Source organism: Stenella coeruleoalba (assembly GCF_951394435.1).
Source record: "Stenella coeruleoalba genome assembly, chromosome: 11".
Classification (NCBI taxonomy): domain Eukaryota; kingdom Metazoa; phylum Chordata; class Mammalia; order Artiodactyla; family Delphinidae; genus Stenella; species Stenella coeruleoalba.
In genome coordinates, this window is record NC_137157.1 from 60,854,594 (window position 1) to 60,915,541 (window position 60,948).

Sequence of the window (60,948 nt, forward strand, 5' to 3'; positions counted from 1 at the left end):
AAGAGGTAAAAAGACATTTGACTCTGTCTCTAGGTCACTGCCTCATTTTGCTCTGTTTCCTTGTCTGTTAAATCAGAGGGTTGGGCTGAGTGAATGGCCAGGTTCCCTTCCAACTTTCAAGGTGGGTCTTCTTGCAGGATGAGTTGGGGGCGGTGGCCCCCTGGATGAAGTGGCACTTGAGCTAGCCTTGACAAATGCTGTTCTCAATGCATAGAGATGAAGAATATGGGAATCCTAGGCGTCAGAAACAGTGAAGGCAAAAGTAGAGGGGCAGGAACAGAAAGGACATTTTGGGAAGGAGATGAGTGCCCCCGTGTGAACGCAGAATAAGGATGGAAGAGCAAAGAGGGTAAGTACCAGAGTTTTAGGGGTGGAAGCGTTCTTAGAGTTTATCCAGAGGGCTACTAGATGAGGAAACCGAGGCTTAGAGAGGTTAACTAACTTGCTCAAGGTCACACAACTAGCAGGTGGGAAAATCAGATCCAAGTGACTCGATATACATAAGGATATACATAATTAACACATGCATGTCCAAACTCACATATTTATGTAATTATCCCGCTTAGCTACTTATTTCCACATGTTTGAGTGTAGGATAATCATTGATGAAAACAAACCTAAATTCTTTCACTCTGTATAAAGATGCTTGGGTCCAGGATTCTCAAAAAGGCATCTTCAGAAAAGGGCATGGAAAATGGGGAGAATACTATAAAATGCCTAAGCAAAAACAGTGAAAACATCTGATAAAATAATTAGCTTATATTAGCCTCTGAGAGACGGCCCAGGCATTTGGACACCCCAGCTTTGCATCTGGAGACCCCAGCAGCTTCCCTCTGTGTCCCAATCCTTAGCCCAGGGACCTTGAAGGATCAAGCTGAATACAGTCAGCAACATCTGCCATCTGGAGATCTCTTGAGAGCCCCAGGCACCCCCCAGGCACCCCCAGGCACCCCCCAGGCACCCCCCAGGCACCCCCAGGCACCCCCCCAGGCACCCCCCAGGCACCCCCAGGCACCCAGGTAACCCCCATCCCCTCCACACACTGAGTCAAAGACTTGATTTCCAAAATGTCTCCAGCATGGTGGCCCAGGACCTGGCAGAGATGGTCTCAACCCTACTGAGATGTCCAGGCTTTGGGTCCCCAACAGGCTGGCCGGCCAGCCTCAAATGGAGTATTCTTGGACTGCTCAAAGTTCCAGGTCAGAATTGTGGCAGCAGAGAGCACTCCCGGCTCCTGACTGCAGCCTGCCCCTTTCCCTTCCTAGGCCTGGCTCTGTCCTCACTGCAAGGACCCCATGTAAACCCCAGCCTACATCTCCAAACTCCAGATACAACCCACAAGCAGCCTGGAGGAGTGCCCACCAGCAAGGCAGTCTGTGCACTGAGGAAGGCCCTGGGAGGAGGCCTGCACAGGCCTGGATGTGGGCTGGGGGTATGGGACAGGGAATTCTGAGGTCTTAGTTGCTTAAGCTGGTCTAGAAGGGGAGCGTGGCTTCAGATGAACTTGTCCCTGTGGCCCTGCACACTCCTTGCTTTGTGGGGAGAGGGTCACTGGGAGGGGCCACAGCAGGGCCCGCTAAAGTGGGGTCCAGGGCAGGAGCCCTTTGTGCCCAAGTATAAGGTGCTCCTGGACGTAGGACTTACATTTGGGACACTGACTGGAGCAGAACTAAGCACCAAGGTCAAGCTCTGGGTGTCGAAGGCCAAGAGGATGAAGTAGGGGTGGTGCTGAGCCCATCAAGGAGATGAGAAATAAGTACAGAGAGAACATCAGAAGGTAAGAATAATGATAATAGCTATTGTCTCTTGAGGGTTTCCCGTGTGCCAGATGATGAGCTAGGTTCTTTAAGGATATTTCCTTATTCAATCCTCATCAGCAACTCCATTAGCATCCCTATTTTATATAAATAAAGAAACTTAGGGCTGGAGAGACTATGAATTGTGGTTAGAAGGGTCACCAGCCAGAAGTGGCCCCTGCACTCTCTCCTACCCTGATGGGGTACAGTGTGCTGGAGAGGGGTGACAGGAAATTCACTGTCCTCATCTTGTGTCTGCTCCAGGGCCTGGCTCCATCTCCAGGACGGAGTGTTGGGAGAGGTGTTCCAGAGCAGTAGGGGACTCTGTGTGGGACCAATGATATGGGTCTGGGAGGGTAAAGGGTAAGGCTGCAGCAAACACTGTGGACTGGGCGGGACCGCCAGACATGGTCAAGTCCATGCAAGGCTCCTAATGCCCACGTGATGAGGCCACACTTAGGGGGTGGCCAGTGTGGTCATGGTCGTGAACCTAGTGCCCTGGGGAGGTGGCAGATGCCTCGAGGTGAGCAGCTTTTAAGGAATTTCTCCCTGAGGCCAGAGGGAGTGCTTCTCAGCATCTCTCTACCTGTCTCAGGTGGGGATGGACTCAGGAGCCTCCGCCACCTCCCTCTTCCCTGAAACACACCTGGGCCAAACTGCCCACAGCTCCGGTTGTTTTGACTGCCTGGTCGGAATCTGCTGCTTGCTACACTCACCCTCTTGCCCTCTAATTTGCCTTTCTAAGTGCTCATTTGTGGTTTCCAGACACTCAGTGGTATCATTACAGAAATGGACTCTCTACCTCCCTGACTCTGGGTCAGGTGTACCTGTTGGCCCAGGTTCACAGCTGGATGTTCTGAGAATATAAAGCAGCCCAGGTTATCGCCCCGGCCCCCATCTCTCCTAAGTGCCCCCGAGGGGGCTCCTTGCTTGGCGAGAGTTGAGGCCCAGGAGCAGAGAGCAAGACCTGGCTATATGGCTGGAGAATGGACAAAGGTAGCCAGGAAACGGAGGGGCGGGTCTATTTCTGTTCCAAAGAAGAGACGGTTAGCAGCTAGCACTGCTGGCATACAAAATCATTTCTGGCCGTTTTGTAGTTCTGGCCTTATTTTGATGTGTATTAGAAGAGATGTCACTCAGTAGTTAACAAAGTTGCCTTATAAAATAAATATATTAGGCAATCCAGTTTAAAGAAAAAATATTAAAGAACATAACAGTATAACCAGTATAACCAGTTTGGAAACGTGGGCAAAATCCTGACGGCGGCACTTGAATGACTATAGTTTGGGAAACACTTAAGGAGTAGTATCCATATTAGAGAGGAGCAGACAGGCACAGGCTGGAGAGGCCAGAAATCCCAGCCCGGGGCTGGGTTGGCTAAGGGGGCTGTAGCCAGATCCTGAGGCGGTAAGAAGAGCAGGGTCAGGCAGGCTGCCGCAGTGTAGACAGCTTGGGAGATAACCGGATTATTCTCCCTGGGAGTCAGTGTCCTCCAAGTCAGAGAAAGAGGGTGACTGCGAAATGTCCCCCAATACAAAAAAATTTCACCAAAGGGAAAGAGGAATTGATCTCTTGCGTAGTTCATAGTGCAGAACAGGATGCTGGAAGGAGGCTGATCTCAGCTCACAGTGAGGAAGAACTCTCTTCTAATGAGACAGGTCTGAAATGGGCTGGTGGATCGGCGGAGAAGACAGCCCCCTCACCGACCTCCAGTGCAGCTGGGAAAGGGCGCCCTCTCTGGTCCCTCCCGGCAAGTTCAGTGTGACCCTCCAACGAGGGAAGGCGGGAGGGACATAACTAAGGTTCTCAGAGGCAGGCTGAGGACAGGGTGGGCCGGTGGCTCCTTGGCCACGTTCCCTGGTGCCTGAGGGGAGATGTTTGATAGGCCAGATAAAGGCCAGTTCTGATTGCTGGGAGCAGATGAAGGAGAACAGGGAGAGGGACACTCTGAAACCTGATAGAATGGGCTCCCTCCCTCAGCCCTCAGGAGATTTTTGGATGCAGACCCTGCATCAGACACATCAGGATTCCTGTCCATGGAAAACAACCACAGCCAGGATCTGAGAGCGTCCGCTTGAAGAATGTGGCCAACATGCCACCCAGCCTGAGGCCCAGCTGGAATTGGGTACCTGAGCAAGGCAGATAACTGATGGTGCTGGAGGCCTTTGAAGGTGCCGGCCCAGCTGACTCAGCAGATGGGGCCCAATTTGGTACCATGGACCCAACGTTTGGGTGTTGGGATATACATGCTGCATCACTTTCTTCAGGGAGCAAACCCAAGACAACACCTACTTTCCTCCTTCCACTGCCATTGGGGCTGCCCCCAGCCATGGAGGAGCCGTAGCCCAGCTGCTCAGCTATCTGCAGGGACATGGTGGGGGACACAGGCCGCGGGTATCCTCACGAGGGTGTAGGTCAAGGGGAGGGCACAATTCCCGAGTAGCCAGAGCTACTTTAGCTTGTGTTCCCAGCTGAGGTCGTTATGAGATAGACCTATCGGGCACACCCTGGTTCTCCTCCAGGACTAGACCTCTGTCCTAATTCTATCACAAAGGTGCTCTCTGTCCTTGCCAACCAGGAGGGCTGTGACGCTTTGGGCAGATGGGCAGAGTCCATGCCATTTGAAGAAATCCCTCTGGGGACTGTCTGGGGAAAGGGTGGGGCTAGTGTCCACAGCCTCCCACTCAAGGAGCTGGAACACTGGGAAATGTCGGCGTCTGTCCATCAGGCCAACGTCCTCAGGAAGACGGTGATCATGGTGTCACCTTCTAGGGCAGACACATTTTTTTACCAGCTGGCAGAGACTCTTTCCCTACGAACTGCCGTCTTCCCTTTCTTGGCCTCACCAGCATGAAGATCAGGAGCTGGTAGGTGATGGGGGGAGAACCCAAGGTGGACAAAGGCAGCAACGGGCAAAGTTAACTGGCCAGGAAGGGAGCCACTGAGCTGCTGAGAGACCAATCCTCTTAAAAAGACAGGACAGACCCTGGCAAGGTGGGGTGATCTTCACCAAGCAGCCTGTGCTCACTCCAAGAGGCCAGGTCCCAGGGTGGCTCACTCTCATCAAATAGGAAGTAAAGACTGGGCCTGTTCCAGCCCGAGTTCTCCCTGCCCTCGGCCAGCGGGTGAGCTCCTGTGCCAGTCAGTCCGCACCGGGCACTGGCCCTGCTGAGTCCTGGGCAAGGGGATGTGGACAGGTTGGAAGGAAGGTCAGTACTGAGGAAGGTGGGCTTAGGGACCCAATCCATACTGAACTCCAAGCTGAGAGCAGTGGATGAAATGCATACAGATCCTGGGGCAGAAAAACAAACATCCAAGCAGAGGACTCCCAGCAGATGGTGAGTGTAGCCTATTCGCTGTTGTCCCATAGACCTAGTCCAGCTCCCGGTGGTACAAGTTGTGGGATGGATGAGTAAATGAGGTGACAGGTGAGCCTGGGCAGTGGGCAGATTTTGGAGGGGAGCTGTGAGGAACAGAATTCAGGGAGAAGGAGGGGCAGGCAGGGCTGGGTGGAGAAGGCAAGGAAGACATCTTGAAGTGGGCGGAGGGTAACCTGCATGTGGAGGATGCAGGGTGGATTTCCTTGGTCAAAGTGGAATCTGGATAGCATGGTGTATTTATTTTCTGTTGCTACTGTAACAAATTACCAAAACCACAAATTTATTATCTCATAGTTCTAGAGATCAGAGTCTGAAATGAGTGTCGCTGGGCTAAAATCAGGGTGCCGGCGGGGCTACATGTCTTCTGGAGGTTCTAGAGGAGAATCTGTTTGCTTGCCTTTTCCACCTTCCAGAGGCCACCCACATTCCTTGGTTCACAGCCCCTCTCCTCCCTTCTTCAGAGTTGGCAATGGTAGTCAAGTTCTCACTTGACATCACTCTGACCTCCTCCCCCTCCTGTCTCCTTCCCCCACATTTAAGGGCCTTTGGGCTTACATTGGACCCACCTAGATAATCTAGGATAGTGTCCCAAATTTTTAGGTCAGCTGACTAACAGCCTTAATTCCTTCTGCACCTTAATTTCCCTTTTCCATGTAAAATACCATACTCACAGGTTCTGGGGATTAGGGCGTGGACATCTTTGGGTGCCATGGTTCTGCCTACCATAGATGGTAGGAGGGATGGTGAGTAGGGGGACCCAGAGGAATGTGGAGGTGAGTTTAAGGCCAGTAAGAAGCTATTTTATGTTCTTGAGAAAAAGAGGACCGCGTTTCTCAGAGAGACTGGGGCTAACCTACATTCACGGGGTTATCATGAGATCATTTTCCAGTCTCAGAACAATGGAGCCACGTTCTGTCTGAGGGCTTGCAGACCATAACGTGTTACTGTTCTCTGCTGAGGACAGTGTGCCAACCTGCAGGGGGCCTTGGCTGGCGCCAGAGTGAGGGGGCCCAGCCCTCGGGGATGCCCAGGTCAGCTGGAGGTTGTCCAAGAGGCTGGATAGGTCATGACATTCTGGCTGTGAGACATGGAGAGCTGCTGAGTGTCTCTCCAGCTCTGAATGGTGAGACTGCCCCTTCCTGGGAGGCCTGGAGGGTGAGGAGACCAATGGGTGGGACAAGTCATTCGGGTAAACTCTGGAACCGGTTGGGACTCCTGGGATGCTGAGGAGGGAAGCGGGGCATGTGGGGGCAGGGGGAGGGTCAACGTGAAAGGAGCTTTTGTTCACTCCTTGGCTCATACACTGCCTGGGAAGTGATGGATCAGTGGAGAACACTCAGGCCTGTAGATCCAGACAGTTGGGAAGTTCCATCTTGCTGGGGCATTGTGGTGTTGATGGCTCTAATGGGGTCTCCAGAATTTTCTTACGGGTCGGGCTTAGAGTTTAGGAGCTGTGATCGAGTTAGAGAGAGGCAATTGTATGGCAACCTTGGTCTCAGAGCTAGTTTGCCCGGGAGCACACTGTTTTCATTTAGGTGGTATGTTTTTTTAAAGAGGCTTTGGTGTATGGGCTGCTGATGGAGATCAGGAGTGTTCTGGGCTCCTCAAGGTCCCCTGGACACCACCACTCGTGTGCTGGTTAAGAACACGGGCTCTAGGACCAGCCAGACCTGGGCTCAACTCTCAGGTGTGACACTTATTAGCTGTGTGACCTTAGATAAGACACATTTCCTTTCTGAGGTTCAGAAAATGGGGATAATGATGCTTGATGGCCTATCGGTAACATGAGTAGCAAATACGACAATGTATGTTAAGTCTTAGCTCAATGTCAGGCACAGAGCAGGCCTCCAATGGTCATTCATTTCAAAGAGAGGCTAGAAGAAATCAGGCCTAGTGTCACCCAAAGAAATAAGGCCACCTGTCTGAATGAAATGGGGTTCATTTCTTTTCTGAGTGGGGCAGCCTCACGCAAGGAGTTGGTGTAATACCTGTGAGGCCACTGGCTAGCTCGGCCCATCCCAAAGGATTGCAAATGGCAAATGAACATCAGGCTGGGCCACCCCATTTCATCCTTTCCTGTTCATGGCCTCTGTTCATTCAGAGCAAAGTTCTGTGGGGCCCGGTCTGGGAGTCTTGGCCACAGGGACCTTGGAGGATGGGAGAGACAAGACATAGAAGAAAAACTGAAGGTTGAACTAAGGCACCAGTCCACACATGAGGTTGTTAGACATGTCTGGACCTTTGGAAGAGACTACCCCAAAGGCACCTGAACCTTTGCTTTGTGTCTGGTGCTAGGGGAGTGGGCAGAGGAGCAGCAGTAGGCCAAGCTTCACTCCCAGGAACATTGTATAGAGTGACCCCAATTCACTGGAACCTTGCCCCAGGGTCCCAGCTGCTTCACCACAGGTTCCGACAGTTCAGAGAGGGGAAGGGTCTCCCCAGGGATCCTTTCCCCTATCTCCACTCAAGGCTAGAGCTTCTTCTCCCTAAGGGTTGCTGGAAGACGCCGAGAACACTGACTGCCGGGTGGCATCTTAGGCTCTCTGTGTTTGCTGCCCTCACAGGTTGGCTGGAGACCAGAGCTGCAGCTAAAGGCCTCCTCTTCAGGGTCAAGTCAGGGTCACGGGCCAACAACTTGAGTATCCACAATGGTGAAGACAAGCGCTCTTGGAGCCACACTTACCCGGATTCCTATCTAGGCTCTGTCACTGGCCATCTACTTAACCTCTCTGAGCCTCAGTTTTCTCATCTGTAAAATAGGGATAATGAATAATAGGCCCATCTCCTGGGCTTGTAAGGATTAAATGAATTGATACATCCAGAGCCATGCCTGGCACACAGTCAGTGCTCTATAAGTGTGGCTGTTGTTATTGCCTTTTATCATGCCACAGAACACATCCTGGGCACTGACCCAACCCATACATTGAGCTGTTTGGGGATCATGGAAAGTTCAGAGTTTCAGAGAGGTACCCCCATCTAGCAATCGTCAGACATGTCTCTCCCATTTGGAAGAGACTGTCTGAGAAAACATCTGGGTCTTTGCTTCATGTCTGTGGGACGTCAGGACAGAGAGAGAGGTAGAGAAACACAGAGACAGAGAGACAGAGACGGAGCCAGCACTCAGCTGGCTGCTCCTCTTAGCAGGAAAGCAGGGGAGCAGGTAGGCCCTGGGGTGTGGGTATGGATGGATCCCTCTGGCTGGGGAGCTGAACAGCCATGGGAACCCAAGGATGGGTGAGTGGAATGGGGACCCCTTGGAACTGTTTCAGAGGATACGATTTGACTAGAGCCAGCAGAGAGCACTGCGGGGCTCTGAACCCTGGCAAACAGAGTGAGGTGTGAATTCTCACTCAGTGGGAGTAGGAGGTAGGGAGAGGAGCAGGGCAGAAAGTGGTTTCCATCAACAACTCCTCTTCCCATCTTTGGTCAGCGTCACAGCCTCCGGAACCTAGCCCTGGGGAAGGGCCCTGGTGCTGACTTTGGCTGAGGCTGGTCTCGCCCTGAGTCTGGTCTTGCCCAGGAAAGACAGCGTCAGAAGCTGTCAGGGCTCTGGATGGAGGTGAGGTGGGAAGCAGTAAATTTGCATCACCCATAAGTGGCCTCATACACACAAGGCTCCTTCCACACTGGCCTGGGGAAGTGGTTCTCTGAAGGGGGCCGAGACACGCATCCTCGAGTGAGACACGTGTGGGCTCTTGCTAGGGTGCAGGCGAGGCAGCGCAGGGCAATGGCAGTGCGTGGGACGGGCCCTGGCTTTGTCCTGGCTCTGACAGCAGCTTGCTGGGGGATTTGGGGTTAGGTCTTCCCTCTCTGAACTCAGCTTCCTCCTCTGGGAATGGGTTCCTGGTGGACACCTGGGCATGGATGGGCAGGGGGAGAGTGAAGGTAGGAATCAGAGTCAGAAGATTCACATAAGCAAGTATGGCCAAGGCTTGCCTGGAATGGCTTGTGGGAGCTGAGTTTTCCTGAAACCAAGTCAGGCAGGATTCCCTAAGCCCGCCTTGGCATGACCACCCCCTGTCACCAGGAGAGTGGTGTGGGTAAATCATCCTGCTCCTGGCAGGACCCAGGCCTGTCCTCAGACCCTGCATCTCCCCCCGGGCCTGTCATGTTCATGGCTGTACCCCGACTGTGGCCCAGTGCGTGGCACCCCACAACTGCTCAAAACACACGTGCTGGAAGAAGAAGTGACCAGATGATTGGTACACGTGTTCCCGTGCTCTTTCTTTTCTCAGGTGCCTTTGATGCTGTGTCTCTCTTGGAAAAACTAACCTGGTTCCATGAGCCCTGGACAGTGCTTTGTGGTCCCCAGGGGATGAGGGATGAGGCCAGCGGTCTGTGTACCTGGGGGATGTGCAGGAGCTGAGAGCACGTGCAGAGGGTGCAGCTAGGCTGGGAAGGCGACCATTTGCTTCTGGGACTGTCCAAACTCCAGGTGTGTTTCAGAAACCAGCCCTGGGAGGGATAACATCTCCAGCCTCTGCACTGTCGTCTCTTTCTTTTCTTCCCTATCGTATCATCATTGTCTACACTGAATCATGTCCCAGTGATTGGACCTCACCACCGGGGAGATGGAAACAAGCCTCGGTCCCCGCACCTTGCCCTACCTCCTCAGGATGAAGAAGTGGTACAGCAGACACATACTCCAGGAGGGCAGCTCCCGTCTCTACCTTCATCTCCTCATCCCTGGATGAGAAGTCACTAGTATGCTGGGGGTAGAGAAAGTACAGGAAGGAAAGAAAAAAAAAAAAAAACATGGGGGAGGTTAGGGATGTAAAAAAGTTTCCCGGCATGCCTCTGACCCTATAAGGATAGAAGCCTGGTATAAATGAATCATGTCCCTGCCTCTTCATTGTAGAGAAAGTCTGCGAATTCCTGGAGTACCAGCCATGCCCACATCCACGTGTAAGGAAAAAAGAAAAGGCCAAGAAAATGGTAAAAGCCCTTCTTTGCAATTTTAGATTCACAGATGTGGAGTTTGTAGGACAGGGCCTGGTATATGGTAAGTCCTATATGAGTGTTTATTAAAAGAAAAATAAAACCACCCTCCATGAGAAAGCAAAGCACAGAGGTTTTTGCTGTATGTCCCTTTTTTTAGTCCCTCTGACTAATTAAAGTGTTTGTTGATATCCAGTCCACAGTTTCAATCAACTGAGGGAGACTTTCAAAGACTTTGCTATGCCTTTGGCAAAATACCCTTCCGCTGAGGAAAGAACATTCCCCAGACTTGCAGGGACCTGTTGGAGGGAGGCTGAGAGCTCTGCTCTGTGGTTCTCGCACCACCAGTGCCAATCTCCAGCTCAGTCTGAGGGGTGGGGGCCAAGGCTGCTCCCCACAGCCCCCTACATGTTGGCCTCACCCTTCCAGTCAACCCCAGCCACCTTGAAATTACCATTCCAGCCCCCACGGCCTCCTCCAATGAGCCCAGACCCCTTTCCTGCTGCGTCTCCCAGCCCCAGTGGGGGAAGCTGTGTTGAAAGCTGGGCTTTGTGTCTGGGATCCCAGTAATTCAAGGGCTAGATTAGGACCAAGACATGGCCTGGGGTGGGGGGTGGGCACGGGCTTTTGTACCTCTGCTGGGACCCACGATTTGTGTGAAGCCCTTGCACAAGAGAAGTCAACTCCAAAGGCCCCCTTGTCACCATGACCCAGATAATGGCAGCAGGGGACCCCTCCAAAGCCAAGACATAGTGGTTCCTTTACTTGTGGACATGTGCGTTTCTACCCAGGTCTCTTCTCAGATGTGAGAGTCCTAGAGAGGCAGGTGGTACTTGCATCGACAAGGCAGCCTCTGCCAGATGTGGCTACATGAAGGAAGAGTGGTGGATCCTGCTCTCCCATCCGCAAAGGGGCCCGACTCCTCTCTGCTCCTGCAGTTCTGAGAATCCAGCATCTGAGATCAAAGCTGGGACACAGAGTTCCCTCTGGCTTTGGGTGGAGGTAGGAGAATTCTTCCCTCAGTTCCTCCCTGAGGCTAGGGCTTTGTGAGGAGCTGCGAGGGCTGGCTCTGGGCTCCGTCCGCCATTCTGCTGGATCTGGCTCCGTAGCTAGCCATCATCCAGTGAATAGGTGACTCATGCCCCAACTATTGCTCCCCACTGTCTGTGCTGAACAAGCATGGGGTAGAAGGTCTGCAAAGACAGGGACAGTGCAGCTTTCTTTCTCTCCTGGAGGGGGACGTGGCTGCTGGGGCTGAGGGCTGGGGGAGAGGAATGAAGGGAAGTCCAAGGGATGAAGAGTCATGAACCCTGTCCTCAGAGGGTGCCCAGGCTAAAGGGGACAAGAGATCTGCTCTCTGGACGGGAAGCCAGGGACAGCAGCAGGTGGACAGGACCCTGGGACTTGGCATGGGGCTGGGGAGGGCCTCCCACAAAGACCTAGGGAAGCGAGATGACCTTATTCTGTCAGTTCAAGTCGAAACTGTTTGCTGAGCGCCATCAGTGTGTGCGGCTGGGCTGAGGGTGCGGCAAGGCGAGCCAGGTGTACTCCCTAACCTGGGGGAGTCTACTGTCTGGGGAAACCTAGAGGGCATGTGCCAAACCATCTCCCGTTAAATATGTCCATTCCATCGTCTTCTATGAAAGGCACACATATAGCGCTGGGGGATCCGTGGAGGGAGCTCTAGGCTGGGATCACAGGATTTGCCTAATCCTTGTCCCACGGTCACCTGGACCAATCCTACTCCCTGCCTGGTCTGTGAGGTGCGTCCCTGTGGACAAATGCTGCCCGTGTTCTACGTTCGCACACCTTATGAGGGAGGACAAGGCAGTTGCCCCTGTCCCCCTCTGACACGAAGACCAGCAGGGACAGCTGCTGCAGCTCCTTCAGTCCTGCACTTGCCTCTTGCTGATGAGGAAAATGATGCCTGGAGAAGCTAATTAACGTGTCCTGCCAAGCCTTGGTAACTCTCTCTGTGAGAATGCCTGGCAGAAAAGCTCGGCAAGCTCTGTGTAATCTCTCTCTTCCCGCCACGGTGAAATTCCAGGCTGGGGTGGGACTCTCCCACACTGTAGTGGTGCTGGGGCCTGGTTCCCCAGGGGAGCATCGCCACTATTTGTAGCCATCCGGGTCTGGCATTGTGGGAGGGGCTGCCCTGCCTGTTTGGGGGAGAGTTCCCACAGAGAGAGATGCTTTTCCCCGAGTGAGGAATCCAAATACTCCCAGCCACAGTGACTTGTCCCCGGCATCTGAATCTGAGCTTGGCACACTCCAGCCACTCTCAGGCTGGCCAGAACGCATTCCTGTTCCACCGAGTCCTGCTCCTTCCTGAGAGGAGGAGGAATGGGGAGAAGCAAATGTTCTGGTGTCTTAGGAGGGTGGGGCTTCCCAAGGGCAGTGGAGACTAGACCCAGGATGTGTGTGTGTTGGTGTGGGTGGGCAGCGGGGGGACATACCCTGACAGTGACCTTCCATTGGAGAAAGAGGACTCGTGCTAGGAGTCCCCAGATCTGTTCTGTCAGGGGCTGAGAGTCTACCCATATGTCTCAGGGCCCCCAAGACACTCACGTCTGTTCTCTGAGAGGCAAGAAAGTGTTAAATTGACAAGCTCAGTAAAATGCATCTTTGAGTATCTCAGGAATCCTTCAGGGAGGGAGGCAACCAAACCTCACTGCCCAAGACCTGTAAGGCCAGCTCTGGCCATTGACCTGTCTGCCTGGATTTGCTCGTCCACTGCTTTCTCACCACAGCCTCTGATGAGCAATCACCTCTCGGCTGGTCTCCAGCGGCTCCGAGTCATTTTTCCACAGCCAGGGCTGCCTTGTGGCAAGCTGCAGGCCCCGACTAGGGATTCCTAAGCCACGGCTGGGTCCTCACTCCTTTACCCTTGAGGACGTACCTTCTTAGCCTCAAGGTTTCCTCACTCCTTTACCCTTGAGGACGTACCTCCTTAGCCTCAAGCTTTCAAACCCACCCTCACCCTACCCCTTCCTCCAGCCCCAGCCCTGGGGTGCCCCCCGGCCCTGCCCACAGCTCTTAATGGCCGAGGCACTGCCTGAGAGTCCTGCTTCTGTTCTGGGGATGAAGAGATGTGAGCCCGCTCAGGTCTGCAGCCAAAAAGACGGGGTGTGATCTAAGACAGACACTTATAAAACCCAACCAGACCACTTGTCCTCCGTCTGGTACCATATAGCCCATCCGGACAAGCTTTGAAGAGGGGTCTTCCTGGGAGGTGGGACATGGGGGCTTTCTAAGACAACTTTAGCAGATTGTTAGGCCAGCTCTCTGGTCGCCCAAACCTGCCCCTTCTAGTCTCTCTGGCAGGACGATCCATAGATTTAGAATTCCTTTTCCATTCTCCAGGCCCTGAAGGAGGGTTCGGGCTGAAGCTCAAGAAAGCCCAGCAATTCCCGTTGCTTGGAACAGGGTGGTTCACTGGTTTAACAGACCAGCCAACTCTCAACATGTTCCTAATGAGAATAGAAGCTCCTGTAGGTATGTGTTTGTGGTGGCCTTCAGCCTGTATCAACAGATACGATGACTCATTTCTTCCCTAGTGGAATCACTGAGGGCTTGCCGGGACACACCTGGGGTTCTGGGGAGCCGGCAGAGGAACTCCCCATGAAGAGAGACGTGACTGCCAGGCAGAGTCTCAGGACTTCGCAAGGAGGGCTATTGATTGCATGGGACACCTGGGTTTACTTAAACCCACAGGGTCCTGGCCAGGCCAAAGAGCAAGGGAAAAGTTCAATGCCACAGAAAAGGCTGAATTAGGAGGCGTTGTGGAGGGATGGGTCTGCCCGTGCAGAGAACAAAGTGGGACAGACCTGGGGCTGGGGGTCTCCCACATACTCTGTTTCTGGAGCTTGGGGCTTGGGGAGTCTTTCTGGCCCGAACCTTGCAGGAGAGTCTGCCCAGTGGGCTCTGGGATAACTGCCTCCTCAAGGAAAGGAAATTTTGCAGTAGAGGACCGGAGTCAATTTTCCCCTCTGGCACAGAGCTGAGATATCAGGCCACACTTGGCTTTCCAAGGGCTGAAATCCCTGAAACAACCTCTCATTAGGGCAGTAAGCAAAGCAGACCACTGCCAGTGGGGGACTCGCTCTGCCCCCCTAGCCTCCTGTTCACGGACAGTGTACACCATGCTGGGATGCTTGACATCCCTGGTCCTGGAAGGATCCTTCAGGACATTGGCCAAATGCCCCGTTGCTTCTTTGGGCTACTCACAGCCCTGGGCTCCCACAGTGAAGAGAGGTTTGCTGCCAAGACATCTGGGCTGCAAGGCAAGTTTATCCCTACCTGAGCAGAGCCTGCCAGGAAGAAAGTGTTTGCACCCCACACCGCTGTGCAGGTGTGCCGGTGAGCTCACAGCTGCCCTTCAGGCATGCCCAGCCCACTTAATCATTCACAGCTCAACAACTCTCTCGCCCAGCCCAGGTCTAGAGGATAAAAGGGTGGCTTGCCGCTCCTGGCTAACAGAGCCACCTTCTGCGTGCTCTCCTGCTCTGTTCTTTCTCTGCAGCACCTCCAGACCGCTAGTGCCCACTACTCTTGCTCCACTAGGAACAAGCCATCATGTCTCGCCAGTCGAGTGTGTCCTTCCGGAGCGGGGGCAACCGTAGCTTCAGCACCGCCTCTGCCATCACCCCGTCTGTCTCCCGCACCAGTTTCACCTCCGTGTCCCGGTCCGGGGGTGGGGGTGGAGGTGGCGGCTTTGGCAGGGTCAGCCTTGGGGGTGCTTACGGCACGGGCGGCTATGGCAGCCGGAGCCTCTACAACCTGGGGGGCTCCAAGAGGATCTCCATCAGCAGTAGCGGCGGTGGCTTCAGGAACCGAGGTTGTGCCACCGGTGCCGGAGGCGGCTATGGCTTTGGAGGTGGAGCTGGGGGTGGATTTGGTTTTGGCGGTGGAGCTGGTGGTGGCTTTGGGCTCAGTGGTGGAGCTGGCTTTGGTGGGGGATATGGGGGCTCTGGCTTCTCCGTCTGCCCCCCTGGAGGCATCCAAGAGGTCACCATCAACCAGAGTCTCCTGACTCCCCTCAACCTGCAAATCGACCCCAACATCCAGCGGGTCAGGACCGAGGAGCGGGAGCAGATCAAGACCCTCAACAACAGGTTCGCCTCCTTCATCGACAAGGTGAGCCATGATTTTTTGTGAAAAACCGCTATGAGTGTGGAATAAGTGCCAAAGAAAGTGGAAAGAGGGGCAATTTCCTGACTTTGTGCAAATATCTTCACAGTTTGCAGTTATGTTTTTCTCTTTGTTTCTGTGTCCTGGATTTGTGGCCTGCTTTCTTAATTAGACTGGCAGCTTGGAAGAGAAGGTCTTAATTCTTCCCCTTCAGAGATAAACACACAAGGGATCCTTGCTTACTGTTGGGCAGAGATATAGTCTGTGCTCCAGGTAACAGGGCTGATTGCACAGAAAGGTGGATGAATTCATTGGGCAGCAGCCCGAGTGCTTCTGCAGTCACCCCTACACCAGGCCACTCTCTGCCCAGCCGTGCCCAGTGCTATCTGTGCCCTGGAGAAGTGTCCTGTCTCCCCTAGAAGAGTGAGTTTAGATGCTTCACTCTGGACCTGCCCTCTGGGGCCCAGGTACAAGCACTGCCCATCATGGGAAGGTTTAGGGGGACAGAATGAGATGGGAGGAAAACTGGGAAATTGATCACTGAAACATGAAATCCAAGTTTGTCCATCTTCGAACTCCGTCCCCTCCAGGTGCGGTTCCTGGAGCAGCAGAACAAGGTCCTGGAAACCAAGTGGGCTCTGCTGCAGGAGCAGAGCACCAAGACCGTGAGGCAGAACCTGGAGCCTTTGTTCGAGCAGTACACCAACAATCTCAGGAGACAGCTGGATGGTATCCTGGGGGAGAGAGGCCGCCTGGACTCAGAGCTGAGAAACATGCAGGACTTGGTGGAAGACTTCAAGAACAAGTGAGTTGGGGTGGAATGGAGACAAGGGCGGGTCTTGGCACCAGATGTACTTTATAACCAGACTACTGCTTATGCCTTTCCCAAGGGGTGAAAACATATACCTTCCATGGACACCTAAAGTACTGGAAAAAATCCAGGTCGGTGTTTAGAAAGTTCTAGCTGCAAGCTCAGTCTCTCTGCAAGGCACTTAGCCTCCAGCCAGAGTAACAAACTCAGCACCCTTGGTACCACCTAGTGGAAAAAGCAGTCATGTAATCCTTACTTTATGGGGCTTTTCTCCCCAATACACTCCAAGTACACAGCATTGGCTTTTTGATGGATTCCCCCCAAAGCAGGAACTGATGACGTAACCTAGTTTGGTGGCTCAAAGTATTTCTTTAGTCCTTATGAACCAGCAGCTGGGTTGCTAATATTTTGGTTTTTTTCAAAGGCTATGAAAGCTGAAAAAAAAAAAGCATCAGAGAAATTGACTAGATGTGGAGTTGTAGAGAAACAGCATAGCTTTTCTACAGGAATGTTCTTGAAGCAACTGAATTATAGCAATAAAAGAATAGTTATCTGCTAGGCAATTATAGAGAAAACAGTACCCTAATGGGTAAGGACCTTGCCCAAAGACTCATGCTCCCACTGTCCCTCTCTCTCTGCCTATATGATGTGAGAAGCCCCTTTTGGCGGGAAAGCAGGCTCACAGTTGACTTTATGCAGTACAGACCCCAGCCCTCATCCTCTGATAAGCACTTCTCATCCTTTTTATCACCAGGTATGAAGATGAAATCAACAAGCGTACCACCGCCGAGAATGAGTTTGTGATGCTGAAGAAGGTATGTGGGTAGCAGAGAAACTGTTGCCTGTGGTTATGCTCACTTAAGGTATTGTTCATTTAAGTCAGGGCGGAAATGGGGTGCAGTGCCAACTATCCCTGTTTCTCTAGGATGTGGATGCCGCCTACATGAACAAGGTGGAACTAGAGGCCAAGGTCGAGGCACTGATGGACGAGATCAACTTCTTGAAGATGTTCTTTGAGGCAGTAAGAAATGCCCCCTATTTGGGACCCAGAGAGATGGTCACAGGGATTAGGGTCTCCAGGGTTAAGTGACTTTCAGTGGTTTGTAAGCTATGGGCACATTTTTGTCTTTCCTACTCCTTTAGTACTATTCACATTACTTAGTAAAGCCAATTCTTTTTTTTAAGTCAAATTTAAAGCAAAAGAACTCTTCATAATCATTTTGCAGAGTGAGATTTAGAATGAGTTATTAGAGCCCCAGGTATACCGTTCCCAGCCACCTGCCCTTTCTGGAGTATCATTCCGTCTTTGTTTACTCCCAGCATGACAGACCACACAACTAGATTCTTTTTTTTTCTTTCTTTCTTTTTTAACATCTTTATTGGAGTATAATTGCTTTACATTGTTGAGTTAGTTGCTGCTGTATAACAAAGTAAATCAGCTATACGTATACATATATCCCCATATCCCCTCCCTCTTGTGGTCTCCCTCCCACCCTCCCTATCCCACCCCTCTAGGTGGTCACAAAGCACTGAGCTGATCTCCCTGTGCTATGCGGCTGCTTCCCACTAGTTGTCTATTTTACATTTGGTAGTGTATATATGTCCATGCCACTCTCTCACTTCGTCCCATCTTCCCCTCTCCCCTCCCCGTGTCCTCTAGTCCATTCTCTACGTCTGCATCTTTATTCCTGTCCTGCCCCTATGTTCTTCAGAACCATTTTTTTAAGATTCCATACATATGTGTTAGCATATGGTATTTGTTTTTCTCTTTCTGACTTACTCCACTCTGTATGACAGTCTCTAAGTCCATCCACCTCACTACAAATAACTCAATTTTGTTTAAAATAAGTTATGACCTAAGAAGATTCAAGTCTGAGAGGTTACACGGTAGGGGTTTCTTGATGTTCAGAGTTGTTAAATTAAACAAAAATAGATTTAGTAGTGATTTGGATTATTTATTAACTGACCTAAGTTTTTTACGTAGGTGGTTATTCTTATTTTTCTCAAGTCGACATAGTACAATGAGTAGAAGATTAGAATGGACCTGTTATTAAATAACATGGACTCACATGACTAACTTGAAATCTCCCTGCAGGAGCTGTCCCAGATACAGACGCACATCTCAGACACGTCTGTGGTCCTGTCCATGGACAACAACCGCTGCCTGGACCTGGACAGCATCATCGCCGAGGTCAAGGCCCAGTACGAGGAGATTGCCAACCGCAGCCGCACAGAAGCCGAGTCCTGGTACCAGACCAAGGTGGGTGCTGTGGCGAATGTGCAAGTATGTCCTAAGCGAGGGACGGACACGTGTCTAGGATTCCAGGCCATGACCAAATGCTAAGGATGTGGCTCCTGAGATTGGCTGAGGCCTACTGGGAGGAGTTATGGGAACAGTCATGCACGCATTTGCCACAAAAATTCAAGGACATTAAAGAGAATCTCACTGAGTTTCACACCGGTGTCTCTAGAAAAGCAAAGGCAAAAGCAAGTTATTGAAGACCAGCCCCGGGCACCCAGTAACTACACCACTTGCCACCTCTTGGTAGCTCCCACCTGTGAACCTGGGAAAGTGTTTCCATCCTCATATAAATGGACTCTTTCCTCTTTTCTGGTGGCATCAGTACGAGGAGCTGCAGCTGACTGCGGGCCGGCATGGCGACGATCTCCGCAACACCAAGCAAGAGATCTCCGAGATGAACAGGATGATCCAGAGGATGAGATCCGATATTGACAACGTCAAGAAGCAGGTAGGGAAAGAAGGCAGAGAAGGAGCCTGAGCTTTGAAAGGGAGACCTATTTTGTCTTATTTTATGTTTTCTAAGTATACACACACATACACACACAGAGCTGGAGCAAGTACCAGCATTTCAATATTCCACCATCCACCATGAGACCAGGACAAATGTGCTGGTTTCTCTCTGGTCTCTCAGAAAGAGACACTTGAGGCCCAGCTCAGCCTCTAAAGTGTCCCTACTCTTCCTTCCTTCCTCTCTAGTGTTCCAACCTGCAGAACGCCGTCGCCGATGCAGAGCAGCGTGGGGAGCTGGCCCTCAAGGACGCCAGGAACAAGCTGTCCGGGCTGGAGGACGCCCTGCAGAAGGCCAAGCAGGACATGGCACGGCTACTGAAGGACTACCAGGAGCTCATGAACACCAAGCTGGCCCTGGACGTGGAGATCGCCACCTACAGGAAGCTGCTGGAGGGCGAGGAGTGCAGGTGCGTGACACGGCCGACATCACGAGCACACGATGGCCTTACATTTGTTAAAATGGAGCTGCTTCTTCACTGCAGGGTGTCAAACACACACACAGGTGGCCACTATCTTGTGCGTGATGCTTATCAATCAGTAATCAGTGATCCAATCCAATCCAATCTGACACCTGGGCATACAGCTGACCTACACAATGTGACCTCAACTCACTTTCTGACCCTATTCCCACCACCAGTATTCTTGAATGCTGCCTCTCCTTCAAACAACCAAGCAACCCAGCAAATGTCTTCCCCATTCTTCAAGTGCTTCTTCCTTCAGGAAGCCTTTCATGATTACTCCATCTGAGTTAAATTCACCTGCCTTTGGATTCTCAAACTACTTGGGTTTTCTTCAATCTTCTGACACTGCCCACCACCTACGTCCTGTCTGAAGTATTTCTGTCCGGGCCAAGTCTTCTCACAGAATGTAAGCTCCTACAAAGCAAAAACTGCTTCCTACATATTCACAGTTCCCACAGCCTCTTCCTCACGTTTTCCATATAATGGGTAGAGGACAGTGTGAATTATAAGCTTCCTTTGATAACCTGTTTCTAGATCAAGACCTCTTCCTTGGGAAGTCCCTCCAGAGAACTGTCTCTTTCTCTAATTTAAGCAGTTTTTCTGGCATGCGGTCTCCTTGCTCAGAAAACAAGTTCTAAACATGACTATGGGAGTTATCCATGCAGACTAATGCTGTCTTTGGGGGGAGTTTTTAACTCTTATTTCAATTTTTCCCCTTTTAGACTGAGTGAAGGAATTGGACCAGTCAACATCTGTAAGTAACTTTGAACAGACATTAACAATGATGACAATATGGGGTACTTGACGCCAACTCAGAATCCTGCTATTTCTAGATGCCAGACACTCCCATCCCCAAAATGGTTATTTAATACACTTAGTGAGAAGCAGGTGGTGGAGGAGAAAGAACACAGTTTGAGACAGGAAGCAACGGGGCTCATTTCTTATCTCCTAAAGAGCAGGTCCTGTATCTCACCTGTCTTGGACCCTGTTCCCCTGCCTTGCCCTGACCCCCATCCCCTGATGACTTAGCACTGTCCCTTGCCTACTGTGTTCACCAGCTTTCTGTTAGGGATCTTCACTAAATGACTTAGCTCATCTGCTACTCTGTAAAAGGGGCCAAGTACAGTGCCGACACCAGCAGGATCAAATAAGTTAGATGCCTAGGCTCTAATCTGGCCGACTGGTCTCACCAGGTTCTCCCTCCTTTCTCCACAGCTTTTGTCACGAACACCGTCTCCTCTGCCTACGGCGGTGGCGGCAGCTTTGGCAGCGGCCTTGGCGGTGGTCTTGGCGGCGGCCTTGGCGGAGGCAGCAGCGGCTTCTACTCCAGCAGCAGTGGGGGCGCCGGCCTAGGCAGTGGGCTCGGTGCGGGGGGCTCCAGCTTCAGTGCGGGCAGTGGCCGAAGCCTGGGCTTTGGCAGTGGCGGGGGCAGCAGCTCCAATGTCAAGTTTGTCTCCACCACCTCCTCCTCCCGGAAGAGCTTCAAGAGCTAAGAGCCTGCAGCAGGTCACTATCTCCCAAGTGCAGAAGCCAGCCATGGCAACAGCCTCTTCTAGGTGGTGGTCCCAGCCAAGTTTTCTCTTTTTCTGGAGTCTAGTCGACCAAGTCTATCGCAGACCCACATTCTTTGGTTCATGAAAAGCCCAACCTCCAGTCTCTAGCCTTCTGTGTCCTGATTCTATGCTCTGCTTGCAGTTAGCCTTTGGATCTCTACAGCCTGGTCCTGGGTGACAGAAGAATCCAATGTTTTCCAGTATCAAAACCATCAAGACAGAGTCCCTACCCCAATTCCATCTGGCCTATCTCCAGAGTGTGTTCAATAAAATGCTTTTATAATATAAGCTGTTGGGAAGAATTGTTTTTTCAAGATCTACAGCCAACCTAGAGAACCCCTGCGGGTCCATCTGTCCAGGTGTGATTTGTTCCTTTGATGATTCACAGGGAGACAGAATGGCCTTGGAGGGAAAGTAGTCCTCGTGGGTGGTCTAGAGACTCCAGGAGGCATGAGAGGTGGATGCTAAATCCTCTAGAATGAAGGAGTCTCTAGAGGGCGTGAAGGGTAGGGTTCTTTGTTTCCCAGTTTGGACAGATTATAGAGCTGTTTGTTGGAGGGGGGCCCCAGTGAAGGTGGGCCAACTTGCAAGTAACGACATAACGTGCTTAAGTCAAATTTGTAAATAGGAATATGTTGCCTCGAAACCCCACAAAGGCCTAAAAGATATTGGGCCTGTTCTAATAATGTGGGTGCTGAGAGTGTCAATAGCTTATAGTTTCTTAACAGAGTCAGGGATGAAGTAGCCCTCGGATTAGCAAATAATTTCAAGAATTTAATGGAGGTGACCGGAACTTGCACTATGTGTTGGACAATGGCCCACCCTCTTTTTTTGAACTTCTTTGTGAGTCTTTGTTGGTCCTGAATGGGTATGTTTAATGAATCTTTTTGAAGAGGGACTTATCAATGCAATATCATACCTATGCTCCTGGGGAAAGTCAGATGCATTTAAGATCTTTCCTGCAAAGACTGTGTGTGATGGCAGGGCTGTTGAGGTACCTCACCAGCGTCTGGGTAGAGGTGGATTGTGCCCCTTCCGAGGTGAAAGCAAACTGTGATGGAGAGGCTGTTGCAATGGCTACTGAACAGAACATTATTAGCCAAATCCACAAGAGCAAAATATTTACCAGTTGCTGATTGAACAGAGTCAGCGATTTCAATCATATTGGATAGTGAGCCTTAACGGGAGTGACCATGGCATTAGGGTTGTGGTAATCCACTGCCAGGCACCTTTATTCTTTCCAAGTTTAAAAGTAGGCCAAATTGAGTTGTTGAATGGAGAAACAGTGGGCATCATTACCCCTTCTCTAAATATATTCCCTTTAATGGGTTTGACCTTTGAAGGCCCTGTTTTCATTTACATTGGGACATATTAACAATTTTAACTGGAGGAAGGTCCATGGAGTCCCATTGTGACAAGCCAATTTGTTAGTGTCAAGGATTTAATTTAATTTTAGTTTTGTTACTCACTGGATCAGTGTCCATGACCACTGTGAGATATACTGGCGGGGGTGGGGGTGGGGGCGGGGCAATGAATAGTATGCTCATGTGAAATTTAGGCAAGTCAGTAGTTCTGCTAATTAAGGTAAGGCATACTTGTTTGTTTTCTCTTTTGTGTTCAGTAACTCCCTCAAGATTACAGGGGGTACCTTGTTTAAATTTAGTGAGATCCCCAGTATAATATGAGCTCCAGTATGGATTAAGGCCATGAAGATTTGCCAATTGGTGTATTTCAGCAGACATTAAAGTTTATTCAGAACCTATGCAGTAGAGGTGCAAAGCCAATCCACACCCCTTTATATTTTTTTTATGTATAAATTCTTTCAGTAAACTTTGGATTTTCAATTGCATCGAATTGTGTTTAAGTTTCTTTTGTTTCCTCCCCCTGTTTCCAGGTTTCTTTCTTTTCTTGCTGCCTCACTCTGGTTCTCTCTCTCTATTTCTTCTTCCTTCCTCCCTTCTTTCCTTCCTTCCTTCCTTCCTTCCTTCCTCCCTCCCTCCCTCCCTCTCCCATGCCCCCTCTCTTTTCTAGGATTACTAGAATTACTTATGAGAGAGGAATTCTTGCTACTCTGCTCATATGTATAAATTTCTTCCTCCAGAAGGCCTCAAATCAGTATCATCAGGGTTTAAGGCCTCCCCCACAGAAATAGTTGAATTAACTCCTTAGTTGTGCCACAAGGGTGCCCTATGTGTCTTCCCCTATAACCCTGAAGAAGAGGATCTCTTTTTGGCAACAGAGGCATAGGCAGCAGCAGCAGAAAAGCATTTTGTAGGGTTCTCATACACTATCTGCCTTTAAGAGTGTGACCTCAGTATGCTACAGAATGACTGCTTTTCCTCTCAATGAGTGATCACCCGATAGGACCATATATTGCACAGGTTGTAGTCTTTCCCCTGAGAACTTCATAGAATGGGAGCCAACACCTGCTTAAGACACACACCAATCTTCACAGGGTAACAGTCATTCCCTTGATCTTGGCGTTGGTCATTACTTACGGAGGAATCAAGAAACACAATTCAATACGAGACACACAGATAAGTCTGCGCCAAAACACATGACACTTTAAGGAGGGCTCCAATCCCATAACTGTCTCCAAATGACAATGATTGAAACTTCTGACATAGATCAGTTAAGTCTGTAACAGAGGCCTTGGTAGAACTCAATAAATGCGGCACAAAGCAGCACAGCTCAAGTGCAAGCTTGACAGCAGGCAGCAATACAACTCAAAGAGCTCACTAGCCAGAAAGCAGCGGCTCAAAGTGCATATTGCCATGCTGAAAGCTAAAACAAGAAAAGAAAGGTCCCTGTGGTAGCAGTCATCATCCAGACATCCTGCTCACAAAACCAATTATTGTGAACACCCTCACTCAAAATGTGGTTCCACTATTGAGACTGATGACTCCACACACACACACCAAGATGGTATGAAAATGATATTATTCACATAACAGAGCTCTCTGGAAAGAGTAGGGCAGGCCTCCCACGCTGGTCCACATATGGCTTGAAAGAGACTGGAGTGGATTTATTACGGTGGTTAGGGGTTGGGCCAGGCCAAGGATTCCCGCACATGGTCTGAAGTTCCCACTAGTCATGAATGGGGCGGGGATCACCCAGGCTTTCTAATCAGATGGGGAAGGAAGAGGGGTGGGGATTAGAAGCTGTCAACTGTCAAGCATCATTACAGTAAGAGTGCTTTAACATCCAAAAAGTTCAATCACATAATACGCAAATTTACAGAATAAAAAGAGAGGAGTCAAATGGTCACCTCTCCCTCCAAATAGACAGGAAATATTATACTTAATAGTGAATGATAAAAACTTTCCATTGAGATCAGAAAGAAAAGAAAAACCATATCACCACAATTATTCAAAATTATACTGGAGCTTTAGCCAGTGCAAGTCAAGACAAAAAAATAAATATCTTTCTTTTTTCACACACACACACACACACTGTATTTTATTTTTACAAGAGATAAACTGACACCAAGCACTGTAAATGGATGACCACAACAAAAGCAACAATGAGTGCAATTACCAAACACGAAGCACACTCATACTATGTCATAATATTGACATTCAGTCCAGTAATCCTCCACTGTAACAGCTCCTTTACTTTGCAGTGAAAATTGATTTGTATATTTTTTGCCTCTGAGTCCTTGTGGGATTTTTTTTTATTCAAACAGAAAGTCACAAAAACTATAATCATCCTCATCAGTTCACTCAGTCCCATGTAATTAATTTTTTTATCTTGATTTTTGTTAGCACTTTTATGAATTCATCAGTTTTCCATTAGAGTTCTGAAATGCTTATTCATTCAGTTCAGCAGTAAAGTCAGTTACCAGAAACCTGTACTCATCACAGTCTTTTCCATAAATTCCTTGAAGATGAAACCCTTTTATAGAAACATTTTTGCAAAAGCATCAGAGTACACCCAGAACTGTCTGTAAATGGCAAAAGACTTAAAAATGACCACGGTTAAATATTTGATGAAAGTTCATAATAATGCAATTGACAAGGAAATTTAGTTATTTCTGAGATATACATTTTAAAGTAATAACTAGAATTATGACATAACATTACACCAGAACGTATAAGATTTTTAGAAATTTCATGTAATGTCTGAAACATTTATATTAACATATTTCCATACAAATAACCCAAAGAAAGATTAATATTAGTTGGGTTTTTTTGTTTGTTTGTTGTTTATACTGCAGGTTCTTATTAGTCATCAATTTTATACACATCAGTGTATACATGTCAATCCCAATCGCCAAGTTCAGCACACCGCCATCCCCACCCCACTGTGGTTTTCCCCCCTTGGTATCCATACGTTTGTTCTCTATATCTGTGTCTCAACTTCTGCCCTGCAAACCGATTCATCTGTACCATTTTTCTAGGTTCCACATACATGCGTTAATATATGATATTTGTTTTTTCTCTTTCTGACTTACTTCACTCTGTATGACAGTCCCTAGATCCATCCACATCTCAACAATGACTCAATTTCGTTCCTTTTTATGGCTGAGTAATATTCCATTGTATATATGTACCACATCTTCTTTATCCATTCGTCTGTCAATGGGCATTTAGGTTGCTTCCATGACCTGGCTATTGTAAATAGTGCTGCAATGAACATTTGGGTGCATGTGTCTTTTTGAATTATGGTTTTCTCTGGGTATATGCCCAGTAGTGGGATTGCTGGATCATATGGTAATTCTATTTTTAGTTTTTTAAGGAACCTCCATACTGTTCTCCATAGTGGCTGTATCAATTTACATTACTACCAAGAGTGCAAGAGGGTTCCCTTTTCTCCACACCCTCTCCAGCATTTGTTGTTTGTAGATTTTCTGAAGGAAATAAATATCTTAAGGATTAGAAAAAAAGAAAGAAAACCACAATTACTCACGTATGACATGATTCTGTATGTAGAAAATCAAAAGTCTCCTAACTATTAGAACTAATAAGTGAATTTATTAAGGTCACTAGAAAATAAATATAAAAATTAATTGTATTTCTATATACCTACAAGAAACAATTAGAAAATGAAATTTAAAAGATACCATTTTCAGTAGCATCAAAAATATCTGATATCTAGGAATAAACGTAGTCAAAGATATGCAATACTTATACACAGAAAACTACAAAAGTTTATTGAAAATGTAAAGAAACTTAATAAACAGGTATGTATATACTATCTTCATGGATTGGAAAACAATAATGTAGATATGTCAATTTCCTCCAATTGAACTATGGATTCAAAGCAATTTCAATCAAATTTCATTTGGTATTTTATGAAAATTTATAAACCTATTCTAAAATTTGTATGGAAATGAAAAAGATCTAAAATAATCAAAACAATCCTGAAAAAGAACAAAATTCTTATAGTTCCAGATACTGAGAATTATTAGAAAGATATAGTAATTAAGAGATTGCAATATTGAGGAAATGACTGAAAAATGGACCAATGGAACTATATACAGAAACTGGAAACAAACCACACGTAGACTCACTAGATTTACAACAACGGGGCCCTTGAAGTGCAATAGGGAAAGGATGGCTTTGCACAATAAATGATGCAAGATCAGTTAACTCTCCATATGGGAAAAAATGTATCGAGTCCTAATTCAAAACATTCACAAATATCAGTTTCAGCTGTATGATAGTTCTATATGTGAAAGGTAAAATAATGTATTTAGAAGAAAATAGAATATATCATTATGACCTGAGGATAGGCAAAATATCTTAAACATCATAAAAAAAACTGCTTCCCTTAAAAAACAATAAACCTCTTTCCATAAGACACAAAGAGAACAAAACAGCAAGCCACAACCCAGGAAAATACATACTACAATGCTACATGATCCATCGATGGTTGAATCCATGGATGCAGAACTGCAAATACAGAGGGCCAACTGTAAAGTTACACACAAATTTTCAACTGCATGGGGGCCTGATACCCCTAACCCCTGCATCGTTCAAGGATCAACTGTATTGTAAGATTCTAAACTGCTGCGGTTTTGTCAGAACCTAATCAACCTGGGGGAAGAGAATGCCTGACTCCAGCTTCCTCTAGCCAGCCTGTCCCACCTAAGGGGTGAAAAAAAAACCCTGAGAAGCACACGTGGAGTTCACAGCCCCGGGGCACAAGTTCAAAAAAAACCAGGACCTAATCATGGGACTACAGAATGCTTTCTTTCCCCCACACCTTACCATCACATCACTAAAGGCCTATTTAAATAGCACAGTTTCTTTCACCCAGTACCTCATGGTTGGCTTTCAACAAAAATTTACAAGGCATACTAAAAGGCAAAAAAAAGAAAAGAAGCTTGAAGAGACACAACAAGCAATCACAAGAACCAGACTCAGATATGGCAGGAACATTGGAATTATCAGACCAGGAATTTAAAATAACTATGACTAATATGCTAAAGGCACCAATGGGGAAAAAAGACAGTATGCAAGAACAGATGGATAATGTTAGCAGAGAGATAGAAATTCTAAGAAAGAATAAAAATAAACACTAGAGATCAAAAACCCTATAACAGAAGTGATGAATGCCTTTGATAGTTTCATTAGCAGATGCGGCATGGCTGAGGAAAGATTATCTGAACTTGAGGATATGTCAATAGAAACTTCCAAAATTGAAAAGCAAAGAGAAAAAAAAAACAGAACAGAATATCCAAGAACTCTGGAATAACTATAAAAGGTATAACCCATGTGCTGTGCAGTGGGAATACCAGAAGAAGGAGAAAAAAAGACAGAAACAGAAATAATATTGGAGGCATTAATGACTGAAAATTTCTCCAAATTATTGTCAGACACCAAACTACAGATCCAAGTTCAGATAACACCAAGCACGATAAGTGACAAAACAGAACCACAAAAAACAAGCAAACAAAAAGACACCTAGGCATATTCAAACTGCAAAAAAATCAAAGATAAAGAAAAAAATCTTGAAAAAATATTTTAGGAAAAAACAGCTTACCTACAAAGAATACCTTTGATTTCTTCTCAGAAACCATGCAAGCAGGATGAGAGTGGCATGACATATTTAAAACATTGAAAGGAAATCAAAACACCAACCCAGAATTCTGTACTCTGCAAAACTATCATTCAAAAGTGAAAGAGAGGGCTTCCCTGGTGGCACAGTTGTTGAGAGTCTGCTTGCCGATGCAGGGGACACGGGTTCGTGCCCCGGTCCGGGAAGGTCCCACATGCTGTGGAGCAGCTAGGCCTGTGAGCCATGGCCGCTGAGCCTGCGCATCCGGAACCTGTGCTCTGCAACGGGAGAGGCCACAACAGTGAGAGGCCCGCATACCAAAAACAAAAAACAAAACTACCAAAGGTAGAAAAAAAGTGGAAAACAAAAATAAGAACAAGGGCAATGACTAGAAAACTGTAACAAAAATGGTATTGATTGAACTATATTGATGATCACTTTACACAACAATGATCTAAGTATACCAATTAAAAGACAGATTAACAGAATGGATCAAAACAAAAGACCCAGCTATAGATTGTCTACAATAAACCCACTTATATAAAGATATATATAGGTTAAAAGTAAAGTGATGGAGAAAGATATACCATGTTAACACTAACTGAAATAAAGTTGGAGTAGTTGTATTAATTTCAGAAAGAGTAGACTTCAGAGCAAGGAAAATTATCAGGGATAAAGAGGGGCATTACCTAATGATAAAGGGATCAATACTCCAAGAAGATATAACAATCTTTAACATGTACATACCTATAACAGAGTACCAAAATGCATCACACAAAAAGTGATAGAATGGTACAGAGAAATAGATGGCTACTATTATAATTGGAAACTTCAACCCTTCTCTATTAGTGATGGGCAAATCTAGCAGACAGAAACTCAATAAGGACATAGTTGAACTCAACAGCATCATGAATTAACTGGATATAATTGACATCTATAGAATACTTCATCCAACAATAGCAGAATACACATTCTTCTAAAGCTTACATGGAACACTCATCAGGGTAGAAAGAATGAAATCGTACAATCCATGTTCCCAGACCAAAAACAGAAATAAATCAGAAATGAATAACAGAAAGATAGCCAAAAAATCTTTTTAAAATGAGGAGACTAAACAACAAACTTCTAAATAACACATGAGTCAAAGAAGAAATCTCAGGAGAAAATTTAAACTATTTTGAACTGAATGAAAATTAAAGTATAACAACTTAATTTTGTGGGATGCAGCAAAAGCAGTGCTTAGAAAGAAATTTATAGCACTGAACACATATATTAGAAAAGAAGAAAAGTCTAAAATCAATAATCCAAGTGTTCATCTTTGGAAACTAGAAAAAGAGGAACAAAATAAATCCAAAATAAGTAGAAGAAAAGAAATAATAAACAGAATTCAATGAAGTTAAAATAAGAAATTAATAGAAAAAAATTAATGAAACCCAAAACTGGTTCTTTGAAATGATCAATAAGATCAATAAGCCTCTAGCCTAGTTAACTAAGAAAAAAAAGAGAAAAAACACAAATTACTAATATCAAAACCAAGGAGTGGACATCACTATAGATCCCATGGACATTAAAGAAATAACAAAGGAATACTCTGAACAACTCTGTGTCCACCAAGTTGATAACCTGAACGAAATGGACCAATTTCTTGAGAGACACAATCTGCCAAAATTCACACAAGAAGAAACAGACAATCTCAATAAGCCTATATCTATCTAAAAATTGAATCAAGAATTAATAACCTTCCAAAACAAATAGCATCAGACTCAGGTGGTTTCTGAGCCTGATGAAACTCAGAAAGTTTTTCACTGGTGAAAAACTTAAGGAAGAAATTGTACCAATTCTATACAATTTCTTCTGGAAGACAGAATCAGAGAAATTATTTTCTCATTCTACAAGGCCAGCATTGCCTTAATACCAAAATCAAAGACATTATAAGAAAAGAAAACTATAGTCCAATATCTCTCATGAACTTAGATGCAAAAATTCTCAATAAAATATCAGCAAATCAAATCTGACAATGTATAAAAAGATCAAGTAGGATTTATTCCAGGTATATGAAGCTGGTTCAGCATCCAGAAATCAATTAATATAATCCATCACATCAACAGACTATAGAAGAAAAATCACAAGATTGTATCAATAGATGCAGAAAATGTATTTGACAGAATCCAACACCATTCATGATAAAAACTCTCAGCAAGCTAGGAATAGAGGGGAACTTCCTCAACCTGACAAAAAAAATCTACAAACAACCTACAGCTAACATCATATTCAGTGGTGAGAAAATAGAAGCTTTCCCACTAAGATCAGGAACAGGGCAAAGATGTTCCCTCTCACCACTCCATTTCAGCATTGTACTGGAATTCCCAGTTAATGCATTAAGACAGGGAAAGGAAATAAAGGTGTACAGATTGGGAAGAAAGAATCTTTGTTCACAGATGACTTGATTGTTTATGTAGAAAATCCAAAAGAATTGATAAAAAATACTCCTAGAACTAATAAGCAATTACAGCAAGGTTTTAGGATACAGTGTTAATATATAAAAGTTGATTGCTTTGCTTATACCAGCAATGAACAAGTGGAATTTGAAATTAAAAACCCAACATTATTTACATTAGTATTCTCCAAAATGAAATATAATACTTAGATATAAATCTAACTAAATATGTAGAAGATCTATATGAGGAAAACACTAAAACTCTCATGAACAAAATCAAAGAACTAAATAAATAAAGGGCTATTACATGTTCATGGATAGAAGGACTCAATATTGTCAAGATGTCAGTTCTTCCCAACTTAATCTTTAGATTCAATGCAATCCCAATCAAAATTATAGCAAGTTATTTGGTGGATATCAAAAAACTGTTTCTAAAGTTTATATGAAGGCAAAAGAACCAGAATAACCAACACATTATTGAAGGACAACAAAGTTGGAGGATTGACACTACACAGTCTCAAGACTTACTATGTTATGGTAATCAAGACAGTATGGTATTGTTGAAAGAATAGACAAATAGGTCAATGGAACAGAATAGAGAGCCTAGAAGTAGACCCACACAACAATAGCCAACTGGTCTTTGACAAAGGAACAAAGGCAATACAATGGAGAAAAGATAATCTTTTTAAATAAATGGTGCTAGCACAACAGGACATCCACATACAATAAATTAATATAAAGACAGACATTACACCCTTCCCAAAAATTAACTCAAAATGCATCATAGACCTACATGTAAAATGCAAAACCATAAAACTCTTAGAAGATAATATAGGAGAAAATCTATATGACCTTAAGTCTGGTAATGACTTGGATACAACACCAAGAGCATGAGTCATGAAAGACATAATTAATAACTTGGACTTCATTAAAATTAAAAACTTCTGCTTTGCAAAAGACACTGTCAAAAAATGGTAAGTCAAGCCACAAACTGGGAGAAAATATTGGGAAAAGACATATCCAATAAAAAGACTGTTATCTGAAATATAAAGAGCTCTTAAAACTCAACAATAAGAAAACTAACAACCTAATTAGAAAATAGGCTAAAGATCTTAACAGATACTTCACCAAATAAGATATACAGATGGTAAATAAGTGTATGAAAAAAATGCCTACATCATATTTTATTAGGGAAATGTAAGATAAAACAATGAGACACCACTACACACGTACTAGAATGGTGAAAATCCAAAACTCTGAGAACACCAAATCCTGACAAGGATGTAGAACAACAATAACTCTCATTCATTGCTGGTGAAGTGCAAAATGATACAGCAATGTAGGAGACAGTTTGGGCGTTTCTTATAAAACTAAGCATACTCTTACCATACACTCCAGCAATTGCACTCATTAGTATTTGTTCAAATGAGCTGAAATTTATGTCCACACAAAAACCTGTACACGAGTTTCACTAGGTCCCATTTGTTTATTTTTGTTTTTATTTCCATTACTCTAGGAGGTGGATCAAAAAAGATCTTGCTGTGATTTATGTCAAAGAGTGTTCTTCCTATGTTTTCCTCTAAGAGTTTTATAGTGTCCAGTCTTACATCTAGGTCTCTAATCCACTTTGAGTTTATTTTTGTGTATGGTGTTAGGGAGTGTTCTAATTTCATTCTTTTACATGTAGTTGTCCAGTTTTCCCAGCACCACTAATTGAAGAGACTCTCTTTTCTCCATTGTATATCCTTGCCTCCTTTGTCATAGGTTAGTTGACCATAGGTGCGTGGGTCTATCTCTGGGCTTTCTATCCTGTTCCATTGATCTATATTTCTGTTTTTGTGCCAGTACCATGTTGTCTTGATTACTGTAGCTTAATAGTATAGTCTGAAGTCAGGGAGCCTGATTCCTCCAGCTCCATTTTTTCCCTCAAGACTGCTTTGGCTATTCGGGGTCTTTTGTGTCTCCATACAAATTTTAAGATTTTTTTGTTCTAGTTCTGTAAAAAATGCCACTGGTAATTTGACAGGGATTGCATTGAATCTGTAGGTTGCTTTGGGTAGTATAGTCATTTCACAATATCGATTCTTCCAATCCAAGAACATGGTATATCTCTCCATCTATTTGTGTCATCTTTAATTTCTTTCATCAGTGTCTTATAGTTTTCTGCATATAGGTCTTTTGTCTCCCTAGGTAGGTTTATTCCTAGGTATTTTATTCTTTTTGTTGCAATGGTAATGGGAGTGTTTCCTTAATTTCTCTTTCAGATTTTTCATCATTAGTGTATAGGAATGCAAGAGATTTCTGTGCATTAATTTTGTATCCTGCAACTTTACCAAATTCATTGATCAGCTCTAGTAGTTTTCTGGTGGCATCTTTAGGATTCTCTATATATAGTATCATGTAATCTGCAAACAGTGACAGTTTTACTTCTTCTTTTCCAATTTGTATTCCGTGTATTTCTTTTTCTTCTCTGATTGCCATGGCTAGGACTTCCAAAACTATGTTGAATAATAGTGGCGAGAGTGGACATCCTTGTCTTGTTCCTGATCTTAGAGGAAATGCTTTCAGTTTTTCACCACTGAGAATGATGTTTGCTGTGGGTTTGTCATATATGGCCTTTATTATGTTGAGGTAGGTTCCCTCTATGCCCACTTTCTGGAGAGGTTTTTTTAATCATAAATGGTGCTGAATTTTGTCAAAAGCTTTTTCTGCATCTATTGAGATGATTATATGGTTTTTATTCTTCAATTTGTTAATATGGTGTATCACATTGATTGTTTTGCGTATACTGAAGAATCCTTGCACCCCTAAGATAAACCCCACTTGATCATGGTGTACGATCCTTTTAATGTGTTGTTGGATTCTGTTTGCTAGTATTTTGTTGAGGATTTTTGCATCTATATTCATCAGTGATATTGGTCTGTAATTTTCTTTTTTTGTAGTATCTTTGTCTGGTTTTGGTATCAGGGTGAAGGTGGCCTCACAGAATGAGTTTGGGAGTGTTCCTTCCTCTGCAATTTTTTGGAAGAGTTTGAGAAAGATGGGTGTTAGCTCTTCTCTAAATGTTTGATAGAATTCACCTGTGAAGCCATCTGATCCTGGACTTTTGTTTGTTGGAAGATTTTTAATCACAGTTTCAATTTAATTACTTGTGATTGGTCTGTTCATATTTTCTATTTCTTCCTGGTTCAGTCTTAGAAGGATATACCTTTCTAAGAATTTGTCCATTTCTTCCAGATTGTCCATTTTCTTGGCATAGAGTTGCTTGTAGTAGTCTCTTAGGATGCTTTGTATTTCTGCAGTGTCAGTTGTAATCTCTCCCTTTCATTTCTAACTTTATTGATTTGAATCCTCTCCCTCTTTTTCTTGATGAGTTTGGCTAATGGTTTATCAATTTAGTTTATCTTCTTAAAGAACCAGCTTTCAGTTTTATTCATCTTTGCTATTGTTTTCTTTGTTTCTATTTCTTTTATTTCTGCTCTTATCTTTATGATTTCTTTCCTTCTGGTAACTTTGGGTTTTGTTTTTTCTTCTTTCTCTAGTTCCTTTAGGTGTAAGATTAGATTGTTTATTTGAGATTTTTCTTGTTTCTTGTGGTAGGCTTGTTTTGCTATAAAATTCCCTCTTAGAATGGCTTTTGCTGCATCCCATAGGTTTTGGATCATCGTGTTTTCATTTTCATTTGTCTCTAGGTATTTTTTTATTTCCTCTTTGATTTCTTCAGTGATCTCTTGGTTATTTAGTAACATATTGTTTAGCCTCCATGTGTTTGTGCTTTTTCATGTTTTTTTCCCTGTAATTGATTTATAATCTCATAGCATTGAGACAAAAATAAACAAATGGGACCTAATGAAACTTAAAAGCTTTTGCAAAGCAAAGGAAACTACAAACAAGATGAAAAGACAACCCTCAGAATGGGAGAAAATATTTGCAAATGAATCAATTGGACGAAGGATTAATCTCCCAAATATATAAATGGTTCATGCAGCTGAATATTAAAAAAAAACAAGCAACCCAATCCAAAAATGAGCAGAAGACCTAAATAGACATTTCTCCAAAGAAGACATACAGATGGCCAAGAAGCACATGAAACCTGCTCAACATCACTAATTATTAGAGAAATGCAAATCAAAACTACAATGAGGTATCACCCCACACCAGTTAGAATGGGCATCATCAGAAAATCTACAAACAACAAATGCTGGAGAGGGTGTGGAGAAAAGGGAACCCTCTTGCACTGTTGGTGGGAATGTAAATTGATACAGCCACTATGGAGAACAGTATGGGAGTTCCTTAGAAAACTAAAAATAGAATTACCATATGACCCAGCAAGCCCACTACTGGGCATATACCCAGAGAAAACCATAATTCAAAAAGACACATGCACCCCAATATTCATTGCAGCACTATTAGTTCATGGAAGCAACCTAAATGCCCATCGACAGACAAATGGATAAAGGAGATGTGGTACATATATACAATGGAATATTACTCAGCCATAGAAAGAAACAAAATTGGGTCATTTGTAGAGACGTGGATGAATCTAGGGACTGTCATACAGAGTGAAGTAAGTCAGAAAGAAGAACAAATATCGTATATTAATGCATATATGTGGAACCTAGAAAAATGGTACAGATGTACCGGTTTGCAGGGCAGAAATTAAGACACAGATGTAGAGAACAAAGGTATGGACACCAAGTGGGGAAAATGGCGGGGGGGGGGGAGGGGAATGGTGGTGTGATGAATTGGAAGATTGGGATTGACATATATACACTGATGTGTATAAAATTGATAACGAATAAGAACCTGCTGTATAAAAAAATAAATCAATAAACAAACAAAAAACCCCCAAAACCTGTACATGATGTTTATAGCAGTATAGATTCATCGACCGTAGAAACTGTACCACTCTGATGTGGGATGCTGATAGTGGGGAAGGGTATGTGTGTGAGGGGGCAGGGAGTATATGGGAACTCTTTACATCATGCTCAATTTTGTTGTGAACCTAAAACTGCTCTAAAAATTAAAGTCTAATGTTAAAAAATGATTCAACCATTTTAGAAAACTGATATACATTTACTCATCTGTGTGTGTATGTGTGTGCGTGAGAGAGAGAGAGAGAGAGAAGAATGGAATTTTCTATGGCCCTGGTTATATACACATAAGATGTGCCTGGCTGGGCTGGCTGTACATTTACTCTTGATGCAGCAGTTACATTCCTAGGTACTTATTTAAGGAAAATGAAGCATATGTCAACACAAAGACTCACAAGTATGCTCATAACTGTTTAATGGAAGGTAACCCCAAACTGGAAATATTTTAGGAACCCACGAGTCAGAATGGGTAAAGAAACTGTGGTTTATTCATACAATGGTACAGTACTCAGCCATAAAAAAGAATGAACTATCAATATTCACAACCAACTGGACGAATCTCAAAAACATTTTGCTGACTGAAAAAACTACACACACACAAATATATACATATATATTTATAAATATGTAAGTAAATGCTGTGTGATTCCAGTTATATAAAATTCTAAAATAAATTAATTCAAGGTGGAAAAATCAAAACAGTGATTGCTTTAGCCAATGGGATTAAAGGGAAAGGGCACAGAGGAATTTTCTGGAGGAATGGAAGTGCTCTATGTCTTGATATTGTGTGGATACAGAAGTGAGCAAATTTGTCAAAATTAATTGAGCACCACATTTAAGATCTGTGCATTTCACTGTATATAAACTATACCTCAATAAACACAAAAATTTTTAAGAGAAAGAATATTTCATGTTTCAAGTTTCTAAAGCGGAAACGGGAAAGAAAAAAGTAACTCAGGAATGGAATCTAGATTAGCCAAATCAACTGTTTCTGCCACAGGGTCCAAACTTTTCTAGCCATCTTGAATGTTCTTCTGGGCCTATTGGAAAAATTCAAGCTATTTTCTGGAAGTGGCTGAGGGAAGGGCAGAGGAAAATCGGAAGGAAGCTAAATGTAACAGATCCAACCTGAGGTCTCCTTTGCAATGTTAGTTCCACAGACTTGTGCCAGAGTATCAATGATCTGTTACTAATTCCAACCCTAGATTTAAAGTAAGATTATAAAGGATTAACAAATGGAAGTAGCCATTGAATGCCAAGAAATCTCAGAGGAGACAGTTGGAGGCATGTTTGCTCTCTAGGACATTCAGATGGTTTTGAGATGAATTTTTTTGGGGGTAGGAATTACTCCAAATCATCCTGAATTGGTGGGGAGAATTACCCAGTACATTCATAATTAACCAATATTTCCCCTTTACTGAAATAAAGGGAGTTTAACCAGAAGGCAGATGTAGGAAGACATCATCCCATAAGGTGCATCTTTTCTAATCACTCATGTTATTTAAGTCAGATACTTCGTGTATCTTATTAAAATGTTGGAGAATTTTCACCCAACTATACTTTTTTTTTAATGACACAGTATAGAGAGGTGGACCCTGCAGAGGTGAGGAGGTGAAAACCAGAAACTCAAAGAGGAGGCAGACATAAGAAAGGAGGCAAGGATGTGAGGGAGGCAGTGGAGAGAGAAAGAAACCAGTCCACTGGTAACTCTTCTTGGGCACTTCCTTGGTCTCCCCTGGAGCCCTGGCTTGGCTCTCTTCAACCTCTGTTCCTACCGAGAACTGAGGACATATGACAAAGGAGGCTCTGGCCCCTTGTCCTCTTCCCCATGCTCTTTTTTGCTGCTCATCCCAGGCATGCTCCACACTAGCCCTGGGGTTCAGCCTGTTTTTCCCCATCCTCACATCTTCTCTAAAACACTTCTCACCTCCTGCATCACTCTTGCTTCAGAGCATTAAAATGCCTCACTCACGAGATACCAGTTGCTCCTCCTCCTCCAACTAGTTTCCCCACATCAATTAGGAAAGCCAAAGGTTGTCCCCTTCATCCAAATATGCCTTCAGTCCCAGCCCAATGATGCACTTATCAGCGACTTATACTTTCAAGTGCACCTACCTACCCAATACCAGTATGTACAGGGTGAGTCAGAAAGAAATGAACATTTCCAAACATGTATTACTCAGTAACTAGTTTTTATAAGAAGAGGTACCAAAATCAGTTGAAGGGAAAAATCAGAGTTTTTTTTCTATATCTGTACAAACACTCAATTTTTGTCCCTCAAGGTACATGACATGCTTCAATTCTGTAGGCTAATAATTGCACCAATTCATCCCAGACCCTTTGTTGAATATTACTTTTGATAGTTGAAATGGCAGCCACAATGTTTCCCTTCATCTCCTCCAGGCTATGAGGAAGACGTGGGACAAACACAAGGTTCTTGACTTATATCCCCTAGAAGTCACATGGAGTGACATCTGGGGACTTCGGACTGTAGTTCCAGGGGTCAATACTTTGAACCGAGCATCTCACTGAGCCCCGTGGAAGGTGTTCTTTCCATGACCTCTGGACCCCACGATCGACTTAAGGTAGAGCCCCATCCTGCTGGAAGACAGAGTTGTCAGAAACTACCTGCAGCTGTGAATAAAGCCACGCAGATATCATATCCAGATATGCGACCCCATCACTGTGCTCTCTGCCAAAAATGGGTGGACTCTGTTGTGAAAATTGAGAAATACAAGGGAAGCTCTACTGTTTAGTGCATACTACATGTTTATATACAGCATGGTTACTCAGTAATACAATTTTGAAAGTTTCAATACTTTCTGAACCACTCTGTATATCATAGAAGGCTGCACTTTCCACTCCAACTTTTGGTGCTGAGACAGGCTGGGACCTGGGTCCTGGGACCCTTTGCTGCAGTGCTTGCACCTGCGCAAGCATCTCCTTGAACAACAAAATACAAAGAAACTTATAAGGGACTAAAAATAACTGTATATGTGCAGTTGGGGCAAATTATGGACAACAAGATACAAAAAGACCGAACAAACCCAACTGCCACTTCTGAAGAGCTGGGAGCAAAAGCAGGGTACTGCGCATGCCCCCTGCACACAACACCACCAAAAGGGTGGCCAAATCACCTAAGCCACTCCTCCAGCCCGACCCCTGGGCACACCCCTACCCTCACCCTATATAAGGAACAAGCTCGCTCCTGAGCTAGCAAGGAAATACGTTACTTGTTCTCACTCCCCGCTGTTGCAGTAAGGGTCCCAATAAAGCCTTGCCTGAATTTCTTGTCTGACCTCTGATCAATTTCTATTGATTAAGGAGGCTAAGAACCCTGGTCGGTGACAGTGCTACTGTCTCCATCCTTTACATGTGTGGTTGCAGGTGTTTCTCTTTCAATGGGTGCTCCCCAGGGACAAGACTGGGTCTGTGGGATTCCCTCTGAACAGCATCATCCTGCTCTGGGGCTTGCAGGGTTAGGCACTTAGTCTTAAGCTTTTGACAGAATGTGACAATGGCCTATTCCTCATTCTCATCTGCCAGCTCCACCCAGGGAGACAGAAAGACAAGGCAAATCCTCCTGAGGCAGACTTTCCATGGGCTCAGCCTTCAGGGGATCCCTCCTGCCTTCCTCCATGCTGGGAAAAATGCAAGGAGTATGGTTTAATCCTTGGGCCCTAGAACAAAGGCCTTCCTCATTCCATGGCCATGAGAGACAACACCAGCCTGGATGGAGCCTCTCCCAGCAGAGAGTAGAGGCTGGGTTCAGCAGCCTGCTGAGGAGGAGGCTGGCTGTTGCTGGAGTTACTCACGCAGCTTTGCTTCAGTTTCTCTCACATAGTTGCCTGGCTTATCATTCTTTGTTTTAATCTTATTATGAAGGTCCGGCTTCCCCACCTTTCTCCTCTGGGAAAATATAACTCCCCTGTGCTCCACCATAGGACATGATTCAGGATCACTGGGAAGATTTCACGTGAGAAGTCAATTCTCTAACCATCCAGTGGGTCCCCACTGCCTATGAACATAACCCTCTCCTGGGCGCTAAAACAGGGGAAGAGGGCAGAGTACTGCATTCCAGAGGAGGGTAGAAGTACAGCTTAGTCCAGGGAGGCAGTCTAAAAATGGGTTAGGGAACACGGCACACTTCCCACACCCAGACAAAGAAAGATAGAGAAAATCAAGGGCAAATGAACCACTTGCCCTTGACCTTTTAAGGGTAGTGGGACTTGAAAAGAGTGGACAGAAATGGATCAGCCGCAGGGTCCCTCCTCCCTGACTCCCCCTCCACTCTCTCAGGAGCCCTCATCATCTCTCATGAGCCCTCTCAGTGGACATGACTCAGTGTCAGGGTCCCTGGAATTGGTTCCTAGAACAGCATTCCCTGGCAGGTGGTGATATATATATGAATGACTTATAAATCTACCAATAGGAGAAATACTTGTGTCAGGAAATGAAACAAACATGATACTTTACATTGCTGATGCTATCTGGTGCACATGCCAAATTTCACATTGGATCATATGTTGAAGTGAAATCATCCTCTGATAGGCTAAATGGTTGAATGTGAGGTTCCTGCTGCAATTGAATTATATACATCATTGGAGGACGAGTCTGCTCCCACCCTGGAAAAGATATACAATTAGTACTAAAAGAGGAAGTGATCTGATCACCTGTGCTGTTTGACAGAAGCCTGTCCCTGTGTGCACAGCCCAGAGGACAGATAAGGACCCGGAAGAGGGTTACAGCAGAGAACCTGACTCCGCAAGAGGGAGAGGGCAGCCTGCCAGGCTCTCTCCTAGGACTTGGATGCTGCCTTCCTCTGACCACCGCTTTCTTCCAGCCCCTTGAGCAAGGAGCTGCTGCTGGAGAAAAGCTCTTCCCTGCCTGCTGCTCTGAGTGCCAGCAAGCTTTCAAATCACCCTTCTGATCTCGTGCCTCTGCATGGCCTCCAGGAGCAAGGACAAACTTCTACCTGTGGCTTCTGGTCTCACTAATGTGGCACAAACCTGCAACACTGGTCGCATTTTCTCCCCACCCCTCCCAGACACATACAGGTTGTCCCTGTGTTCTGTTCTTGAAGCTTCTTGTGGGTCCCTGAACACACCAAGCTTCTTCATACTTCCATTATAATGATGATATTAGCTCATCTTCATTGAGAACTTATGCGCAGACACAGTGCTAAGACCTTTTACGTGAATTATTTCACGTAATCCTCACATCACTGTGAGATAGGTACTATTTTCATCCCCCAGTTTACAGCTCTAAAAATGAGTAATTTGCATAAAGACCACGGGAGCCTGTGAGCCTGAGCACTCTGTCTCCAGAGCCCTTGCTCTTAACCAGGGGTTGGCACATTTTTCTTTAAAGCGCCATCTAATAAATTTTTTAAGCTTTGCCAGTCATACACACTTCTGTTGCAACCATTACTCAACTTTGCCATTGCAATGTGAAAGCAGACACAGACATGGGACATTGACATAGACACAGGACATTGGACAAATGTATGTTGCTCCAACTTGACTTGCTAACCCTTCCTCCCCTCCTGGCCTCATCCATGCCAAGTCTAAAGAATCTATCCCAAGAGAGTAGCTCAGAACACCATGCCATGGAAAGGAAAGCTTCTTTCTCAGAATTGGGTGGAATCACATTTCTTGGTAAAGCATTGTGCAACCAGGGTGGAGGAAGGGGAGCTGCTTCCATTGCCTTGAGAAGGTACCTCTTTCCTGCCAGATGCTGAGTTAGCACTCCTTTGGGTAGGGAATGCCCTGCTCTCCTGGATGCTGTGCCTCCGTAACACTGGAGAGATTGAATTGCTTATAAAATAGTAACAAGAGCTTTTCTCAGGCTCATCTCAATAGGGGAGTTTGTCTTTCCTCCCTTGGTTGTCAATTAACCAGATATTCTCATAAATCACCATGCCTACAATTGCTCTCAATATTCCTCTTATTACTTAATGTATGGACTAAGAAATGAATCTCTTTCCCCATAAACCAAACACCATGCTCACTTGACAGCCTTCCCACCCTCTAAGAATGTGTCTGGGGAATTGAGATTTCAAGCACTGAGATTAGAAATATAAATTTGGAATTTACTTGTGACATCATCACACTTATAAAGGCACATTTTTATGATTCACTGCTTCTATATGCCCCTCAACTTTCTGTGCACACCACATTAAGATATATAATTCTTGATTCATAAGAAAGGTCAGAATCTATGGGCATCAAAATGCAGTGAATTCCCTTAATGATTTTTGTCCTACTCATTTTAGCTTCTTTAAATTAAACTCTAAGTTAACATTCCAAAAAACCAGAGAAAAAGGTGTCTATGAATTTCATTTGGTTAAAAAAAATGTACAGGGTCATCAGCTCAATGGGAAAACAAACACTAGGGAGGGAGGTGCAGGCATGGGTAGAAATCACAAGAAGTCAGATCTCTGGGCAGGGTGGGCTTGGGAGATCTCTTATCCTATTATGAAACTGCCAATTCCACACAGGATAGAGATGCTCTTATGCTGTAAAAACTCAGCTCCTTTGTCCCTCTTGCCCTTCAAAGGAGGGTCATGTTCCCAAAGTAGCCCCCATTCCCAGGCCAGGCCACCAGAAAAGCATCCAGGAGCTCCAGAAGGACAGGTGCAAACATGGCGGAAAAACACCACAAGCCACTTCTTGCTCAGGCCACAGGGCAAATGCCTATTAGCTCTCAGAGGCAGTCCAACTTGATGGGAAGGGTGGTGCTGGTGGAAGAGAAAAACTGTGTGGGAAAGGGGCAAACAGAACAGTGTCTGAGTAAGCAGAAGGAGGGGACAATTATCACAGATCAACTCCTTGTCTCCTTTGTTTGAGAACATGACTAACTCATGACTTCAGTGAATTTACATCCAGACTTATTGTGTTGTGATCAAGTCAAGGCTAAGCCAGGAGAATTTCTCCACGAGTAAAGGATGCAAAAGAAGCAACATTCATACTTCATACCTTCATAGTGCCTCGGGGTGATCTCACTCTGTAAAGTCCAGCCTCCCCAACCTGCAGGCTCACCTTCCATCACTGAGCCCAGCCCATTTTCCCCATATATAAGCCACTGCTGGGAACCTCATCTCACCGATCTGCTCCTCTCAGCTCTACCCTCCACCTCTCACGCCCTCCTCAGCCTCTTCGACTTCAGGAACCATGACTTCCAGATCCACCGTGAGAAGCCAAAGCGGCAGCCGCCGTGTCTTCAGTGCCGGCTCAGCCAGAGTCCCTGGGGTCAACCGCTCTGGCTTCAGCAGCATGTCCGTGTGCCGCTCCAGGGGCAGTGGAGGCTTCACTGGAGTGGGTGGAGGAGTTAGCTTTGGCAGCCGCAGCCTCTATGGCATAGGGGGCTCCAAGAGGATCTCCCTCGGAGGGGGCAGCTGTGCCCTCGGTGGCGGATATGGCGGCAGAGCTGGAGGCGGCCTTGGCTTTGGAGTTGGAGCCGGGAGTGGATTTGGTTTCGGCGGTGGAGTTGATGGTGGCTTTGGGCTCGGTGGTGGAGCTGGCTTTGGTGGTGGCTATGGGGGCTCTGGCTTCTCCATCTGCCCCCCTGGAGGCATCCAAGAGGTCACCATCAACCAAAGTCTCCTGACTCCCCTCAACCTGAAAATCGACCCCACCATCCAGCGAATCAAGACTGAGGAGCGGGAGCAGATCAAGACCCTCAACAACAGGTTCGCCTCCTTCATCGACAAGGTGAGCCGGGAGCACCTGCCCTCCACTGGGATTTCAGAGTCCCCAGTCGAGAGACGCAACCAATGTCCTACCAGGGGGAGTCTCGGGAGAGAGGGAGGAGGGGACTCGGGCTAGCTCTCCACTGGGATGCAGGACAGGCTCCATGTGGGCCACAGGTAGAAGGTGATAAAAATCGTTTACAGCTACTGATCCCTTAAATGTCTTCATTCCTGTCTGGGAAGCATTCTCCACTCTTGATAACCCTCAAGCAAAGGAAAGGAACTGAGAGAATGGAACGAGTTAGCTTGATCTTCTGAAGGGTCTAAGAAATTAAAAAGGGAATTACAGTGGAAACAGCACTTGAGCCTTAGCTGGGGTGGTGGCGAGGAAGGAAAGAAGATAAAAAACCAAAGGAAATTACAGGAAAAAAAGACTCAGAAACATGTATATGTGCATAGAAATACTTAACTTGTAGAACCAGATCATGAGCATTAAGGGAGCTTGTTTTAGAGGGACTCATACACTACATGGGAAAGAAGATTAAATCCAATCATCAATAGGGTTGGAATTTAACCATTAGAATCTAAACATTTGACATCCCTTTAACTGAGATACACTCTATAAAATAACTCTGCGCAATATACGAGAGAAATACTATTTTAAAGTACATTTGTGATTGTGCTTATCAAGAGGAAGAAAAGAAATGTTGAAAGTCACTGATTGACAGGCTCCGTAATTGAGAAGAGGGACTATCTGATAGCTCCCTGGGGAAACTTGGCCAGTGAGATCTGTGTGGTGTGAAGGAAAACAGTCAGGGGAGCAGAGCTGTCAGCCTGAGCCTCTGTACATGCTCTGGAGTAGCCCAGCACCATGGGGACCATCAGATCTGCTTGGGGACAGTTAACTCACCTCTCTTCCTTCCTTCCTTCCTTCCTTCCTTCCTTCCTTCCTTCCTTCTTTCCTTTGTTGGACAAATAACCATCTTGTCTTTCTCCAGGTCCGATTCCTGGAGCAGCAGAACAAGGTCCTGGAAACCAAGTGGGCCCTGCTGCAGGAGCAGGGCACCAAGACCGTGAGGCAGAGCCTGGAGCCTTATTTCGAGCAGTACATCAACAATCTCAGGAGACAGCTGGACTGCCTTGTCTCAGAGAGAAGCCGTCTGGACTCAGAGCTCAGGGGGATGCAGGACACGGTAGAGGACTTCAAGAAGAAGTGAGTTACAGGAGAGAAAAGGGCTCAGTTTCCTGAAGCCCACGCTTCAAGTCTATTAGATGACCAGGTCCAAATGAGGGCATGATTCTTAGTAAAACGTGTCCATGGAAATGAAACCACAATTCTTGCCTAAACACAAACCCCAAAGAACAAAAGGGCCATACAGGTGGATGGGGAGAGTAAAGATGTAAACAATTTAGGGACCACAGAATTCATCTTTTAGGCTTACTGGCAGGAAAGCTCCATTTGGATATATCCATTGTGGGAAGTTGGGATCCCAGGCTGCCTTTTCTGTATCATCTTCACCACTGACTCAATTAGGTTTTACCCTTTCTAATTCCAGATATGAAGATGAAATCAACAAGCGCACGTCAGCAGAGAATGAATTTGTGAATCTAAAGAAGGTGAGATGAGTAAGATCAGGGGTTCATGTTTCTTTGCCGAAGGAGAAGACTCTGAGAAAAGAGTAATCAGCAAGACTAAAGGAGGAGCAGACTGGGAAGGAGGGCTTGGCTCATCTGATCCCAAGTTTTTGGCTTCTTCCCTAGGATGTGGATGTTGCTTACATGACTAAGGTTGATCTACAAGCCAAGGCAGACGCTCTCATAGATGAGATCAACTTCCTCAGAGCCCTCTATGAAGCAGTAAGCATCTTTCCACACTGTTTTATTGACTCTAAAGAGATTTGCAAAGGATGGAAAATCTTAGGTTTGGGTACCTCTGTAAATGTCATGGGAAAAGAGGATCTGACGACCTCATGTTCTGCAGGAACTGGCTCAGATGCAAACCCACGTGTCAGATACTTCTGTCGTCCTCTCCATGGACAACAACCGCACCCTGGACCTGGACAGCATCATCGCTGAAGTCAAAGCCCAATATGAGGAGATCGCTCGCAGGAGCCGGGAGGAGGCTGAGTCCTGGTACAAGTGCAAGGTGAGCAGTGAGGGGGAAGCTGTTGAAGAATCCCTGTACCTCCCCCCGGAAGACCAGCAAGGCTTCCCGAGACTTCACTCGGGAAATCTACATCTAGGAAGCGGGGGTCCACTCAAAGAACGTGTACCCTGAACCAACAGAGTAGATCTTTACAGTATTTATGTCCAAGTCTAGTAAGTTCATGAACCTAAATGTAGGACAAAAGCTACCATAGATAAAGGCCAAGGGATCTTTGCTTTAGCTTCATCCTGATGCTGGTTCTCAGAAACAGTACAGAGGATGTTCTGGTCCTGAAGAGAACGAGTCAGTCAGTGGTCCTACCAAGGGTGGTGTGTGATGGGTGTACAGTGTCCATGACCTTGTAACACCAATTTTCTTAAAACGCCTTGTGGAGAAACCATTAGTTTCGATTTGTGAAAACCTTGATTAGTGTCCTGTGAAGCCCATGAACACCATCCTCTCTCCCTCTGGTTTACAGTACGAGGAGCTGCAGAGTTCAGCGTGCAGACATGGGGAAGACCTGCGCACCACCAAACAGGAGATCGCTGAGATCAACCGCATGATCCAGAGGCTGAGATCTGAGATCGACCACGTCAAGAAGCAGGTATGGTGGGGACCATGGAGGAGAAAAGCATCCTTTCCTTCCTAGACCACCAGGGATCATCAACCACCATGTAGGGAATTCCTGGGCACTGAGGGAACAGCAGGGAGGGGAGGACATGTACTTCCTCCCTTAGTGAGTTCCCACAGTTTAGAGAGATGGATCCCAACCCAAGAGCAGGAGACAAACGCATGACAGGGCCAATCCCAACTGGTCAGCAGTACAAAGATAAGGTCTTGAGGCACTGAAATGAGATTCAATAAGAGGAATGATTGATTTAGGAACTCAAGACAGTAGTTGGCAAAGAAAAGTTCAGGCCAGAAAGTGTGAGGAAGAGTGCTGCAAATATGCTCAGATTTGATGTGAAAAAGAAGCTGAGTAAAGACACAGGACAAATGAGGGTTTTCCAAAAATGTGAAGTGGAAGGAAGGCAAGGTCACAACAGTTTAAAGTGAAATCATCTCCTCACTGTGGGTGTCTGTGGTTTTGTGTGAGTTAGCGTGCACGCACATGAACTTACCCAAACTGTCAACATTCAGAAGAAGCCAGTGGGTCCATTTCTTCCAATGTCCCCTGGTCTTGGGTCTGCTGTAGTATCTTCCAGCACTCACCACCTCCATCTTCATTAGGGTGGTTAACACAGAGGCGTATAGGGAGCTCCTAGCCTAGTTCAGGTTTGCAGAATGGAAAAAGACTGGACAAAAAGAATCAAACCTCCTTTTCCATGGAATCTGGGCTCTAGAGCTCTTCCTCACTGGGAAAGAAGAACCATGGTTCATCTCCTCAGGAGTCCAGATTGCAGGTTCATCTGCCCATCTTCCCCTCTAGTGCACCAGCCTGCAATCCGCCATCGCCGATGCAGAGCAGCGTGGGGAGCTGGCCCTCAGGGATGCCAGGAACAAGCTGACCGAGCTGGAGAACGCCCTGCAGAAGGCCAAGCAGGACATGGCGCAGCTACTGAAGGACTACCAGGAGCTCATGAATGTCAAGCTGGCCCTGGACGTGGAGATCGCCACCTACAGGAAGCTGCTGGAGGGTGAGGAGTGCAGGTGAGTAACTCACACAACCTCCTCAAACATCTGGGTCCATCTCCAAGCTGTCCAGCCAGTGAGCACCACTGGAAGGCACTCTAGTCGTGGCCATAATGCCACTCCTAGAAAACCACGTAGAAGGCACGTTCCCCATGGGCTCTCCTCACGCCAAAGCTTCCCACGCTGGTCCAGCTCTGGCTCTGAGGTCTCATAATGGCTGTGTCTCCTCTCTCCTAGGCTGTATGGGGAAGGCGTTGGACAAGTCAACATCTGTAAGTACCTTCACTTGCCTCCCTCCCTTGCCCTTGTGCTCTTCTGACTGGACTCTGTGTGGCAGAGTGAGCTCACCATGTCTTGTCATGGCCTTGTCCCCTTGCCTCTCCAGCCGTGGTACAGTCCACCACCTCCAGTGGCTATGGCAGTGCTGGCGGTGTCAGCAGCGGCTACGGCATGGGCGGAGGCGGTGTCAGCAGCGGCTACGGCATGGGCGGAGGCAGTGGCTACTCCTACAGCAGTGGTCTCAGCGTTGGAGGTGGCTTCAGTTCCAGCAGTGGCAGAGCAATAGGTGGTGGCCTCAGCTCCTCCGGGGGCAGCAGTTCCACCGTCAAATTCAGCACCACCTCCTCCTCCGGCAGGAAGAGCTACAGGCCTTGAACACCTGCCACGGGCTCGTGGTCCCACAGCGTCTCAGGCTCCCTCTCCGGCTTCACTGCCCTTTCCTCCAGTTGCTTCCTCTCTCCTGCTTCTTTCTTCTCTTACTCCTTGAGTTAGAACTGAAGTTGCTGAGTGCCCTCATGTCCTCTCTGCCACACCTGCTGCATCTGAGCTTCCATTGCTCACCATCGGAAGGTCCCTGTCTGGGTCCTACTCCAGAACAGGGCAATCCCCCTAGCTTTCCACTGGCCCAGTATGTCCCATCTCACAGGTGTTGTGTTCCTCCCTTGCAGTGATCATGAAAGCACAAGTGACTAGTTCTATGATGTACGGGGGTCTGTATCCCTGTGATGCTTCCTCTGCTCTTTGCTCACTTGTATTGCTAAATAAAGCAGATTTATACTATAATGCGTGGTTTCACATTGCCTTGCTTTGTTACCAATGGTTCTTGCGGTTTTCATCGGGCAAATGCCTTTTCAGGAATGAAGCATACTCCCAATTGCCATGTGCGTCGCCCCCCTCCTTTAGAGAATTTGACAAACAGCAACTTAGCATCTGGTTGCTCAGGAGTCCTCCAAGAAGAGTTTGGCAATTGAAGCGGGAGGGATCAGGTCCATCATCATAGTAAAGTCTGTTTTCACTGCCCTTACCAGGTGCCAGCAGATTAGTTTCTCTGACTTGGTCTCTAACTGTCTACCTCCTCCTGCCCCAGTGGATACCCATACTCCCCAGAGAATCATATTACAGTCCAAGTAGATCAGGACATTGACTAGAGAGTAAGATATTTGATTTATACTGAGAAATGCCTCATGACCAAGAAACTTGCCTGACAACATGTATCAGGAATAATCTAAATGTACATACTTCTGAAATGAAATTATGCTTCTAGCAATGTGTCCTGAGGAAATAGTACAAATGCAGAAAGCTGTACTTCATGGTTGTCAATCCCAATAATCCTTTCGACAGGGAAAAATTGGAAACACTGGGCAAATTCAGGATCCAAAGACTCAGACACAAAGCACAGGTGTTGATTTTTTGAAGTGTGGAGTCAAAATAAGAATGGAAATGCGTTCTTCCTTACCACATAATCCTCTCACAGAGACTCAAAGAAGTAGGGTCCTTGCAGCTCCAAAGAGATAGCCCTGCATCCTCTCTCAGCTGTGCCCTGGCTTCCTTTGACTTTTACAAATGGGTAATGGAAAACTCAGGTTACAGTGCAAGGTTGGTCTGTCAACATTTTCCTGAGGGCCAGTCACTTTTTCCAGTCTCTGTTCTGTCCGTGTCCCTAATCCCAGGCTTTTTCTCTGGAGAATTCTGCCTTATACCATTAGGAATGAAAGTTCCCTTGTTAGGAGTCAAGGAGAAATGACTGATTCTACGAATGGGGTGGAATATATACATAAGATGATCCTGCAGCATCTTTCAGTGCCAAGAAGTAAAGAAATAATCAAAAAGACTCTGTAAGAGCTCCTAATAGACAAATTGGAAAAACTTGAGCCATAAATAAATAGATAAATAAATAATGTACTGGATTATAACCCAAATTATGAAATAATTATTCATGGTCCCCACTGACGTGAATAAGTGATTGACTAAATTGATTAATAAGGGATGATTGACAGCTCTTAGGCAGAAGAATTTCATTTAGTTACATAGGTGCTCCCCAATCAAGGAAGGAGTGAAGAACTGCTCCCCCCTAAGTGTGGGCTGTGCACAATGATTTCCTTGCAAAGAGCACAGTCTAAAAATGGGGGAAAAGAGTAACTTTACTGTCAAGAAATTAATCAAACACTTCCTCAGCCAGGTGATCAAGGGTAACACCGACAGTAGTAAGTCTGGTTCATAGCAAGTACCCTGGATATGATGCAATGAGAAGGGCACACGTCATCTCTGTGGTCTTCCTCCCAAACACCATAACTCCAGTCTATTCATGAGACAACATCAGACAAAGCCCAGTTGTGGACATCTGCAAAACACCTGGGCAGAGTTCCCCAAAACTTTCAAGGTCATTAAGACAAGGAAAACCTGACAAACCGTGTTAGCCAAGAAGGAGACACAATGACTAAATGGAAAGTGGTACCATGGATGATACCCTAGAAGAGAAAAAAGAATATTGGGCAAAAGGTAAGGAAATCCAAATGAAGTATAGATTAGTTAATAATAATATATTTATATTGTTTCCTTAATTGTGATAAATATAACTAAAGTGAGGTATTAATAATAGGGGGAATGAATGTATATTGTATACAGACCTCTTTGTACTATCTTCACATTTTTTTGTAAATCTAAAACTATTCTGAAATTAAAAGTTTATTATGAAAAACGCTTAAAGTGTGGGGCTCAAAGTAACATCTGTATTTTTCACTAGACTAATTTTGTACACAAAATTATGAAACAAGTAAGGGAGAGAAAGAGACAGAATCACAAAGGAACACAAAGACGGTTGCAGGGCCACAGATACAGAGAAATCATTGAAGAACTAATGCTAAAACAATAATGTTCATCATCTCAAGCTAGCGTTAAGTCTAGTAAACTGTCTTTCTTTTACGTTGTGTACTTTCTAAATTTTTTGATGTTGAACATGTGTCATTTCAGAAGAGAAAGTGTGTTCCCCACAATGTCATTGTATGACATCTGAGATTAAACGTGATTACACTTTTTGGTACTAAGGAAGGAAAGATTCAGTTTCTAGATTAAGGTCCCTGAGATTAAAACATTCAGATTGATTTCCTTTGCTCACTGAGGACTGAATAAGAGGAAACGTATTTCTTTTGCAACAGCAAAGACGTGTTTTTGAGTCAAGGAAGGACTCGGCAGTTCTGATGGTCCTTAGATACTGGATTTGACTCCTAAGGAGGCTAGCCAATTGCCTCCTCCTGTATGGAGCCCATGCACCTGGAAAATATAGGAAATACATTTTTAAAATAACAACCTCCAATAGAAAAACATTTTCCAGTTAGAGGCTGTATCCAAAGTTCACCTTACCTGAATCTTCTGTGATTCAGAATGATCACTTGTGAGCCATACCATGTGGATTCTAGCTGCATTGGCTAGAATCGCCAGTACAGCCCAGTGCATGGAATCCCAGCTCACGGTGGGGGCATGAGGTGCAGAACAGCCAGAGGAGGGAATGTTTCTACAGGTGCTGAGAGAAGGCTGCTCTTCTCTGCCCTGCTCCATGCTCCCAGAGTCATCCATACAGAATCCCTTGCTAGCTAACTCTTCATTGTACTTGGCCTTGAGAAAAGCTGACAGTAGATCCCAGGATGGGAGGAGAAAAGGGTTGAGGAGTTCTTCTCTAACAGTAGCTGGATTCCTTTAACCATGAGTTTTGCTAGGCAGTGCCTTCTCCTCAATGCTCTTACTTCCTGGGCTCCAGGGGTGTCCCTTTAGCACTAGAAAGTGAATGGCAGAGGAAAATCATCCTCTTGAGGTCTGGGAGGCCGATCCCCTCAGATGTGCCATTTTCCCTAACATTCTTACTGTCCCCAACCTCCTCATGCACCTATAGAATCCCCTTCTTTAACCCCACTGCCATCTGTATCTGTACTCCCTCCCTTAAGAAACTCCTCTCCATCAAATGCAATAATGGAAGACCTTTCCTTCCTGCTTCCGTTTGAAACTGCAAGCGTAGAATTTATCTGGATTCTTATGAAGGTTTTCCTTCATCCCGCCTTTCTATCTCTCCATTCCTCTTGCCTAAACTGATTTTCTTCATAGCACTTTCAGGGTGTAGCCACAAAGAAATCAGAAACTGCATTTAATAGACCTCTTTTTGGTAATAGTATTTGTACTGTTATTTTGACACTATCATAGGTTTGTTGTAGGATAAAGCAAATAAGTAATATGTCATTCAGAGCTCAGCTTTTCAGAGTGAGTAAAATAAATACAGGTATAAAATCATCCTGTATTCTATTTAAATGGAAATATCAGTATAAACTTCTGATGTGAGTACTTTTTAATTATATTTTTACATTTTTCTTAGCTCTATCCATTGAAAAGTCTTCAAAGCAAGAATAACCCAGTAACAATGAACACCCATAGCATGCAAGTTTTAGCTTGTGAATATCATTTCTCAATAAAAGGTACCAGAGCTACTCACAAAAATGGCTGATTCCATGTCTGTTGCAAGATAAGTACAAGGTAGCCTTGAGACATCTCCTCCCTGTCAACAAGGGAGCTTTCAAAGTCCAATGCGTTTCTGTCAAAAGGACACAGAAGCCAATCTGAGGAGCTTCCATTGGCCTGAAATGGACAGTTTAAGCACCAGAAGGATTAATGCCTGCAATGGACTCAAACATATCAAATATATTTTTTGAACTGTGAATTTATAATTATACAACCCCCAAAAAACAAACAAACAAAAAATAACTTTCTTTATTACATTTGGAAATTGCTGGGGTCCCAACCCACTATTCTAAAATTGCAAAATAAAGAAAAAAAAGCACTTATTCTGCCTTTCCTATATCAATTAACTACATATTAGGTTACCTAAAAAGGAAACAATGACAATTCCTTCCTTATAGATGACTCCCAGGTGATAAATGCAGAGGCAGGACGTTAAATTAATAAGTTACCAGTTTGCAACCCCTCATGAAATGTCAATCTGGGAATTGATCAATGAATATTAAAATATTACATGACAAATTTATTGGACACTTTTTCAGGGAGGGTTAAGACTGGAACTATAGATATACCTGGATCAGTCTTCACATCACTAAATTGAACAACTTGTGTTATATGCCTCATGATCTGATGCAACATGGGGCACACAGCACCAGCTGGGACATAATCTTGCCTGAAACAATGGAACTAAATCTAATCAACTCTAATATAACTAGTACCTAGGAAAAACCGGCGTTACAAGTTACGTGGCACCAACAGAAACAACGAGCCAAATCCAGAACGCAGACGTTCTAGAGAAAAAAAACAATTTCTCCACAAATCAGTGGTATATAAAAGAAAACAATGGAATCTATTACAGAATGAAAGAAGCTTAAGAGAACCAACAGTCCAATGCAATATGTGAATCTAGTTAGGCTGTTGCTTCAAGCAAACCAGCATAAAAAGACATCTTTGAGATTATCAGAGAAGTATGAACATAAAAGAGTATTAGGTTTCATTAAGAAGTGACTGTTGCTCATGATCGATATAAAACTGTTGTACAGTTAGATTTAAAAGTCCTTAAGAACTTAGACATGCGTGCAAATATTGACAAGTGAAATGACTTAATGTCTTAATTTCCTTGAAGATACATCAACAGAAGTAGAAGATTTCAGTATAAGAAGTAATGGAATTAGATGAGACATGCTGAGAAATATGGATAAGTGTTTAATCTGGGGGATTGGTACATGGTGGTTTACATACTATTCTCTTTCATTGTATCTGTTGGGCTTTCAATGATGCAAACTGTGATTAAGCAATAAAGGAGGTTCTTCCACTGAGGAGAACACAAATATATTTTGGGATTAAATTTCTGATTATGGTAAATATGATGGCTTGTAGAAAACTTTCAGGTGACTCTTATCATGGCTCAGGGAAGGGAGAGGCCCTGAGCACAATGATGTCTTCATTGAATCCAATAGTTTCCATGCAGCATGAGAAAGGAAAATTAATATGTTGAATTTCAATTATTGCTTAATATTTTAAATGCTATATGTATTTTAAATATAAATATATGAATGGGAGACTTCTGAATGTAGCCTAATGGAGGAAAGGGAGGCATTTCCCCTTCTCAGATATTATCTTAAAACAAACAAGGAGAACAAGAAATGTAAAAGTAATCTCCACACTTAATCCCCAAAAGGAAAACATCTTAAAGTCCTTCAATCAAAAAAAAAATAAAAATAGAAAACTCTTCTCACAGAAAGAAAGAAATCAAACACAGTTATTGGGAAACTGAGAGAGAAGATGCCCTCAGTGCAGATCTCAGAAAATCCAGTGAAGAACACTCTTGAGAGCAAACAAATCAAAACTAAACAATGTGGTAACCACAGAGGGACAGCACACAAAGTTAACCCTGAGGTTTTCCTACTGCCAGGCACTGCTGACTCATGTAACTCCTACTGTATGAATGTGAAGAACATGTCCTCGGGTGCAAATCCAAGAATCGCTGGTTTGCAACAGTCAGAAGTGGGTGTGTGTGTTCCAGGGAGGACCCATTTGCCATGAAGTTTCAAGACCCAGTGAAGGCAGGGTTGAGTAAGTGATCAGAGGCAAGGCCTATTGGCAACAGGCTGTCGGGGAAGCAAAGAAGACTGAGACTGAACTGCGAGCCATGCTGCAGCCATCTTCCTTGGCTTCGTCTAATTAAAATTAAAAGAATTATTCACACAGCCTGTGCCATAATGAGAATTCCTGTTAGCCTGGTTGCAGCCTGGCCCCTCCTCCCAGAATGCTGTCTGCAAAAGACAGGTCCAGAAGGAGCTCGCCTCTTTCAAAGATGAGCCCTTGTTAGAAAGGAACAATTCCAGGCCCCACGAAGGATACTTTACATTGAAACAGAAAAACAAAAGTCACTTAGAAAACACTCCACAGAAAAAAGTGACAAAAATTATTACCGAAAGGACAATGAAATAAACACCACGGTGAAATAAGAGAACAAAGGGGCAGTAGAATGAGAAATAAAAGATTAAAATATGAGTTGATAGAGCTCAGAAAAGGAGCAGAGAAGAAAGATAAAGCCACAATAGAAATGAAGGCCAAGCTGAAAGCAGCATAAGACGTTGCTGATGCACAGCAATGGACCACAGGTAAAGGTGGAGAAAACAGCCTGTAGAAAATAGCATGAGAACCGAGTGAAAACATAGATATGGGAGCCAAAGTACATATACCATGAGTGCAACTTCAAAAGAAAATATATATGTGTGTTTCATATATATATGTATGTATATATTCAATATATATACTCGCATGCATCACACATACCCAAGGAAAAACACAGAAACATATCTAAGTGACGTGACTACAAGGGTACACAGGGAAGTGGCAACACTGCTTTGTCTTTCTAGACAGGAGTGGGGAATGATCTTGAGCATGTAATTTTTTCCTTAACCATGTATTACTTGTTTAATTTTTCAGTTAATAGGTAGGTGTGTAAATATCAATATTCAGTATATAAATAGGCATTCTATGACATCTGTATCTGTAATGTTTAAATAGATAGCTTATTAAGCTTCTAGTTTGAACTGTCAGTTTACAGGATACACAGAGGACACGAGATCATGGTAAGTAAGACAACATGACTATGCAAATGCACAGGACAAATAACCTGTTTTTTATTTTTTTCACAAATAAACTGCAAGTGGAAAAGCGGAGGAGGATTTAAGGACTTAAATGATTTTACAGATGTATTACTTTAAAGACATATCACCGAAATACAAAATGTATGGAACTTATTAGAATCCTGATTTGGACAACCCAAACATAAAATATAAATAACACAAACAGATTTAGTTCAAGATTGAATAGATACTCCTTAATGTTAATGAATACATAAATATTAAGGATATATAAATGGTATTTGGTTATGTATTTAAAAAGCACCTCATTTACAAAATAAATGTTGAATTCTATACTAAAGAAATGATATGACCTCTGGGATTTGCTTTTGAATATTTTAAGATTGATAGGGAATTGGGTGGGAGTATAGAAAAAATAAGGCTGACCATGAGTTAATACTTTGTATAAAATCCAGTGATAGATATACAGAGGCCCATTATATTGTAAATCTACGTATCTACCTGTGGGAAATTTTTAATGAAAGCAAAAAAAAGTCATGTTTAACTTCTGTAATCAGTGAAAACACTAATAATTATAGGTAAGGGATAAGCAATAGGTTATTTTATATCCAGTATTTCTGCCTTGTGGGTGAAACACCAAGGCAGAGGAGCTTCAGTACATTTCATACACGAGCGTAACATAGAGAACCTCTGTGTGAGTCAGTGACTAACTCCCAGCTAAGTGAGTTCAGACTAGTCTTACTGTACTGAGAGCAGTCAAAGCTGGAAGGCAGGAGAAATTTTCCCTGACTAAAGGAAATCTAAAATGCGATCTTCAGATTTCATAACTTTTCTAATAAACCACATGTGATCTCACTCTTTGTAAAGCCCAGCCTTCCCAACCTGCAGGCTCACCTTCCAGCACTGAGCCCAGCCCATTTTCCCCATATATAAGCCACTGCTGGGAACCTCATCTCACCGATCTGCTCCTCTCAGCTCTACCCTCCACCTCTCACACGCTCCTCAGCCTCTTCGACTTCAGGAACCATGACTTCCAGATCCACCGTGAGAAGCCAAAGCGGCAGCCGCCGTGTCTTCAGTGCCGGCTCAGCCAGAGTCCCTGGGGTCAACCGCTCTGGCTTCAGCAGCATGTCCGTGTCCCGCTCCAGGGGCAGTGGAGGCTTCACTGGAGTGGGTGGAGGAGTTAGCTTTGGCAGCCGCAGCCTCTATGGCATAGGGGGCTCCAAGAGGATCTCCCTCGGAGGGGGCAGCTGTGCCCTCGGTGGCGGATATGGCGGCAGAGCTGGAGGCGGCCTTGGCTTTGGAGTTGGAGCCGGGAGTGGATTTGGTTTCGGCGGTGGAGCTGTTGGTGGCATTGGGCTCGGTGGTGGAGCTGGTGGTGGCTTTGGGCTCGGTGGTGGAGCTGGCTTTAGTGGTGGCTATGGGGGCTCTGGCTTCTCCATCTGCCCCCCTGGAGGCATCCAAGAGGTCACCATCAACCAGAGTCTCCTGACTCCCCTCAACCTGAAAATCGACCCCACCATCCAGCGAATCAAGACTGAGGAGCGGGAGCAGATCAAGACCCTCAACAACAGGTTCGCCTCCTTCATCGACAAGGTGAGCCGGGAGCACCTGCCCTCCACTGGGATTTCAGAGTCCCCAGTCGAGAGACGCAACCAATGTCCTACCAGGGGGAGTCTCGGGAGAGAGGGAGGAGGGGACTCGGGCTAGCTCTCCACTGGGATGCAGGACAGGCTCCATGTGGGCCACAGGTAGAAGGTGATAAAAATCATTTACAGCTACTGATCCCTTAAATGTCTTCATTCCTGTCTGGGAAGCATTCTCCACTCTTGATAACCCTCAAGCAAAGGAAAGGAACTGAGAGAATGGAACGAGTTAGCTTGATCTTCTGAAGGGTCTAAGAAATTAAAAAGGGAATTACAGCGGAAACAGCACTTGAGCCTTAGCTGGGGTGGCGGCGGGGAAGGAAAGAAGATAAAAAACCAAAGGAAATTACAGGAAAAAAAGACTCAGAAACATGTATATGTGCATAGAAATACTTAACTTGTAGAACCAGATCATGAGCATTAAGGGAGCTTGTTTTAGAGGGACTCATACACTACATGGGAAAGAAGATTAAATCCAATCATCAATAGGGTTGGAATTTAACCATTAGAATCTAAACATTTGACATCCCTTTAACTGAGATACACTCTATAAAATAACTCTGCGCAATATACGAGAGAAATACTATTTTAAAGTACATTTGTGATTGTGCTTATCAAGAGGAAGAAAAGAAATGTTGAAAGTCACTGATTGACAGGCTCCGTAATTGAGAAGAGGGACTATCTGATAGCTCCCTGGGGAAACTTGGCCAGTGAGATCTGTGTGGTGTGAAGGAAAACAGTCAGGGGAGCAGAGCTGTCAGCCTGAGCCTCTGTACATGCTCTGGAGTAGCCCAGCACCATGGGGACCATCAGATCTGCTTGGGGACAGTTAACTCACCTCTCTTCCTTCCTTCCTTCCTTCCTTCCTTCCTTCCTTCCTTCCTTCTTTCCTTTGTTGGACAAATAACCATCTTGTCTTTCTCCAGGTCCGATTCCTGGAGCAGCAGAACAAGGTCCTGGAAACCAAGTGGGCCCTGCTGCAGGAGCAGGGCACCAAGACCGTGAGGCAGAGCCTGGAGCCTTATTTCGAGCAGTACATCAACAATCTCAGGGGACAGCTGGACTACCTTGTCTCAGAGAGAAGCCGCCTGGACTCAGAGCTCAGGGGGATGCAGGACACGGTAGAGGACTTCAAGAAGAAGTGAGTTACAGGAGAGAAAAGGGCTCAGTTTCCTGAAGCCCACGCTTCAAGTCTATTAGATGACCAGGTCCAAATGAGGGCATGATTCTTAGTAAAACGTGTCCATGGAAATGAAACCACAATTCTTGCCTAAACACAAACCCCAAAGAACAAAAGAGCCATACAGGTGGATGGGGAGAGTAAAGATGTAAACAATTTAGGGACCACAGAATTCATCTTTTAGGCTTACTGGCAAGAAAGCTCCATTTGGATATATCCATTGTGGGAAGTTGGGATCCCAGGCTGCCTTTTCTGTATCATCTTCACCACTGACTCAATTAGGTTTTACCCTTTCTAATTCCAGATATGAAGATGAAATCAACAAGCGCACGTCAGCAGAGAATGAATTTGTGAATCTAAAGAAGGTGAGATGAGTAAGATCAGGGGTTCATGTTTCTTTGCCGAAGGAGAAGACTCTGAGAAAAGAGTAATCAGCAAGACTAAAGGAGGAGCAGACTGGGAAGGAGGGCTTGGCTCATCTGATCCCAAGTTTTTGGCTTCTTCCCTAGGATGTGGATGTTGCTTACATGACTAAGGTTGATCTACAAGCCAATGCAGACGCTCTCATAGATGAGATCAACTTCCTCAGAGCCCTCTATGAAGCAGTAAGCACCTTTCCACACTGTTTTATTGACTCTAAAGAGATTTGCAAAGGATGGAAAATCTTAGGCTTGGGTACCTCTGTAAATGTCATGGGAAAAGAGGATCTGACGATCTCATGTTCTGCAGGAACTGGCTCAGATGCAAACCCACGTGTCAGATACTTCTGTTGTCCTCTCCATGGACAACAACCGCACCCTGGACCTGGACAGCATCATCGCTGAAGTCAAAGCCCAATATGAGGAGATCGCTCGCAGGAGCCGGGAGGAGGCTGAGTCCTGGTACAAGTGCAAGGTGAGCAGTGAGGGGGAAGCTGTTGAAGAATCCCTGTACCTCCCCCCGGAAGACCAGCAAGGCTTCCCGAGACTTCACTCGGGAAATCTACATCTAGGAAGCGGGGGTCCACTCAAAGAACGTGTACCCTGAACCAACAGAGTAGATCTTTACAGTATTTATGTCCAAGTCTAGTAAGTCAAAGAACCTAAATGTAGGACAAAAGCTACCATAGATAAAGGCCAAGGGATCTTTGCTTTAGCTTCACCCTGATGCTGGTTCTCAGAAACAGTACAGAGGATGTTCTGGTCCTGAAGAGAACGAGACAGTCAGTGGTCCTACCAAGGGTGGTGTGTGATGGGTGTACAGTGTCCATGACCTTGTAACACCAATTTTCTTAAAACGCCTTGTGGAGAAACCATTAGTTTCGATTTGTGAAAACCTTGATTAGTGTCCTGTGAAGCCCATGAACACCATCCTCTCTCCCTCTGGTTTACAGTACGAGGAGCTGCGGAGTTCAGCGTGCAGATATGGGGACGACCTGTGCAACACCAAACAGGAGATCGCTGAGATCAACCGCATGATCCAGAGGCTGAGATCTGAGATTGAACATGTCAAGAAGCAGGTATGGTGGGGACCATGGAGGAGAAAAGCATCCTTTCCTTCCTAGACCACCAGGGATCATCAACCACCATGTAGGGAATTCCTGGGCACTGAGGGAACAGCAGGGAGGGGAGGACATGTACTTCCTCCCTTAGTGAGTTCCCACAGTTTGGAGAGATGGATCCCAACCCAAGAGCAGGAAACAAATGCATGACAGGACCAATCCCGACTGGTCGACAGTACAAAGGTACAGTCTTGAGGCACTGAAATGAGATTCAATAAGAGGAATGATTGATTTAGGAACTCAAGACAGTAGTTGGCAAAGAAAAGTTCAGGCCAGAAAGTGTGAGGAAGAGTGCTGCAAATATGCTCAGATTCGATGTGAAAAAGAAGCTGAGTAAAGACACAGGACAAATGAGGGTTTTCCAAAAATGTGAAGTGGAAGGAAGGCAAGGTCGCAGCTGTTTAAAGTGAAATCATCTCCTCACTGTGGGTGTCTGTGGTTTTGTGTGAGTTAGCGTGCACGCACATGAACTTACCCAAACTGTCAACATTCAGAAGAAGCCAGTGGGTCCATTTCTTCCAATGTCCCCTGGTCTTGGGTCTGCTGTAGTATCTTCCAGCACTCACCACCTCCATCTTCATTAGGGTGGTTAACACAGAGGCGTATAGGGAGCTCCTAGCCTAGTTCAGGTTTGCAGAATGGAAAAAGACTGGACAAAAAGAATCAAACCTCCTTTTCCATGGAATCTGGGCTCTAGAGCTCTTCCTCACTGGGAAAGAAGAACCATGGTTCATCTCCTCAGGAGTCCAGATTGCAGGTTCATCTGCCCATCTTCCCCTCTAGTGCACCAGCCTGCAATCCGCCATCGCCGATGCAGAGCAGCGTGGGGAGCTGGCCCTCAGGGATGCCAGGAACAAGCTGACCGAGCTGGAGAACGCCCTGCAGAAGGCCAAGCAGGACATGGCGCAGCTACTGAAGGACTACCAGGAGCTCATGAATGTCAAGCTGGCCCTGGACGTGGAGATCGCCACCTACAGGAAGCTGCTGGAGGGTGAGGAGTGCAGGTGAGTAACTCACACAACCTCCTCAAACATCTGGGTCCATCTCCAAGGTGTCCAGCCAGTGAGCACCACTGGAAGGCACTCTAGTCGTGGCCATAATGCCACTCCCAGAAAACCACGTAGAAGGCACGTTCCCCATGGGCTCTCCTCACGCCAAAGCTTCCCACGCTGGTCCAGCTCTGGCTCTGAGGTCTCATAATGGCTGTGTCTCCTCTCTCCTAGGCTGTATGGGGAAGGCGCTGGACAAGTCAACATCTGTAAGTACCTTCACTTGCCTCCCTCCCTTGCCCTTGTGCTCTTCTGACTGGACTCTGTGTGGCAGAGTGAGCTCACCATGTCTTGTCATGGCCTTGTCCCCTTGCCTCTCCAGCCGTGGTACAGTCCACCACCTCCAGTGGCTATGGCAGTGCTGGCGGTGCTGGCGGTGTCAGCAGCGGCTACGGCATGGGCGGAGGCGGTGTCAGCAGCGGCTACGGCATGGGCGGAGGCAGTGGCTACTCCTACAGCAGTGGTCTCAGCGTTGGAGGTGGCTTCAGTTCCAGCAGTGGCAGAGCAATAGGTGGTGGCCTCAGCTCCTCCGGGGGCAGCAGTTCCACCGTCAAATTCAGCACCACCTCCTCCTCCGGCAGGAAGGGCTACAGGCCTTGAACACCTGCCACGGGCTCGTGGTCCCACAGCGTCTCAGGCTCCCTCTCTGGCTTCACTGCCCTTTCCTCCAGTTGCTTCCTCTCTCCTGCTTCTTTCTTCTCTTACTCCTTGAGTTAGAACTGAAGTTGCTGAGTGCCCTCATGTCCTCTCTGCCACACCTGCTGCATCTGAGCTTCCATTGCTCACCATCGGAAGGTCCCTGTCTGGGTCCTACTCCAGAACAGGGCAATCCCCCTAGCTTTCCACTGGCCCAGTATGTCCCATCTCACAGGTGTTGTGTTCCTCCCTTGCAGTGATCATGAAAGCACAAGTGACTAGTTCTATGATGTACGGGGGTCTGTATCCCTGTGATGCTTCCTCTGCTCTTTGCTCACTT

General features: G+C 45.5%; 3 protein-coding genes across 3 annotated transcripts; all 3 read left to right on the forward strand.

Moving 5' to 3' along the window:
* Window positions 1-14,689: 14,689 nt before the first annotated feature.
* Window positions 14,690-21,097, forward strand: LOC307194709 (keratin, type II cytoskeletal 5; the record flags this gene model as incomplete). The annotated part of the gene is made up of 9 exons (XM_079937978.1): window positions 14,690-15,250; window positions 15,835-16,049; window positions 16,810-16,870; window positions 16,981-17,076; window positions 18,151-18,315; window positions 18,680-18,805; window positions 19,054-19,274; window positions 20,051-20,082; window positions 20,544-21,097. 9 exons carry the CDS (start codon window positions 14,690-14,692, stop codon window positions 20,819-20,821), a joined length of 1,755 nt encoding a protein of 584 aa, XP_079794104.1. The 3' UTR covers window positions 20,822-21,097.
* A 21,269-nt stretch (window positions 21,098-42,366) lies between these two features.
* LOC307194712 (keratin, type II cytoskeletal 6B-like) lies at window positions 42,367-47,351 on the forward strand (the record flags this gene model as incomplete). Its single annotated transcript, XM_079937981.1, has 9 exons — window positions 42,367-42,906; window positions 43,883-44,097; window positions 44,441-44,501; window positions 44,646-44,741; window positions 44,866-45,030; window positions 45,509-45,634; window positions 46,460-46,680; window positions 46,900-46,934; window positions 47,048-47,351. The coding sequence occupies 9 exons, from the start codon at window positions 42,367-42,369 to the stop codon at window positions 47,314-47,316; spliced, it is 1,728 nt and encodes a 575-aa protein (XP_079794107.1). The 3' UTR covers window positions 47,317-47,351.
* Window positions 47,352-55,583: 8,232 nt separating this feature from the next.
* LOC307194711 (keratin, type II cytoskeletal 6B-like) lies at window positions 55,584-60,572 on the forward strand (the record flags this gene model as incomplete). Its single annotated transcript, XM_079937980.1, has 9 exons — window positions 55,584-56,153; window positions 57,130-57,344; window positions 57,688-57,748; window positions 57,893-57,988; window positions 58,113-58,277; window positions 58,756-58,881; window positions 59,707-59,927; window positions 60,147-60,181; window positions 60,295-60,572. The coding sequence occupies 9 exons, from the start codon at window positions 55,584-55,586 to the stop codon at window positions 60,570-60,572; spliced, it is 1,767 nt and encodes a 588-aa protein (XP_079794106.1).
* Between the last annotated feature and the right edge of the window lie 376 nt (window positions 60,573-60,948).